Source organism: Chelonia mydas, chromosome 8 (assembly GCF_015237465.2).
Source record: "Chelonia mydas isolate rCheMyd1 chromosome 8, rCheMyd1.pri.v2, whole genome shotgun sequence".
In the NCBI taxonomy this organism is placed as follows: domain Eukaryota; kingdom Metazoa; phylum Chordata; order Testudines; family Cheloniidae; genus Chelonia; species Chelonia mydas.
In genome coordinates this window covers 86,253,333-86,314,047 of record NC_057854.1, presented here as the reverse complement: position 1 = coordinate 86,314,047, position 60,715 = coordinate 86,253,333, and the positions used below count along the sequence as shown (strand labels likewise).

The window sequence follows — 60,715 nt, the reverse complement described above, 5'->3', positions numbered from 1 at the left end:
TGCTAGGTGCTCTTAACATCTTGAATGATTAAATCACAGTCCAGAAGGACAGACACTGAAGAAAGCAGCTTGTCCTTAGCAGATAAATTGGGTGAAACTTTGAGGACTCCTTTATACAACAGAAATGTCTGAAAGCTGCAAAGGAACCAAAGGTGACCCTTGTTAAAAGAGATTTCAAATTGACACATCTATCATATGTCTTATCTGGTGTCTTCAGGAGAGAGCTTTTTCCTTCACTGTGTTTCAAGGACTGTATTGAACAATCCATGTGATTCCTACATTCTCTCACATTCCAATTCAACCGAAGAGGTCCCCTGCAGAGTTGGTGCTTGCAACCCTTGAATAAAAGTTTCTCACACTACAACACCATTATATCAGGGATACCAGGGAAAGATGATCCAAGTAATTCAACAAACCTTTACATCAAAGGTAACCCACAGGGGGTGGATCTGTTCAGAATCTCTCTCTCAAATCTTTTAAAATGCATCCTGTGATTTTTATAGCCCTTGTGCATTTTATTTTTATCCCTTATAATAAGAAATTCGTTTCTCAGTATCTCCAATTGCATGGAGCTTATTATTTGTAATTTATATTGCACCAACACTGTGTTAAACATGTTATAAACAGATAAAGCTTTAAAAGTTAACCAGCTGTATGCCAATGCCCATACCTGAAGAAGGGCTCTTTGAAAAAGTTTGTCTCTTTCACCAACAGATGTTGGTCCAATAAAAGATAACCTCACCCATTTTGTCCCTAACATCCTGGGACCACACCACCACACAGGCACACATTCAATTCAAGTGTGAAGCTGTTTCTTCCAGTCTAAACAGACAGTAAAATTTGTAACAAGAACTTTAAAAAATTAGCATCAGCTAAAAGGATCTTGGTGACCTGTCTATTAATTTTTCATCATGCTTCCATTTAGTTGTAAACATTTACCTCAGGAGGTTGTCAGTGGAAATACAAACTATTTTAATATGCAGGCACTTCCCTGTTTAAAGATTGTGGTTTTCTAGTCCTAATGGATTGTGCGGACAAAAATGTTTAGAATCACTGCAGTGACTTTTCAGAACACTGTAGGCAGGCACCATAGACTCCGCCTATCCTTCCTGTGCCCTGCTCAGTAAAAAGTTTACTTTTGCAAAATGTTGCCAATTAATTACTGGGATCTTTGGCAGAGCAGGTAACAACCACAAGAAACCCCTGTCGCTAATCCAGATCTAATGCTAGAGATCATGGTGGCAGTTAGTACTGAATGGATTGTGAACATACTAAAGGGAAGAAGATATGGTAGGTCACTCCATCATGAAGATTGAAGATAGCTTCCCTAGCCTTATGTGCCCAGTTTTCAATGCCCTGTCCCTCCCCTGCAATGTCCCCCAAATTTCAGCCTGAAACCTTACATGCCACATTTCATCACAGGGTAGATATTTCCTGAGAAGTTTGGCAAAAATCAGAAAAAGAAAAAAAAAAGTTTTAAAGTTACAATATTTTGAAAATGCACCTGTCCTTCGCTTATTGGAAAAAAATCCATCTTTGTTTTGTTGGCCTTGCTGAGGAAGAATGCCTTTTTGAGTTTTGGATGAGGAGGTAAAGAGTTACTTTTTAAGTGTATAAAGACCAACCTTGATATTTTCAAACTACAGAGGGCAACATTAAGGTTGGGTGGACAGTGTCAGTCAAGTGGGGTTATTGCAACTCCATTAGTGTCATATTTTTATTTCTTCACAATTTATTCTGGTTTGGAGCCTTGGGAGTCAGAGGCCAACACTTTCCTATTCATAGAGTACGGAAACATTAGTGTCAAATTGATCAAGGAGTGAGTGAAAAAACATAAGTACAGGAACTTCAGGGGTCTACCACGAAACACCCCTGAATGGGGTCCAAATTGCCTTCCATGCTATTTCAATGCCACATAAAGGACTTTCAGGCTGGGATCCTCTTGCCCCCTCCCCCAACCAAAGGAGTATCGTGGAATAGGACTCCCTACTTTTAGTAGGGGAGAGTCTGTGACTGATTATTTTCAACCAGTGAAGGGGTAGGGCACTGTTATACCTGTTCATAAACACTGTCTATTAACACAAGTTGGGCTCCAAGTTAAGGTCCCCTCTATCATTCCCAGAAGCTGACTGATCTCTCAGGGATCTCCAATGAAGACTGAGGATCAATAGCACAGAGGAGTGGTTGGCAGCATGAGGCTGGTAGCCAGCTGGATGGCTTTTGTCAGAGGACTAAGGAGTTCCATTGTGTTGGGGGAAGGCAAAAGGAGTGATCAGAAGCTGAGAGAGTGGAAGAGGGAAAAACTCTGAGGAACACAGTATACACCTTTTCTGGACAACGTGAAGTATAGCTACTTTGATAGTCCTCTGCCTTTCCCTTGCATTCAAAAGCAGAGCTGCATCCCACTTTGTAAAACTGCCAGGAAGTTCTAGTGGCAGCTTCCTATTTAATTATTGCTGCAAAATTAAATTTCTTTTGGTAATGAGAATGTTTTATGTATTCCATTGTTGCATGTGTGCAATATGAAAGAAAAACCACAGCAACACTACTGCAAAAAATACTGTGGTTAAATATAGACACATAATAACCATGTTGCACTCTAAGACAAAACTAAGCATGCCAGGGCTCAAATAAAAAACTTCTGCATTACCAGGCTATATACAGAGATCCAAGGTTGCAGCAAATGGCTTCCATCAGACAAGCTTCGCTACTCTCTACATTTATTTTCAATTGCAAACTGGATGATTAGTGCCAGATCCTGGGGTTCTGATGAGCTGCATGAGCATCATTAAGGGGTGCATGTGTACAGGTGTCTTAATTTTCCTGCAGCTCTGTGCAGGATTGATCCTCCTGCATCATTTTAGTCTAGAGCTGCGTGAGGGCCGTCATTTTTTACATTTTGCTGAAAAGCAGTTGAGGATTGGTGTCCTGGCCAGGCACCCTTTTTTCCAGTTACACATTTCCCCCCCTCAGATATACTGACAGCTGGGTGAAGATGAGAATAAAAACTCCTAAACGGGCTACATGCATTTGGACGTTTCTTCTTAAGTTGTGATCTTCCCTTGACCGTTAAACCATCTTTAAGGTCATATTACACACTGCATTATTCTGGAGAATATTGCCCTGTATCAATGTCAGTAAGGTAAATATTAACTGTAGTAACACGAAATCACATCTCATTTAGTTCCAATTACACACTAGCCATTATGGGCAAGATTCTGGCCCCCCCTCAGCCCCTACATGCTGGCCCGGTCCAACTCTGTTACAGCCTTAATTTACACCCACTTAAGCATACGAAAGGGAGTTTATATGGGTTTAATTTACACTCCAACGCCAAGGCTATACTAGAAATTTATATCAGTATAGCTACATCTCTCGGGGTGAGGATTTTTCAGACCCCTGAGAGACATAAGTTCCCAGTGTAGACCAGCCCTTAGTCTTCTTTGCATTGCACTAGTACATGCAAGTTTGTAAACTCTGAATGTAGACATGCTGTATAATATAAACGAGGCTACTCTGGTAATTCATTGGATTAAGTCATATTAATCTAGGGACCACCAATGCAGCTCATCTACATTAGGAGTTTACAGGAGTTTTTAAGGTCAGGCTTGACAAAGCCCTGGCTGGGATGATTTAGTTGGGGATTGGTCCTGCTTTGAGCAGAGGGTTGGACTAGATGACCTCCTCACGTCCCTTCCAACCCTGAGATTCTATGATTAATGGAACTAGACTGATACAGTTACACGAGGGAAAATTCTCTAATATAGGCAAGACCTCAGACTCACTGGACCAAATTCCAAAGTGCTGTATTAAAGGGAGTGGGTGTATATTATAAACTGGTTGGGGTAGTGATCCGAAAGAAGTCTAAATTGACGTAGCATACATATGTATGGAATGAAGGGTCCATGAGTTGAAAGAAGGATTAAATTAAATCTACTTACAGAGTTATTCTACATTTAAAATGCTGCAGCTGCACTGCTATAACACTTCACTGTAGACACTACCTATGCCACCTACCTGAGAGGCAGTAGCTAGGTCTACAGAAGAATTCTTCAGTCGACCTACCACTGGTCTTCATTGGAGGTTAGGTTGGTATGGCTACATCTCTCTTAGAATCACTTCTGAATTTGGCCCTTATCCTTCAGCAAATATTCTCCTAGGCCTGGTCTACACCAGGAATTTATACTCGGTGTATCTACGTCTCTCAGGGATGTGAAAAATCTATCCCCCTGAGACACGTAGCTATATCTACCTAACCCCCCGGTGTTGACAACACTAGGACAGCAGAAGAATTCTTTTTTGTCAACCTAGCTACCATCTTAGGGGAAGTGGTTTACCTACACCAACAGGAGAGGCCCTCTCGTTGGCATACGTATACTGAAGTGCTACAATGGCATAGCTGCAGCGGCTCAGCTGTGTCGCTATAGCGTTTTAAGTGTAGAGACGCCCTTAGTAAAAGAAATGGATTTGTCAGATCAGCCCAACAGTATTACATATAATGGCAGTTCCTAAGCATCAACTATTTATTTACTTAATGATTCATTCTCTCCTCCATATGTTTATTTAAATAGCCTAACCACATCCATTGTTGCTCATTACAAGCTGGAAATGACTTTACAATGTCATGTTCAATTGACTCTAATCATTCCCACGTGGTCTTTGACTACAGTCACCACTCATCAGTGAAAAGAAAAGGAGTACTTGCGGCTTGGTTAGTCTCTAAGGTGCCACAAGTACTCCTTTTCTGTTTGCGAATACAGACTCACACGGCTGTTACTCTGAAACCACTCATCAGTGAACATTTGCAGAAGAAAAGAATAAATCATCATTTCACTTGGGATAAAATACTCTTGGGTAAACATGTATTTAGAGCTCAATCCAGCACCCAATGACATCAGTTAAAAGACTCCTGGTGACTTCACCAGGCATTGGGCTCAGGCCCTTAGAACAAAAAATGCCACAGTTCTTCGAGCACCTTCTGTGTGATGACATTGTGAAACATTCTTTCAGATGCATTTCTCCTCTGAAAGCTGACTGTGTAAAAAGGGCATCATGGGGCTCCACGCTAATTCCCCCTCAGGCCAGGTCTAATAGTAGGAATTACTTTGGGATAGCTACATCTCTCAAGAGTATAAAAATTCCACACCCTGAGAGACATTGCTATACCGACCTAACCCAGTGTAAACCAGTACTAGGTTGATGGAACAATAGCTACTGCCTCTTGGGGAGGTGGATTACTTACACTGACCTTGTTTAATTAGCTGGTGGCAACACCTGATTTCCTTTGTTTTCTTTCTCAGCTCTTCCCCCGGAGAGGGGGGGTGAAAGGGCTTGACGGTACCCCACAGGAAGGAATTCCCAAGTGCGCCTTCCTAGGTTCTCAAAGGGGTTTATGCACTTGAGTGGTGGCAGCATCTATCCATCCCAGGTCAGAGAAAAGCTGCAACCTTTGGAGTTTAATACAAGCCTGGAGTGACCAGTATTAATTTGGGTGAAGGCCTCCTGTTGGCGTACGTAGTGACTGCATTGAAGCACTACATGGATCTGCTGCAGCATTTTAAGTGTAGGTATACACTCAGTGATTCCAGATTAAATGTGTTCAGTTTACAAGTAAAAAGATGGGAGGAGTTTAACTGCCAGCCATGTAAATTCAACCTCGGATCTGAAGTTGATGCTCTGTTCTTTCTGGGTTGTGCATCATCACTATCACGGGGTGCAGACTCACCCAGCAGTGCTTCCTGCTGGTCATCTTGGGGAAATTAGCGTTCCAGCCTCTGGAGCACCCTCTCCAGGCCGGTGTCTCGCCGCCCCTGGCCCCCCATGTCCCTCCCAGACCCCAGTGCCCCTTTCACTGGGTGCTGCCCCCTGGCAGTACCCCACAGTTCTGGGTCTCCCCCTCCCAGAGGGGCCCCCCACCCACTATCCCTACCTCACCTTAGTCATAGGCTCCTGCCAGTCACCAGCTAGTCCCCACACCCTGGGGCAGACTGCAGTATGAGCCACTCATCATAGGCAAGGTTGGGTTTGGACCTGCTGCCTCTGCCTACCCGTGGCTACCCCTGCAACCCCCGTACTTAATAGGCTTTCCTAGGCCAAAGCTCCCCAGCTCCCTTGGCCTTTCCCCAGCCCTGCTCCAAACTGGGTGTCCTGCTCAGCACCTTGCAGCCAGGCCCTTCTCCCTCTACAAGCAGAGGGAGACTCTCCTAGAGCTTCTGGCTCAAAGCCTTTATAGAGCCAGCTGGGCCCTGATTGGGGCATGGCCCGCAGCTGCTGCCACTTCCCCCAATCAGCATTTAAAATTAGGAAACTAATTAACAATTCCATTAACAATGCATGAACCAGAATAGAATCCAGCTCTCTTTCTCATAGCTCTGCAGAGCTAACAGGGGTAAAAAGTTATAAAAACATGCTTTTGTCAGTGAGCAGATGTGACACTGGCTACACAGAGGCACCTAATATTCTTAGTTCCTAGTCAGGAGCCATTTTTACATGATTACTTTTTTCCCACAGCCACATTAATTATCTATGCTTTTGTAAGCCCTTTGTGATGGGAGCAGATACCAGATCCAGCCCACAAGAAGTTGATCCCTGCTCAAGGCTCTGGTGGCTCACAGCTATACCGGGGGAATGCAGGGCTCCTGACAGAACAGACTCTAGCCACGTGCTGAGCCACACAGGACTTTTTCAGGAGCCCCTTCTGTTCAGTACTCTCTTTCAAAACACACACACACACAAAATGGCCTTTTGAGACACTGTTTCACCTCCACATCAGGAAAGATGAACTACAAGATTCCAAACCCTCTCTCAGTTGCTTAACACCAGTTCCTGATCTAGATCTAGCTGATATAAACATTCTGGCCTCTCATCCACCCACCTCCCTCAGTTTTGGCAAACTCTGTATATGTAAGGAATATTATTTTATTCTTCCCCGCATCTAGCAACTCACTTTTCCACACCACTGTGATGCTGGTAAACCAAGTGTAAGCTCTGGCCAAGGCTGTAGGCATTAGCTAAGAACTGACAAATTCATAGTTGGAAACCAAACCAGCTCACCTGTATGTTAGTTTTGTTCAAAAAAGGGTATTAGTCTTATAAGAATGTAATTAGTGTTTAGACTCTATGAAATGCTTGCTGCATGCACTGATCTCACTTGTAATGTCTGAATTCCATGCTATAAGGAAATATGTAAGTTTTTCTTTATAACCTGGAAAATGTTTGCTATGAACTTGTGAACCCAGGCATGGGAATCATCCTCCCCCTCCCCATCCAAGAGGACTATCAATAGTTAAGTGGGCCATTATAAGACAAAAGCCTTTTTAATTGCCCCATCCACCCAGGGAGAAGTACCTGCAGAAGGTCTCCTCCCATTGGTCTGAATGCTGGAAGAGGGAAATAAATATATCGGGGTGGCCAAACTGGCTCGGGAGCTGCATGAGGCTCTTTTACAGTTAAAGTGCGACTCAAGGAGCTCTCCACGGCCATCCCCCCCATCTAACAGACTGGGGGAGGGAGCTTGGGGCTTCTGCCCTGCTGGTGGGGTTTGGGGCTTCTGCCAGAGATGACTGGTGCCTGCTGAGTGGGGGGGGAGGGCACAATTTAAAGGTTCCTCGCCAACAGCTTGAGTCATGCCCCCCCTTACTCTCAGCAGCCCCTCCCTGCAGCTCCCAGGTGTTAGTTCCGCATGGAGAGGCAAAAACAGTGGCTCTTCCTGCAGCTCCCAGCTGTTTGCCGCAGTCTCTCCCCACAGCCACTCCCAGGTGGCTGGCTCTGGCAGCTGTTGTGCAGGGAAGGGCCCTATGGCACCATGTGACTGACCGGGGCCAGCAAACTCTGGCAAAAATATGGGGGGGGGGCACGTGACCCCATGTGCTTTCCCACGCATCGCCTCTGGCTTTTGCACACTGTGGAGTTTCAGCCCCATGGGGCACACCTGTTGGGGCTCGGGGCTACAGCAGAAGCGGAGCTGAAGCCCAGAGACCCCTCTTTCCCACAGGCAGAGGGCTCCCACAGGGCTGAAGCCTCGAGACACCCCTCTCCACAGGGCTGAAGCCCCAAGCCTCAGCAGGTGCGCCCTGGCTCTCAAATTTCTCAAGACTGTCATATGTGGCTCGGAGGGCTGTAAGTTTGGCCACCCCTGAAATATATAGTGGACATGAAGATTTTTCATTTCTTTGCTGTTTGAACTCACACAGAGGGCCAGAGACACTAAACCGAAGCCAGAGATCCCCTTCCCTGGGTTTGTCCTGAAATTCACTTTGAATTAACAGGTCTCTTCAACTCTGTCACTCTTAGGATTTAGATTGCAACTCATTGTGTACATATATTAGCTTGCTTTAACCTGTAAATAACTTTCTTATTTATGTTTCCTAGTTAATAAATCTTTAGCTAGTTTGTTGCAATACCGGCTACAGGCGTTGACTTAGGTGTAAGATTTACAGTACCAATTGATCTGGGGAAGTGACTGACACCGGAAGCAACCTGAATATTTTGTGATTTTTGGTGTAAATGATCTTTTATCACTAAGTCCAGCTTGGAGAGTCTAAGGGGACTGTCTGTGACTCCATGGTAAGACAGTTATAGTGATCCCTGAGTTCACATTGGTCACTGGCTTGGTGAAATCTAATTATAGAATTTACCACTAGGTTGGGGTATCTGCCCTGGTTTTGAAAGTCTGCCCTGAGGTAGGCACCCAAGGTCATGAGCCGCTCCAGACAGCGTGACAACCACATTCCAACAATGAAAGACAGTGTCTTTCTCATGATGAGACCAACTCTTCCTCGTATGTTTCTGTGACAACTGAGATCATGTGAGGCACCTGAGCTAACAGTCCCCTCCTGATATAAGCAGGAGACGAGGGTTAGTGACAGACACTCTCAGTGAGAGGCCCTTGGCTATCCAATTTGCTCCCTCTCCTGCCTAGAGCCCAGATCCACCTGTTTGCCCATGCTTTTTCTGGAGCGGGATGGCATGATTAGGTGCTGACTGAGGGGCAGTGGAGTCCGGGTTGGGAGAAGTCAGCTAGGGGTTGGAAGATATTGTAGTAGTTCTGTGGTTTTTCTCTTGTATGATTTACAGGCCGGGTTGAGTGCCCCGTGTTAATATTTTATTGGAACTGTTTTATACAAATGTTGTAATGTGCCTAGAGCCCAGGATAGATGCAGTAAAAAAATATGAATAAAAAATAAATCATCCACAGCCCATGCAAATATCACATCCTCCAATTCTTAGATGGTTTGTGGACGTGGCCTGCCAACTCACATCTTATTTCACAAAGGGCTCCACAAAATCTAGAGCCAGTCTAGGCTAAGGAACATGTGATATGGTACCAGATCCTCACATGGTATAAACCACTATAGCTCAATTGACTCCAATATCACACTACATCAAATTACACCAGCTAAGGATCTGGTTTTTAATTACTCTCATATCTTCAGGCAAATTCAGTGAACTCCCTATGTTCTCTCATATCTTTTGGCATCTACAATAAGCTTTCTAGCATCTCCTATCAATTCCATTCACTTCGATGAACTCCCCTGCACGTCTCAAACCTTTAGCTTCCTTTGCTCTTCTCTCAGCATTTATGTGGTCAAAAGCAAATATTTTTGCTAAATTTGTCTGGAATTGGTTGAGCCTGATCTAGAATTACAGAAGCCCCCAAAAATGCTGTGGTTTTGGATCAGCCTTTTAGCTCTTTTAAGTAAACAAACAAAACCCCACTTTAATTTAGATACACAATTTCCAGGCCATTGTTGTCAGAATGCAGATAAAAGGCTTTGGGGTATTAAAAAACAATATCTAAATAAGCAGCAGCAGAATTCAGCGGAATTAAGAGTGGGGCTCTGCCTGCCTTTGATATGACATTCCAATAGAGTATTCTGGTTTTTCCCAGCGTCCAGCGCACGTGAGCAGGTTTCTAAATAAAGTGGAGAAAAAATTCCACTCACCAGTCTGACTGTTCTTTAAATGGCAATGGGGGGGAGGGGGTTTAAAGTCGATGAGCAAATTTGAAATCCATGTTAAAGTGCAATTGCATAAAACTCTTCCTCAGTGCTGGTACAGTTCATTGCACATAGTTTCATATCACTAGGCCATCTGTTCTAAATTAAGAAAGTAAAGATAGAAAGTTTTCAAAATAAATGGCTTAGAGTAACAAATGCAAACTCTGTATCCTTCCAGAAAATCTGTTTATTCTTGCTTCCTTTCAGTATTCATTAAGGATGCTCCACGCTAATTCAACAATAAATACAGAAAGTCTAGACTTCAGCTGAAGGAGTAAAATAAATCCACTTGAATCTACTTGCTCTTAATTAACATATTTGCCATCCACACCTCGTTGCCTTTTGGAACAGTAAATTAATAACTGATGTTTATCAAGAGAATACAAACATTCCTTTAAACACGTCCTCTTTGCCTTTGTTGTACTTTATCTTTCACAAGATAGTTATTTATCCTTTGGTTTGAACCCCTGTATTCAGTTTTCAGCAGGGTAATACCAGCCTAACATCAATGTAAGCATGTGGAAAAGTAATCTATATTAATGGACTATATTCTCATTGTGAATATGAACCCCATCTAGTGGTCAAAATATATTTATATAAAATAAGGCAGGCCAGTGCACACGACAATACTAAAAAGAATACTCAAAAACTAAATCTCAGCAGCCTCTAAACTTAAACAGAACAATCCACCAGTGAATTCAAATGCAATGTTAGAATTTTACAGATAGCGTGTCTTTCAAAAAGGAAGCCTAAGGCTTAATTATGGAGGATGAAAAGTGATTTTGTATGTGAATTATGATACAGTACTCAGTACAGGCAAATGCAAAAATACATCAGGACAAATTAAAGTACTATAGATCTTATGTTTATAGGAAAGGGAGGTTGGCCAAGATTTCAAAAAAAGATTTCAAACCTAATGTTTGGCTCCTAAATACATATTTAGGGCTTGTCTACATTACCTGCTAGATCCACGGGCAGTGATTGATCCAGCGGGGGTCTATTTATCACGTCTAGTCTAGACGCGATAAATCGACCGCCAAGCGCTCTCCTGTTGATTCCAGTACTCCACCAGGGCGAGAGGCGCAGGTGGAGTCGATGGGAGAGCATCAGCTGTCAACTTACCACAGTGAAGACACCATGCGCAGTAAGTAGATCTAAGTACATCGACTTCAGCTACATTATTCAAGTAGCTGAAGTTGCGTAACTTAGATCAACGCCGCGCCCCTCCCCCCCCCCAGTGTAGACCAGGCCTTAAGGCACCTAAATCAGTGGCCTGATTTTCAAAAGTGCTGAGCACCCAGGAACTCCCACTGACTTCAAGGCATTTTTGTGCTTTTAGTCTTCTCAAATACATTCTGCTCACTTAGAGTGAATTTCTGTCACTGCTCCTTCCCACCCTCCATCATCTGTGCAGTTCCCCTGTGCAGTGACCCAGGTAATGGAGAGGCCATACCAGGGGCTACAGAGCATTTGTATACACTATGGAGCTGAGTGCCATAGCAGTCTACTCTATCCTAACACATGTGAAGGAGAAAGGGTTGTGGCTGGACCAGGGAGAAGCGAATAGCAGGTCTGCAAAATGCCCACAGACACTAACCACAAACCCCGGATGGAGGATGCAACCCCATGGGCTGGACTAGCGATCCTGCAGTGGCTATATGGATGTCCAATACCTTGCCATCAAATTGGGTAAGAGAATTTCATCCCACAGTTCGAACAGTGGTAATATATAAACATCACTTGCACTGGTGTGGATGGCCTAATTCTTGGGACTCTGGGACAGTCCATGCCAGCGTGGGAATTCTGCTACCCTTTTACAGAATGCAGTTTGCACTGCCCAGGTCTTCTGGCTGGTGCAGAAAGTCCCCCACCCTTCTCCTGGCCCTCCAGCTCTGAGGAGTCACTACCCCTACAGTGCTAAACTCTCCTGGTCCTTTCACTCAGGATACATCTACACCGCAAATGAAAGTGTGACTGCAGGACAGGTAGGCATACCTGGGCAAGCTTTAATCTAGCTGGCGTGGATAACAGGGGTAGTGAGGACATGGCAGCACAGGTCATCCAGTCCAATACAAGCCCACTGTGGACTCTGGTATGTACTCAGGTTGCTGGCCCTCAACAGGATCCGTGATCCTATGTTGTCACTGCTACTGTTAGCTATGCTTACTAGGTTAAACTAGTATGACTATGTTAACCTGCGCTGCAATCACACCTCCAATTTGCAGTGTAGATGTACCCATGGGAAGCACAAAAGTAACAACTACTCCTTCAGCTGTTGGTGGGAATAAAACCTCACACCTTCAGCATAGGTTTCTACATCTTGAGCTATTTGCTGGTGGTAGAAGCAGGATTTTATACTCTATGTGGGTCAGCCAGTAGAGGGAGATATAATCTCATATATTTAGATGAGGATTGTAGCAGGATCCTTCACATTGCCACTAGGATGATTTCAAAAGCTTCCACAAGCATTTCTCCTCTTAATAAATTAAAAAACAATAGCACAGACTATTGCATGCATTTCCAATGTAAAACAGAGTCTATAGAGCTATAATAATTTAAAATAATGAGTCTTCAAAATGATTGTTATTGCTAATAATTTTTTAATATTATATAAAAATTATTTTACTCTCAAACTGTTTCTTCCACCTATTCTGGGTAAGTTATATTCAGCAATGTATTAGTCATTGCTTAATTATCCTTAAGAAGTCTTATTAATATGTATGTATGAAGATCTATCTGGCAGGAATGCATTTTAATGATGTCGCTGAAAGGCAACAAGCTATAATTTCGATAAGAGTGTTATGTCATGACTAAACAATAGCAAACTCATTAAAGCAACCCAGAAATAGTGTGCTGGGTGGAAGTAAAAATTCAAATCCATTTTAATATTTTAATTACAATCTTAATTGGAAAATGTTTAGACATCTTGCCTGCATAGTTAGAGAATCAAATGATTTAGAAATATCCCTGCTGGTAAAAGTATTTAAAAATGTAGTCTACAGCTTCCAGTCGCATTATTGGCAGCCCGTGTAAAACCCAAATATGAAAGGAACAGTTGGAAACTAAACATTTTGTGGTCCATTAATTAGTCTCAATCAAACTTAGAATTTTTAAGTAATTAAAACATGAGGCCTACAATCTCAGCAGAATATAACTAGAGGCTCCAGTGCAATAGGCTGTAATGTTCCATGTAAGTAAATAACAATCTACACTTTAAAATCAAGGACATGATTGATAAATAGTAGTGGTTTTCAACCTTTTTTCATTTACGAACCCCAAAAAATGTTGAATGGAAGTTCAAACCCTATGGAAATCTTAGACATAGTCTGTGGACCCCCAGAGGTCCGCGGACCACAGGTTGAAAACCACTTATATACATCATATGTAACGGCATATATTTTTTGTACCCAATATGGGTGCTTTACCTTTTATGTAGTATTTTGTGATGGATATCTGCTTCTTCTAAGGTAAATCATCAACACTTAACATAACCCTACCCAGTGCTTTCTGAACAACCCCACTAAACCTAAGGAGGCAACATGCCTAAATACAAACATAAAAGGGAAAGAAGAAAATAGAACAGCAAGAGAGCTAATGAAAGGAGAGAGGTTTGAGAGAGAATGAGAATGAAAGCAGGGAATGGAGAAAAGAGAGGCATAGAAGACCAGGAGAGGAGAAAGCAAGAATCTGGGATTCACAGAGAGGGTACTTACCAAACTGTCAAGTTGAGACACTGTGAATAGTGGGGGGTATCACAGAAGCATGGATGAGAGTTCAAGCGTGTCACTGAAACACATAGTGAAATTCTTCATGTAAGGTTTAACTGCCTTGGACTGAATACAAAACTATGCAAAAAATAAGTGCAATTTGGCTGATCTGTACTTGAATTGGCAAGGGGTGAAATGGAAAAAGCTGACAGGGAAGGGCAGGGAGTAAAAATTAAAGAGGGAAAGGAGGGAAGAGGGAACTGATGGAGATGGCACAGTGAGAAATAATGTGACAAGGATTGGAAGTGGGATAACGGAAGAGAGGACAAAAGAAAATAAACATAGGAAGACAAAAGGAAATGAGAGGAGAACAGATAAAGAGTAAAAGCAGGTGGAGATGGAGGTAGAGACAAGAAAAAAAGAGAAGGCATTTTAATAGCCCATGCAGAGACCTCTGCAGATCAGGCCAGGCAATAAGCAAAAGTGAAGGCTGGGTGGTTTCCTCTGCTGCCCCTGCTGAACATTTGGGAGAGACTGTCACACATCTGCCACCAGCTTTGCTGGGGTGAGGGGTCGGTTTGTGGCCCAGCAGGGGGAGACCAGAGGTAAAGTTTGGGGGAGGCGGTTTTGCTCTCTGGGACTCTATGGATAGCATCGTGCTGCCTCTCCCAGCTGCGCTATCAGAGAGAGGCAGAGCTCAGATCCTGCTGCTCGCGGCACAGGCCCCTGCAGGAGAATCTCCTCAGCTGGGAGAAGTACAGGGCCTATGCCCCACAGCTGACCAGATATGGCCCCACCCTCGGAGGACCCCGCGGGCAGACACGGGGGCGGGATCCTGGCAGTGACTGGCGTGGGCAGGCCCCGGAGCGGTACTCAGCGGGCTGCTCGCCCAGCAGCTCTCCCCTGGCGCTGGCGGGGCGGGCAGCGCGGGCGGAGTCGCTCTCTGGGGCAGCGGTTTGGGGCTGCTGAGGTAGGAGGCCCAGGCGCGAGTCCCCGAAGGCGGCGGGGGGAGGGGCCGCGCCCCAGGCCGGCGGGGGCCTCACTCCAGGAGTTCCGAGCGGGGGCGGGGCCTGGCGGGGGCGGGGCGGTAGGGCCCGCCCGGACCGGACTCTGTGACTTTCGCTCGGAGCGAAGCTTTGCTGGGGGCGGGGCATAGCCGGGTCCTGCTGCCTCTCAGAGCCTGGCTCCGAGCTCGCTGCGCCGCTGGACCCAGGGGCCCGCGAGAGGGTCTGCGGGCTCCCCTCCACCCCGCCCGGTGCGTTCTCCGGCCGCCCCCTCACGGCGCCCGGCCCCGCCCCGCCTCGGCTTCCTTCCCCGCCGGGAAGGCTCTGCGCCATTGGGGGAGAGCAGAGCAGGTGCCGCGGAGACGTGCCTGCTCCCGCGCCCTGAATTCAGGCCCGGCTTCTCCTGCGGCCGATTCCCGGGGGCGCTGGGCCCCCGGCAGAGCTGCCGTGGGTGCGGGCGGGAGAAGGGGGCGGGGTGGTTGATCCAGGCTGGTTCAATTCCCTGCATTGCTCAGATTTCCTGTGTGGTGGGGCAGCTCCTAGCTGTGCAATGGGCTAAGCCAGTGCCTGGCAGGGTTGTGAAGGCCTCAGCTCTGTGGGGTGGGAGCCACATAGGAGTGGCCGTAGGGGGTCAGACCAATGGTCCATCTAGCCCCCTGCCCTGTCTCTGGTAGGGGCTAGTGTCAGGTGCTCCACAGGGAAGGATCAGAACAGGCAATAAAGTATGTAGAAGACATCCAGAAAAGCAGGCCCCTAGTGCGGAGCAGGACTAGCTAGCACCCTGTGGTTACTGGTGTGTAAACAATGTAGCTTTCACACCTACCCACTTCTGAATAACTGAAGGCTGCTTCACACCTGGGAGTGAACGTTTGCAGTCACTTGGGGGGTGCCTGCTCTGCCACAGATCATTCGTGCAAATCATTGGAGCCTGATTTTCAGAGGTGCCCAACACCTGCAGTTTCAACTGTAGTTTTTAGGAGCTAGGGATGCTCTGTAATTCTAAAAATAGTCTGCTATTCAGTGAGCATTTAGTTCACTGGTAAATGTTAAATAGATCAAAAATAACTTGAATTTAGACTTTCAAGGCTCAGCATTTGACAATTTGTGTCATGTAATGTGGTCTGCCTGTTAGTTTTTACCCTTTCAGTCGAGAGATCTGTGAATTTGAATTCTGGAAATAAAAAGCTATTTCTCCTTCTTTAATTCTTAGGGCCATGTGGAACAATATCACTGCATGCTCACTCTGGAGACCCTTTCCTAGCTTCATGTCTTCAAGAATCCAAACCTTAACTCCTTTATTCATAAGAAATTATAAGGACTTCTGCAAAGACAGACAAACAATATGGACGCTACAAAATAGTCTCTGCCAGGTTATGAAAAAGACTGTCCCCACATTGAAATGTAATATGTTTCCCCATTGTTTTGTAAGTAACAAAGCAAGATACGGACAATATACAAAAACCTTCCCTGTTTTAGATGGACGTATCCCTTCTGTATGTGAACATGTGTTTGAAGAAAACTTAAGGAATAGTGAGGCATGTATTCAAAGGTAATTGGCCATTTTTGTAATCGTTTGGCAACATTAGTATGCACAGAAACTTGACTATCCATGTAGTAGCCTATAGATAGCTAATTAAAAAAAGAATCTAGACATTAAGATTTGTAGCAGGTTTTTTACTACCTGAAAATTGTAAATGGTTCTTTTGCTGGGGCTTATGGACACAACCTCTTTGCAAGGTGTTTGCTCAGCGTTTCCAAATGTCAACCCACTTACGTAGTTGCCTAAATATCAATTGAGGTGTCCAGTGTTAGGCACCCAAATTTAAAACATTTAGCCATGCTGTATTATTTTGCATATATTACTAAAAAGTAATTTTGTAGAACTTCATAAAATTTGCCGTGTTTAGTTTTGAAAGCAAAGGTGGTGGTGGTGACTCATACGTTTTCAAACTCCAGTGAAATAGTAGATGACAGTTATCTCAATTAGTCGTGATTCACTCATAAAAGGAGGAAAGTGATTCATTTATTTTATGTATTTGTCCTTAAGGATTATGTGGCAACAATTCAAAGGTCTTTACTCGTATGCTCCGTAAGCAAAACTATGTAAAAGATATGGTGCCCCCTTGTGGTGGTATTTAAATAGTTACTTACAATTCTTTGCTTTTTCTCATGAGACATTTTAACATACACAGCGGTACTTACCCTGCAGGAAACCACAGTAGAAATACGAATTATTCTGTATATTATTCAGTATATTGTTTGGTTAAACAATGCTTTTGGTTAAAAGTGACACTTGCAGTTGAAAATGTATATTTTAAAAAAGTTTTACTTAACTTTTAAACAGATGATTTCAAAAAGCAAATTTACTGTTCACCATTTATTCTGTTTCTTATTTACACTGTTCTTCTCTGACAGAATTAGGCTAGTCAGATTTAGTTTTGTGAAAGTACAATGCTGAAATGTTCACTTGGTGTAAAACGTTCTTTCTGCAATGGAGTTGGACATTAGTTTTTTTCCTATCTGTGCCAATGGATAAGCTGTTTTCAGCACTTGTTGAGGGGAGCCAGGGAAGAAGCCAATGAATAGTTCCTTTTTCTAGAGTAGCAGAACTCTAAAAGTAAGGCTTGCCAAAAACTGAATTAAGGCTGGTAAACTGTGATAATCAATATCTGCTCTGCAGTGAAAATTCTAATCAGCAAGTGCTCGACATCTCTCAGGATCAGATGCTTCAGCTGTGACAATCAGTAACTGCTCAGTCACTTATTAATTCTCCATAGATTGAGCTGTCTATACCGCTGATAATTTGATCCCATAAGTAGTTTAAAACATTTAACATTGCATGTATATTTCAATACCAAGGAAAAGACTATAGCTATTTTTCATTAAATTAAGCTTTGTTTTTGAAATCAGATATTCAGAGTTGCTTTGCAAGGTCAGTAAAGGAGGTGGAGAGAATGCAATCTTGCGTCATACTCAAAGGAACAAGAAGTTGCTTGTTCGTGAACGCCTAAGAATGCTCCTCGATGATGAAACTTTTCTTGAGCTGTCCCCTTTTGCAGGCGTTGATTTGCCATACGGCGATGTCCCTGCAGCTGGATGCCTCACTGGTAAGATTTGTGGCCTCTATAGTTGGTGTAATGGGCTGCCTAAAACTTAAAATTTATCGTTATTGTATTAATCATATTTCTATAGCCTTTTGCATCTGGAGGGTTTAAAGTACTTTGCAAACAATAATAAATTAAGAGGTGGTATTATCTCTATTTTATAGACGAGGAAACTGAGGAAAGAGAACTTAAATCTAAAGTGGCAGAGCTAGTCCCTTTGCACCATGGATGGGCAAGAGAGTGAAATGCCCCAAAGTGTAGGGTTTCCATTGGAGTAAGAGGCTCAGATTGGCCATAATCCATCACTGTAGACGATGGAAATTATTTCCCAGTAATAAATCACGATAATGATGCTAACATTCTTGGAGAACAGCTTAGTAAAATCTCACTTTTTTGCTGATTTTAATTTGTTTATCAAGCAAAAAAATTAATCTTAATATTTTAAGAGTTAAATTGAAGAACATTATTATTTTGTATCACCCGTTAACTTTTATAATTAATGCTAAATAAAAGTTGCCGACTTTTAACTAGAGGCTGCCCAGTCAAATTAAGGGAGCTTGAGCCACTGAGTGATTAACACAGGAACTGTGGCTTTCGTTAGTGAGTTGTTCTCAAACTATCAACTTGATATTTGGGTTCTTTCCAGTAGGTATTCAGAATGTATGACCAATTACGCCTGTGTATCACTATTGAACTCGGGCATCTCTTTGCTGCTGCTGTGACCATCCAAAAAGTGTCAGAACATATTCATGTTCTATAAATAAGTATTCACTTACAGTGAAATTCACCCAATTCAGAGGCCCTCACAAGCCCTTGTGTGCACAAGCCCTTTGTTTAGTGCTGTTACAGGGAAACCTTGTCACGGGCACCCTACTTATAGCCATCTTCATGAGTACAGACACAACCCGCTCAGGTTTCCCTCCATCCACCCATGGATCTCTCAGTGGCAAATTCAAACCCTTTCATTCATGTAAAGTGCCACAGCTCAGAGACCCCTCATAGTGAAAACCGTTCCTCTGAAAACCCTGAAGTAAAACAAGGTAGCAACTCTTTAGTCCTGTTCAAAAGTCAGTGTTCCCAGCTCACCCCCTAAGAGTCATTAGGCTCTCTGTCATAGTTCCTTTTGCCCCTGTACCAGGTCTCCACTCTCCAGGTCATGCACTTGTGTGCGCCAAGAATTGCTTCACTCACTTTTCACACCAACTAAGCTGGTTCTTACCCTCGTTCCTAGGGGCCTGTGCACAAGCTTTCCTATATGTTGGCAGGATTTCCCAGCTCTAGTCAGTTCTCCTCAGTACACATCACAAGCAGAAAAAAGTTATTGCTGTCTTTCAGGTCTTCAGCCGCTTTTCCTTAGGTTGTTCCTGCCATCTGTTCTCAGGCAATTCTTACCTGCCCTTTCTGTCTCTCCCTAGGCTGCAGGTGCCTTCTCTCAAGTCTAGTGGTGTGGCAGCTGACTAGTCACAGGTGCATTGGACCCTGCTCCCCCTTAAAGGATCCAGTCATCCTATACTTAGGGTATTATGTGGGCCTCTCCACTGGGGAATTTTTTCTGTAAAAACTTAAATGACCCACATTTGGAAGGGTGGTGAGCTAGCACATACTCTTTTACATGAAAAGGGAGTGAAATGAGATGAATGCTTGGGGATCATCAGTTCAGGGCTTAGTGAATGCCTTCTGATAAAATAATTTGCCTTGTTGCATTTGAAAGTGCAGTTCTGTGGTGAAAAGCAGCTGGAAGAATGGTATAATGAGGTTCCATATTTACTGTCTCACTGATTCTTTATCAGATTTTCTCAGTTTTTACACAGATTTTTTTTCCCCCTAATTGCCTGTCCTGCAAACTCATCTGGAGAGCTGGGCTCGCTCTTCATGTAATGTCAGTAGCAAAGATGTTTCAGGTCACATTGTTTTCATCTGTACAATGCCATTAGCCTTCACATTGTAATGCTACAGAGTAGGAGGTGTATTCTCCATACAGTATCTGTGGCTTCACTGGCATAGGGGTAAATACTGTAGAAAGCCTTACTGACATGCTGCTACTACTGAAAAGAGTAACATGCACGTTGACTTCCTTGTTTAGTGCATGGAACTGTTGCAAAATGTCTACACTTGGGTTATTACAGAGCCCTTGATCAATGTCTGTGGGCTCTGTTTCAGGAATTGGAAAGATCTGTGGAATCTGGTGTGTCTTTATGGCAAATGACGCAACAATTAAAGGTGGGACCATTTATCCCATTTCAGTGAAGAAACAGCTAAGAGCTCAACAAATAGCAATTCAAAACAAACTTTTATCGGTATATCTAGTTGACAGCGGGGGAGCCTTCCTACCACTACAGGTAATAATGGAAATGGCACATTGTATGAAAATAGCCATTTTTTATCTGCATCAGATTACAGGCAGTCCTCAACTTTATGAAGTTCGACTTATGACGTTTCTGAATTGACACTCTGATTCAACTTACAACAATTGGTTTTGACTTTATGATGCTCTGTCCCGCAATGGAGTGGATTTCGGTTCCAAGTTATGATGTTTCGACTAATGACGCAGTTGTAAATCCGAGGACTTCCTGTAATTTTTAGAAGTGAATCTCGTTGTTATGCTTTTTTGGCTGGCTGACTTTAACTTTTGTCCAAATCACACTCTACGTGAACTCTGCAATTAAATCAGAGTCTAGGAGATGTTTCTAACATCCAGGACAGTCGAAGTCATTCTGACTGATCTTGCATCTAAGCGAAGCCAACATGATCAACATTTAGAAACTCAAGTGTCTACATGGAAACAAATTGTGGACTCAGCAAACACTGGGAGCTCAAGTGAAGATCCCCTGGGTCTTCAGTGTGTTTGAGTTTGTATTTTCAGTATGAAAAAGTTTTGCAAAGACAAAGTATTTTTAATATAAAGTTTGTATTAATAATGCAGAGAAAATTGATGATAAATAGGCCCCTTAGTCTCCATTTTATTTTTTTCTCCTTGCTGTAATATGAGGAAGAGGGTTTGCAGAGGTCATTTTCACTGCATAGAATTCAGGTTTCTGCAAAGAATATGAATACTCTTAGTACACATGACTTCTGCTGAAAAGCTAAAGCTGCGCCACCTGAAACATAAAGCAAAGCTTTGTAGACGGTAACCATCACTGAGCCAGTTACTGAGTCAGCAGGAGCCCTGTATGATTAAAGCCGCATCTAGTTTAATTCTGAATCCAGAAATTGCATTGAAAACAAAGGACAAAAAAGAAACTCTGTTGAATTCATTTCAGAAATATACAATGAACATGAGATCTCCTATTCCCTGGTTTTAAGTCTGTGCCCATGTATCTAATGAGAAATGGCTTCTGTGCCCCAGATGTCCTTGAATTTGAATAGATTGCCCTTTCACAGAACCAAGATCTGTGACTTCTCTCTGCCTTGTGCTGCACAGAAGGCCTAGTCATTTTTGTTGAATTAAGTTTCAGGTGGGCAGTACATACAATCATAATGTATAACTTTCAGATACTTTTTTATTCTCTATTGTAACAGTGGTCCTCTATGAATCAGATATGCTGTGCAACTTGTTTGTTTTTATGTTTGTCAAAACTAAAGGCAAAGTGTTGGCTTTTTAAAATAATGTTGAAACTCTCTGGTAAAAATGTTGTCTTTTCTCTGCATTGTTAGGCAGAACTCTTTCCTGACCAGTCTCATGGTGGCCGAATATTCTACAATGAGGCAATAATGTCTGCTATGAAAATCCCTCAGGTACAATGTCATATTGGATCTGTATATAGATGGCATAGTTGTTTCAAAGCTGAGAGTTAAACTATGAAGTTCTTGAGGGAAGTGGCGGTGATTAAGTATGGATTAGTGGGGATGATCTAAGGCTAAAGGGGACCTAGGTCAACCAAAATATGGGGACCCAAATCTGGGTGTCGACAGCAGATTAAGGCTTGGGATTCTAATCACTGGGAGTGTGTAAGTGAGTTGGAAGCGCTTGTGGGGTATGTGAATAGTATGGCAGGTGAAGGACAGGGAGTGCTGAGAGGATTTGGCAACTAGTAGGAGGTAGTTAAGGCTTTTCTGCACCAAGGAAACAGCTGGTGCCCTATTCTTAAAGATAGGGTTCTGGAACTTCTTCCTAGTTAGCTAGATGATGGGGAAACATCTGACTCGCAATTCATTTTTAGGTGCCAAGAGACTTTCAAGGATGGCTGCCTAAAACTTAAAATTTATCGTTATTGTATTAATCATATTTCTATAGCCTTTTCCATCTGGAGGGTTTAAAGTACTTTGCAAACAATAATAAATTAAGAGGTGGTATTATCTCTATTTTATAGACGGGGAAACTGAGGAAAGAGAACTTAAATCTAAAGTGGCAGAGCTAGTCCCTTTGCACCATGGATGGGCAAGAGAGTGAAATGCCCCAAAGTGTAGGGTTTCCATTGGAGTAAGAGGCTCAGATTGGCCATAATCCATCACTGTAGACGATGGAAATTATTTCCCAGTAATAAATCATGATAATGATGCTAACATTCTTGGAGAACAGCTTAGTAAAATCTCACTTTTTTGCTGATTTTAATTTGTTTATCAAGCAAAAAAATTAATCTTAATATTTTAAGAGTTAAATTGAAGAACATTATTATTTTGTATCACCCGTTAACTTTTATAACTAATGCCAAATAAAAGTTGCCGACCCCAAAAGTTGCTGACAGCAGGGCTGCAGAGTGCTTCCTGCGCAGCCACAGGCTGGTGACACCTGATCCCTGCAGGCACGAGGGCGGGGGGTGAGTGGGAGGAGGCTGTGCTCCTTATTGTTGAAGATGAGTATTTTTTTCCCCTTGATTTCATTGTAAGCTGAAATTGACATTTATTGACATTTGTCAGTTTAATCAAATCCTGCCAAACCTACACATAATCTGTAAGATTCAGCAACATTACTATTGCAGAGAGAGTCAGTGTTACACTCATTAGAACCTCCTGTTCTTTGTGTATTTCCTGGTGCACACACCTAACCTTCTACCGTTAAAAACAAATCTACCACTGGGGAATAATGAATGAACATGTTTAAAATAAAATATATAAAAATTATTGGTAATACAAGGTCTTGGGCCAGGATACAGTCATATATTCATAGATTTTAAGGTCAGAAGGAACCATTATGATCATCTGGTTTGACTTCCTGCACAATGCAGGCCACAGAATCTCAACCACCTACTCTTGCAATGAACCTCTCACCTATGTCTAAGCTATTGGAGTCCTCAAATCATGGTTTAAAGACTTCAAGCTGCAGAGAATCCTCCAGCAAGTGACCTGTGCCCCATGCTGCAGAGGAAGGCGAAAAACCCCCAGGGCGTCTTCCAATCTGCCCTGGAGGAAAATTCCTTCCTGACCGCAAATATGGCCATCAGCTGAACCCTGAGCATGTGGGCAAGATTCACCTGCCAGATACCCAGGAAAGAATTCTCTGTAACTCAGATCCCACCCCGTCTACCATCCCATCACAGACCGTTGGGCCTATTTACCATGAATAGTTAAAGATCAATTAATTGCCAAAATCATGTTATCCTATCATACCATCTCCTCCATAAATTTATAGAGTTTAATCTTGAAGCCAGATAGGTCTTTTGCCCCCACTGCTTCCCTTGGAAGGCTGTTCCAGAACTTCACTCCTCTGATGGTTAGAAACCTTCGTCTAATTTCAAGTCTAAACTTCCTGATGGCCAGTTTATATCCATTTGTTCTTGTGTCCACATTGGTACTGAGCTTCAGTAATTCCTCTCCCTCTCTGATATTTATCCCTCTGATATATTTATAGAGAGCAATCATATCTCCCCTCAACCTTCTTTTGGTTAGGCTAAACAAGCCAAGCTCCTTGAGTCTCCTTTCATAAGACAGGTTTTCCATTCCTTGGATCATCCTAGTAGCCCTTCTCTGTACCTGTTCCAGTTTGAATTCATCCTTCTTAAATGTGGGAGACCAGAACTGCACACAGTATTCCAGGTGAGGTGTCACCAGTACCTTGTATAACGGTACTAACACCTCCTTATCTCTACTGGAAATACCTCGCCTGATGCATCCCAAGATCGCATTAGCTTTTTTCACGGCCATATCACATTGGTGACTCATAGTCATCCTGTGGTCAACCAATACTCCGAGGTCCTTCTCCTCCTCCGTTATTTCTAATTAATGCGTCCCCAGTTTATAACTAAAATTCTTGTTGTTAATCCGTAAATGCATGACCTTACACTTCTCACTATTAAATTTCATCCTATTACTATTACTCCAGTTTACAAAGTCATCCAGATCCTCTTGTATGATATCCCGGTCCTTCTCTAAATTGGCAATATCTCCCAGCTTTGTATCATCTGCAAACTTTATTAGCACACTCCCACATTTTGTGCCGAGGTCAGTAATAAAAAGATTAAATAAGATTGGTCCCAAACCAGTCCCTAAAATTACTTGAGAAAAAGCTTTTGTTTTGTGATTGCTAATCACCTAACTAATAATGCTCCCTTTTAATGTTCTTTCATTACATTAGAATTTAGCAGCCAGCTAATTTAATACAATTTTAAAATAAAAGACTTGTTTAGAAAGTTTTGGGGGATGTTTAGTTTGGTGCATAAAGATCATAAATCTCAAAAGTCCCTAAAATAGCTTACTACTACTATTATTACAATAGGGTCCCTGTCCAAGCATTCTCCTTACTCAAATGTCTTGCTTTGTCCCCCAGGTGGCAGTGGTGTGTGGTTCTTGTACAGCTGGGGGTGCCTATCTTCCTACCATGGCAGAGGAAACTGTGATAGTAGACAAAATCGGTACTATGTTTCTTGCTGGACCCCCTTTGGTTAAAGCTGCCACAGGAGAAGATATCTCTTCTGAGGACCTAGGAGGAGCCAGTATGCACTCTAAGTAGGTACAGTGTTTATAAAAAATGGGGCCCAAATAATATGTTTAGTAACAAAAGATATGCCTGATGTCTGCAGTGACAGCACACTGTCTGATCCTAAAGATAGGAAGTATGTCTTGAAAACACATTAGAAATGATACGTAAGTGACTTTTTAAAGAGCCTTTTTGCACATACATGGGAGTGCAATAGTGCTAGAGATACATTCATTTAAAAAGAACCCACCAAACATATAATGTAACGTAAGTGTATAACAGCTAAGTATTGTTATAATTCTTTTAATTTCGTATTTTACTATTTCTGCTCAAACAATCTCTCCATTTCAGGGCCTGCTCCTCAGATCTTACACACCTGACTTCATTAGGAATTCAATAAGAACTCCAGGATCAGGCCCATAATTGCAACTTAGCCTCACCCAGTATCTGAGGAGGAAGAAAGCTATTGATTTATTTACATTAGCGGAGAGGAAGGATGGTCCAGTGGTTAGGCTGCTAACCCGGGACTAGGGAAACCAGGGTTCACTTCCCTGCTCTGCCACAGACTTCCTGTGTGATCTTGTGCAAATCAGTTAATCTCTGTGCCTCAGTTCTCCATCTTGCAGGGGTGTTGTGAGGATAAATGCATTTAAAATTTGTGAGGCACTGAGATACTATGGTGATGGGGGCCAGATACATACCTAATTTGGAGGCATTAAAGTATTTCACTGCAAGAAAGAAGCTGGATGCTTGTAAAAACAGCTGGAAACAAGGAGCCAGCTTTTCTGCCTCTACTAGTAATCCTTGCTCCCTGAGAGGAAATGTGAGCTGAACTCAGAAGGGACTAGAGCATCTAGCAGGACAGTTTCAAGTATCTAAACACTTCCTTATTATTTTTCCATGTAAGAAATTGCTGTTGTTGCCAAAAGAATGTTTTTGCAGCTCCAGATAGGAGGGAAGGTGGGTTCTGTCTTCACTGTGCTCTGCATTGTAGACATCTCCACTTCTCCCTGGGCTTGGCAGACTCAGAAACTGTACCCCAGAGCCTGCTGGGTTGGATGCTGTGATTGAGCAAAGATTAATCTGAAGGTTTTGGGTATCCCCTTGCCATTCAGATAAATGGGACCGTGCAGTATATGAAAAGTTGGTTTCTTTATTTCCAGTCCTGAAATGCTGCTGGTGTAAAGAAGTTGCAAAAATTATTTTTCTCTTTATCATTTCAAATGTTGTATCCAAAATATATTGAAGATGAGTACAAAAGCTTTTTCCTTTAATATAGCTAACCATCAAAGTAGTAAAGGGAGAAATTCTCTCCTCCCCTCTCCACTGTGGATCTTTTGTTGTTTAGACTGCAGTTGTTCCAGGCACAGCACTTCCATTCACTTACGTGAGAGATCTGCACCTCAAGCAAGAACAAAAATGCACAAAGTCCTCAGTGAGTCTGGAAATCCACAGTGCAAATGATAGAAGTGATTTTTTTCCTCTTTAATCTTTAGCATCAGTCCTTAATTTTTCATTAATGTAGTCTGATGTCCTGAACTTTCATTTTTATTATGTATTTCTAAAATGTCATTGTCCTTCAGAGTCAGTGGCTGTGTTGACCATTTTGCATCTTCAGAAAAGGAAGCGTATGAATGTGTTAGAAATATTATCTTGACGCTAAATTATGAACTTCCACCAGAGGAAACTTTGGAGTATGATGATCCTCTGTACAGTGCTGAAGAGCTCCTGGGGCTTGCACCACGAGGTTATAGCTATACTCTACATATAAAACTGGTAAGGAGGACAAATGCTACAGTAATTCACAATTTTTAGGTGTCTGCTTAATCCAATATCTGCATATTAAAAGACAGCATGCTACCTTTCTTTGGAGGATTCCTTTGGGATGATTCCTCCACATGAAATACTCAGGTTTCAGAGTGGTAGCCGTGTTAGTCTGTATCAGCAAAAACAACGAGGAGTTCTTGTGGCATCTTAGAGACTAACAAATTTATTTGGGCATAAGCTTTTGTGGGCTAGAACCCACTTCATCAGATACATGGAGTGGAAAATACAGGAGCAGGTGTATGTCAGATTTATGTCCATTTATTCTTGTCTCACATATCTGACATCAGGGATCAAAAACCAGTAGGAGAACTCTTCAGTCTCCCTGGTCACTCAATAACAGACCTAAAAGTGGCAATCTTCAACAAAATAACTTCAAAAACAGACTCCAGGGTGAAACTGTAGAACTGGAATTAATTTGCAAACTGGGAGTGGTTGGGTCATTATAAAACCTAATTTCCCCAATACTAATTTCTCCCTACTGTAACTCACATCTTCTTGCCAACTGTCTGAAATGGGTCACTCTCATTACCACTTCAAAAGTTATTTTTCTTCTCTTGGTATCCTACTGTCAATTGAATTGTCTTGTTAGACTAACCTTCCACTTGGTAAGGCAGTTTGCATCTTTTCATGTATTTTTACCTGCTCCTGTATTTTCCACTCCATGCATCTGATGAAGTGAGTTCTAGCCTACGAAAGCTTATGCCCAAATAAATTTGTTAGTGTCTAAGGTGCCACAAGGACTCCTCATTATCTATGAAATACTCAGTGTTGCATATTATTGTTGCCAAGGACCTGACTGCTATGTCAGCTCCTCTTTCTGTCTTGAATATATTTCAGAGTGTAATGGCAAAGGTTCCTCGTGGATGTGTAAAAAAACAAAAAGTTAAACGCTTTGTAGAGAGTAGAATAACTGCACCAAATGATTCTGGAAGTACTACTCCTCCCACATGCCTAGGCATGTAGAAGCTTGGAGTGCTTCAGAATCCATGCACTTTGCATCTTTGTGGCTGATTTAAGGAACTGCAAATCGTTGGAAAATGGTTTTGATGCTTGTTGTCCATTTCCCAGTAGACAAAGCTACACATCACAGAAACCACTCCTACAACTGACACTAACTTGCACCCTTGCTGGTAGTCTCAGTTGAGAGGCCAAGGAATGAGTGAATTAAGGAGTCTGACTCCCTCCCATCCTCTGGCGGTCCCTCCAGATCAGACACATTAGTGGGGCAGTGTGTGGAAACTTGGACTGTCACTCCTCATGTTACAGGTGGTCTGTGGATATACAGAGGATTTTGGTCTCCAGGGATATTAGTCCAGCATCTTTTGCCAGCAATAAATTCTAACAATTCAGGGGTCTTGGCTTGATTTCAAAATGGTCCTCTTAGAATACACCTGAAAAATTTATGCACACGTGTGGTTTAGTGCAGTGTTACTTGTGCACACAAACCAGGTAATTGCACTCAAAAGAGCCTTTTTTTGCTTGTGCAAATGTGGGTTTTTGGTCATGTGAATGACTGCTCACTTTTTAGAGGCCAAGTTTAAAGTTTGTTTCCAGGTAGCAGGTAATCAAGTACTAACAAAAGTTTGTTTTCATGCTCATTGCATATTTTTAGATTTAATAGATTTTTAAAGCCTGAAGGACTATTATGATCTACTCTGAGCTTCCGAATAGCACTGGCTGTAATTTCTGGTTGGACAGAGCGTAAGTTTAGAAAGACATCCAATCTTGATTTAAGTTTCTGATGAAAACAAGTAATTTCCTTGTAGATTTTGAGCCGTCTGATAGATGGAAGCAGGTTCCAGGAATTCAAAGCTGAATATGGAACAACATTAGTAACGGGATTTGCCCATATGGAAGGGTAAGACTGCAAGAGTATATTATAAAAAATTCAGACTCTGTTGGTAAAGAAGCTTTTGTATCATTATTAGGTCTTTTAGTATGTCCAATTAAAAAACAAACACTTTAAGTTAGAGTTCTGGATGGTTCAAGCGATTGATAATAAGATAGCTCTAGTTAGCCTAACATTTTACCTCTAGATTCTGAATTCAGACTTGGCCAGGTCAGTAGTGGCTGAGAGCCATTACAAGATGATGGCTGGTCTGTGGCCTATATGAAATGAGTTGGTGATTCAGCCCAGTGTCTAGGTGGACAGGTGTCCACATCCCAATTGGTACTTTGCTGACAGTCTCAGCAGATTCATTAAGCAATGAAAAGGCTTGGACACTGAACCTCTCAAAGTGGCCCCGTAGAGCAGGGCTCAGGTATATATAGGTGAGGCAGTGTGAGTGACCTTGCATTGCCAGTTCCTGTACCGTGCCACTTCAGTGGATAAGAAATTAACAGCCTTAGAGGATAAAGTACTCTGGCACATTTTACTAGCACTGAATTCACTCATAATCTTTAAAATATCAAAATAAATATTTTAGGCCCATTTTGTGAGTCAGAGTAACCTGATAGCCCCTTTCTCTTTAATAAATGTTAAGTTTATCACTAAACAGTGCTAGAAGATAAATCATTTTGCTAAAATTAATATAGCATGCTACTCTGCTTAACAGTCAGGTTAATTGATTTTCCTCTGAGACAAGCTGAATATTTGAGACACACATTCCATTATGCTGAAAAGACAAATTATACAGCTGAGTATATTGGGCAAGTATATTTTGCTTGCTGCCATTAGCAGTTTGAGAGTTTGTCAAGCTGAGACCATTCATAAGCAGCCATCTTTAGAGTTACTAGTATTTACTGGCCTTGTGTGTCCTGTTGAATTTCTTATTCAGACTCCCTGCTCTAAACAAATCACAGCTTTGACAAGCGTAATCTTCATAATAAACTAGAAATCTAGTTTAAGCTTAGACTTGCAGCTGTTGAGTGTATAACATATTACAGAATGTCCATTATCACTGCAGAAGGTACAGAATGCATTGTAAAGCATGTTTGTTTTTCTTTTAGCTGCACAGTTTATCCTTCAGAATCTGAGTAGGATTTGCTCATGAATAAACTAGAAAGAAATAATAATCACAGCCTGATCTTTTTTCTGGCAACAGGAATTGAAGCTTTGCCATTCAAACTGGTCCAGCCTGCCCTTCCTTTTTTTTTTTTTTTTAAACCATGTAGAGCCCCAAAGTCCTAACCCCATTAAGCAGCATTTTTGGACTAGCATTTAGGACATTTAATGAAGCAAGTCATTGTTAACTAAACAATATAAGTTGGATGTGGGGAAGGAGAAAGTGGTAGTAAATGAATTTCTAATCTATTTTCAAGCGTTTCCAAAGCGACCAGCGCTGCATGAAAACAGGGCTTTCAGTTAAAGCACCAAGATTGACCTCTTTTATGTTAGACTCTGTGTGATCTGGTGCTTAAATGCTCAGTATGTGCTAAAACAGACCATGTTAAGTTATCAGATACATTCAGTGCATACTTACCTTGTGATCTTGTTTATTTGGAAGCACAAACATACATGGCAGGCTTCTGTAAAGTTGAACCTTAGAACCAACACAAATGTTGATCCTGATTAAAATGTGTGGTTTTGAATGACATTTTATAGAGGAGGCAAATTTGACATGTTTTGTTTGACATAAACATTGTTTTTAAAGAAACTGTTCAGAAATAAAAAAGCTTTTCAAAAACATATTTGGTTTCAAATGTAAATAGGGGATAGTGGATGTTAACTAGACGCACATTGTATGTCACACTAAGTGATGAGGAAGAGAGTCAGGACTCCTGGGTTGCATTCATAACTCTGCCCACTATCTCACTGTGACTTTGAGGAGGTCACTTAACATTTCTGTACTTCATCTAAGTTTATTTATCTGTTAAATAAGTATGACATTACCCTGCTCCACAGGGATGTTGCAAACTCAGTGTTAATAAAGCACTTTGAGATGCTTGAATGAAGGCAGCGTGCAAGTGCAATTTGTGTATTATTTTGAGTGTCTCTTGAAGCTGCTCCTATAGGACTGATGCTAGTAAAGCCGAATATTATTTTTGTTAGTTTACTACAGGCAACACTCTTACCAATCTCAATCTACAAAAATGAAAGTGTTCCTATGTTTGTTTTGTTAGACACCTAGTTGGGATAGTGGCTAACAACGGTGAGCTGACTCATGATGCTTCTCTAAAGGGCAGCCACTTTGTACAGCTGTGTAGTCAGCGATGCGTTCCTATCCTGTTTCTTCAGAATACTGCTCCACATGCACCAGAGCCAACAAGTCTCTCACAGGTATGGCACCGTAATTCAAGAATGAGAATGTAGTTCCCAGTTCTTGTCCTGACTCATTTTTCACGTTGACAAAGTCTCTATTCATTTTGTTAAGAATCACAATCTTTGTTTCAACCTTACTCATTTTGCTGATAAAACCAACTAGGTTCTTAGGCATTTCATGCTTAGACCTAGACTCTAGGGTCACCATTTCCCCCTAGTATTACACTCATCCACATTCTCTTGCTTTAGCAATGCTATCCATTAACCTGGGGTGGCAGGGTGTCCAGCCTTCACTGCTCGTAGTAAGTTAGCACTCAGTGCTTTTCATCTCAAAACATTAACTAGTCAGTTCTCACAACAGCCTTATCAAGGAGGTAATGAAGTATTATCTCTATTGTACAGATGGAGAAACCAAGGCAGAGAGTTAAAAGTTACTTGTCCAAGGCCACAGAGAGCATCGGGATAGGTTTAGCCCTAGGTTCTATGAGCAGAGAACTCCTCTCTCTATGCACCCATTTCTTTCCTAGCCCTACTCTTCCTGTATGCCCCTAGCATTTGGGATCAAGCCTGGTACAGCCGCAGTGCATCTGAGCTTTACTAGCCTAGACAGAGACAAAGTCACTGCAGGATCCAGGGCTTATGTAGCAAAGCAGTGCTCCACTACCAACATAGGCTATAATTATTTCACTGATTTATGGTTTTATGGCCTATGCTATATTACTCACTTTTGTGCTGTGCTCTTCCTGATTTATTTGTTCTGAAAACATTGATCACTTAGAATTTTATGCAAAGAAATCTTCAGATGCTTTATAAGTTTGGTTAGGATGAGGGGAATCTAGAAAAAATATTTAAGAACTAAACTGTCTTCATCTGTATTTTAATTTCAGGCAGAGGATCACACCAATAGATTAAAGGCACAGGCCTCCATGATGGCTGCAGTTGCTTGTGCTGCTGTGCCCAAGATAACCCTTGTAATTGGTGGCTGTTACGGGAATGAAAGTTATGCCATGGTATGGTTAATATGTTGGGTAATATTTGACTTGTCACAGGTTTCCATCTGGTTTAGCCTGCCATTGGCACACACGTGTAGTTCCATTCATTATTGTAATTTTAAAATAGGAGCTGCTTCATAAAGTAACTCTAGTAAGTTTGGTCCCTATCTGTGAAAGCTGGGTGTCCGTTCTGAAAGTTAATTCATGAAACTGCTCACACTAAGGATCAAATGCTGCCCTTGTTCCTCAGCTGAAGTTTATTAGTCTCAGTGATCAAGGGTCATATGTTTCTTAGTGAATTGGAAATTAGAAGTATAAGAAAATATCATTGGCAGCGGGGACTACTTGGACACTTAAAGTTAAGCATGTGTATAAACACAGTTACACACTGATCGGTCAACTCACATCCTGTAAGGTGCTGAATGACCTGAACTCTCATTGAACCCAATGAGAGTTTAAGTTGTTCAACACCACCTTGAGCCAGGTCCTTTAGCATGACTTTAACGTTTATAACATGGATACGTGCATTTGTTTCAGTTAGGCTCAACAAACTAAGTTAATAGTCACTATTAGTTATTTAGGCCAGAAATTATATATATATAAAAATGTAAAAATATTGTTAATGCCTTTTTATATGTGGATATAAACAAAGACATTTTAAAAAGTGCAACAGAAAAATTAAGCAAACACAGATCATGCTAAAACTTGTAATTTTGGTTCATACCTTTAAAGTCGCACATTATTGAAGGGAATGTGATTAATTCCGTTTAATATGTTGAAGTGTTTTAATTGATCCCTATAAAGACTTGAAAGAATTGGTTTAAGTCTGATAGGGATCATGTGCCGAAGGAGACCTTAAAAACACACCTTAAAAACCATTAAATTTTGTTCTTCAGGGACCTGATTGAATCATCCTATGTGAATGGCTCATTTTAAGCTCCTGGAGATTGAATAGTGTGTCTCACTTTCTTTCTTTAAGTGTGGGAGGTCATTTGATCCAAACTTCCTGTTCCTGTGGCCTAATGCAAGAGTTGCCCTTGTGGATTCAAGACATATTTCCACATTCCCACAAGCTAGGGATGATGACTGCATAGGAGATGACTCAGAGTTAAAGCATCTAAAAGACAAGTAAGGATTGAAAATAACCCCCTTAATTATGTTTATGATTAAATTAATTTCATTTTTTTTTTTTTTAGTTTTATCTTCCAGACCAACACACCTACTAAATATCTCACCAACCAAAGCAGCTCTACCTTGCATATTTCCTTTGCATGTGGAATTACTTAGGGATCAAATTCTGTCTGTAGATATATACTGGACACCCACTGATTTCTATGGTAGCGTCACACATGCATCCCAGAGTAGGATTTGTGCCCTATTTACTTTTGCTTCTGTTTCTCTGCTTTGACTTGTCAAGTGAATTTCCTATTCTGGAGTTTTAAAACTTCTGAAATACTCTCTTATCTAGGCTAGACGAAGAAAGCAGTGCATTTCACTCCTCTGCTCGACTCTGGGATGATGGCATAATACTGCCACAGAATTCTAGGAAGGTAGGCTTTTTCCTTACATTAAATGCACATGTCCACATAAATCATTCAGGTTCTTCTCACCTTTTCTCTCCATGCCAGTCTATCCAAAATGCTCCTGTTGCAGTCCTCTTCCATTCTGGTTGCTTTGATCATGGAACCGCCTTGAATTCCTTAATTGGCTTTAATCTCCTTGACGTTTCCTTTAAGGCCCTATATAATCTCGTCTTCACCTACATCTCCACTTTTTAGGGATTGAGGAATTTAAAAAAAAAAAATTCTTCCTAATCCTCTTTCCTTGTGCTGCATTTTTCTTTCTTCTACTCTTGGCTTCTAATTTGCCCCTTATTCTTGGAATGGTCTTCCTGTCTTACCTGCTGTGCATCCACTTATTCAGATCTTTCCTTAAAACCCTCTACTTCCCTTTGTGCCGCCTCACTATCTAGATTTCCTGGATACATGTCCCCTGTCTTGTCGTCTTATTTATTAATAAATATTTCTTTAAGAGCCTAGTGTTCTCTATACTTTGACACAGTAAGCTCTTTAGGGCAAGGATTTTGTCCCACTGATGTATATTTATGGTACTATATAAGTGATTTTTAATATTTTCTTTAGCATTTTGTGGAAACTGTTTATGGGAGACTGATGTATCTTTCACATATTTGAGCTCACAGACACACATAAATACATCTGTCTAGAAATTAAATTTGGAAAGAAAAATGCACAGTAATCAGGGAGCTATCCATACCTGCCTTCCCAAGCAATTCCATTGGGACACCAAAGTTCATTTTCCTTGCAATTCTGAGCAGTCTTTTTACTATACCATGTTGCCTCTTACCCCAGTTCTCACTCTGAGTTGCAGATATCCACCTAAATGGAGAAATGTGTGCTCACATCTAAGCCTGACTAATAGGCCTTTCTGTGGTAATATGCTCTATTAGTGGTGGGGTGTTTACTATTAAAGCAGGAACAAAAAAACCCTTAATTTCAATAAACAAGAGAAAAATATGTAGTGAACTTTGGGAAAAGTGTCTTTCTATATCAAACTGTGCCAAACATGATCTGAGTTTCTCGAAATCAGTATATTTAGAAAAATCAATCACATTCTAATATAGAAATTGTAATTTCCTTACTTTAATATTGAACAAATGAAAGGATCATATTTTTCAAGACAAAAACTGGACAAGGTATTGATCCATGGGAGACCAAGAAAAATTATTTTCTAAAAGATTAAGTCTTGAGACAAGGAGCAGGATAGTCAGTTCTTCTGTGCAATTGGGAATACCAGTAGTGCAGAGTTGTAATGACATTTGGATTGGATGATCAGTCTATCACTCCAGGGAAATGTGTGTTGGTCAAACAAAAGGGGTAGGGCAAGATAGTATAATAATCAAAAATGTACACTTTTGTCATTAGTTACTTCAAATTAATAATCTTTCTTCACAGTTGCCTAAAGTAGAGTGACATCTGTTTGCTCCACACATTCTGTTGAGCTCCCAAGGACATTTCTCCCTCTTTCTTCCCCCAGCAAAATATTGCTCTATTTTTCTTCTACGTGTGCATATGTTAGTTTTTGACAATTAATCATTTTTAAACATCAGTTCTATGAAAGAGATAAAAACAAAAGCATTATCTGAGTTTCTAAATATAATGTAACTTCTAGTATTCACAGTTTCTGGAAGATTAATTGCTTATCCGGTTTTCTCTTTCATCAGGTGATTGTACAGTGCTTAACAATTATGAAACAGCAGAAGTACCAGACTGCATCTCTGCAACGATACCCCGTTATCAGACTGTAATCAAACTGCCATTGGCAAATAATTGGATTTTTAAGAATGCCAAAATACAATTTTTTAAATGGAAGTGATTTTCTAACCGTTTGATACCTTTAGTATAACTTGAATTAGTTCTAGAAACTGTCAGTATACAAAAAGGAAGCTCAGATTTAGGTTTGTATTTTGATCCCTGTTGCGCTAGCAAATTTGAAAATTATACTGTATGAAAAGAACAAGGAAAATGCAATTAATAAACTTTTGGATCTTGACACTTGTTCTGTGTAATGAAGCAAACTCCTTTGTGCAAAAACTATTCTTGGGTTATTAACATTCACACTTTGTATATGAAATGTAAGAGCAAGCTGTAGTTTCTCAGTCTACAATAACAAAACAATTAAAAGTAATAAAAATTGAGTGGAAGCTGATACTAAAAATAAAGGCTTTACTCTTCCCTGCATATTTGCTTTAAAGTCACTATACCAAGAGTGGGCAAACTATGGCCCAGGGGCCGCATCCAGCCCTTCATACATTTTAATCCGGCTCTTGAGCTCCTGCTAGGGAGCAGGGTCCAGGGCTTGCTCTGCTCTGGGGTTCCAGCTGGGAGCATGGTTGAGGGCTCCACGCAACTCCTGGAAGCAGCAGCATGTCCCCCCTCCAGCTTCTAAACATAGGGGCAGCCAGGGGGCTCCACACGCTGGCCCAGCCCCAAGCACCACCTCCACAGCTCCCATTGGCTGGGAACTGTGGCTGATGGGAGCAGCCTGGCTGCGTCTCCATGTAGGAACCAGAGGGGGTTGAGGTAAGTACCAACCAGAGCCTGACCCCCTCCCATACCCCAACCCTGTGCTCCAGCCCTGATTGCCCTCCAAATCCCTCGGTCTCAGCCCAGAGCACATTCTCCTGCACCCCCAACCCCTCATCCCCAGCCACACACTCCTCTATAGCCCAGCCTGGAGCCCCCTCCTGCACCCTGAACTCCTTATTTCTGGCCCTGCCGCAGAACCTGCATGCCCAGCTGGAGCCCTCACCCCCTCCCACACCCCAACCCCCAGTTTTGTGAGCATTCATGGCCCACCATACGATTTCCATACCCAGATGTGACCCTTGCGTGCACTATACTGTCAAACTTCTTAGCATTCATCAGTGTAAATAGGGGCTGAAGGGATCCTTCTTGCTTCTGAACTAGTTTGTTGTGGAATTATCTTTTATGATACACTATAAATCTGCATCACTGTGAGTCTGATCCAGTGCCCTCTAAATGTAACGGGGGTCTTTCCATTGACTTTTAATAGGCCTTGGATCAGACCACATTCAGAGATCTAGTCTCTCCATACTGTTGGTAACATTTAGCCAGTGCTAGGTGTTCAGTTAGTTAAAAGAGACACAGTGAGTCAGCAAATAGGGCACTGACCTGGGAGACAGGAGCCCTGGGTTCTGTTTCCAGCTCTCCTGCCTACGTGGCAAGTCATTTCACCTCTCTGTACCTCAGTTTCCTCATCTGGATAGTGATGATAATGATGTACTGCTTTGTAAAGTGTTTTGAGATCTCTGGCTGCAAAAGTATTCTATGATATGACCCAAGTACTGTTAGTAGACCTTCCTCCAGCCCAAGGTGCTGACTGAAAGCTGTTACAATCTGAAGGCTGTTTGGCCTAGGTGAAATGAATCAATGTTGAAAGAGACCTCATAGAAACTAGTCCTGGAATTGGCACTTTTGTCTCCCTTCAGTAAAGGTCAAGAATCCATTTGGTATCTGAAAACTTTAGATGCAGTCTTTCCTCATAGGATGTGAGGTACCTTAGCAGGGCAATGTGGGGCAACTTAACTAGCCCCCCTGACCTCCTGAGAATTGGACCTATTCTGCAAATTGATACAACTAGAACTTGAATTTTTCTATCTGAAATCATTCACCAGCAGAAATAAGTTTGGAGTAGAAGACAGTGAGGACAAAAACCTTTTCTTTGCATCTTTTGCATGTGCTAAGAAAGCAGGAGCTAAATGCATCTCACATGGGAGTTTTGATAGTGACAAATTACAGTAACAAGTTCTGGGAAAACAAAGCTTTAACAGACAATATTACTTCAGCTCAGGGTCTGAGATAAAGTAATATTAAAGCTGGAATATTAACATCAAATGTTTAAATAACAAGAATACTATTAATTATGTAACATAACTGTCTTGTCAGCTGTGGCACAGAATTCCATGAATTCAGTGTCAAATAATGCCATTTTACCCAGAGGCTGGTTGCTAGTAAGTCTGTCAGTTATGAACTGTAACAGCTTTATTCTTCAGATAGCCTTCTGGATCTTTGCATCAAATACAAACGCTGAGCTTAGCTGACTGGGCACATCATTATTTTAAATTTGGATTTGGAGGCTGGCAGGACTTTTGAGAGTCATAAGAGTACTTTCACCCTGGCAAGCAAGTGGCCAATATTTAAGTCCAAACTTCCTTTAAATTAAGTTTGGATTTTGTTCTTGGTCACTTATGCAAACATTCTGCTACATGCAGTATTTGGAAGATTCTGCTCCCAAAATTCAGAGAAAAGCTGAGAGGTGGGGGATTTTCTTTCATATTGACTGCTTCTGGCTGCTATAATGTTTGGAAAGGGGACTTGCTCCTTAACTGAAGGGTGCAGGTGGGACATGAACTGTTCCTTTGTTGGCTGCATCTTGCAGAATTTCTTTGGAGTGAGTGTGTCATCAATGGAGAAAATGCTGTGTCTCAAAGCCATGGACTTACTGTCTCATAGATGGATCCTGGTTCTCAAAAACAGCCACAGGAAGGATAGTAGTCAACTTGGATGCATTTATGGTGGCCCCACTCAAAAACATTGGGTTTTAAAAAGCTAATACAGTGAACTGGAATTTAGTCAAATCAATACATTTTTATACAGGATAAAATAGCCTCCTCATAAAGCAGTCATTAGAAGACACTCTTGAGCTTGTTCCACTGATGTTTAGACTCTACAACACACTGAATTTCACATAGTGCTGTTTCAAGTGCATCTCTGCCCCAAAGTTTAACTCTGTAAAGAACCTTTCTTTAAAGTTTTAAAATGCTCAATGCTGCTTGTTTTAAAATCCTGTTGATGATTTTGCAAGGCTGAAAAATCTGATGAGAGAATACTTAAGTGACCATCAAGAAAAGTGAGAGACTGGGAGGTAATATCTTTTATTGGACCAACTTCCGTTGGTAGAGACAAGTTTTCAAGCTGCACAGTACTACTTTAGGTCCAAGACACTCCGAGCACCTTTCCCAGACCTAAAGAGTGCCGTGCAGCTTGAAAGCTTGTCTCTTTCGCTGACAGAAGATGGTCCAATGAAAGATATTATGTAGTCCACCATGTCTCTCTAAATTCTGGGACCAACACAGCTAGAAAACAATACTGCAAACATCAAGAAAAATGAAATTCTCAGTCTTAATGAGTTTTACAAATCAAAGACACTGAATGAACATAGAATATTTGAGTTTTTGTAACTAGAAATGTATCTTTTCAAAGTCAAAAAAGCAAATTACGATAAGTACACTGAAGAGAATCATCACAATCTTATGAACATTCCATGGAAGGTAACAGGAATATTCATCTCCACTTCAGCCCTGGCAACTTCACTCATATCCTTTGCATTCAGTATCAGTAGACAGGCAGGCTTCTGTCCTGCTCCAGGGTTAACAATCACACTCAGAACGACACCTAGCAAGCAGAAGTAAATATGATTTATATCAACAAAAAGCACATGGCATTCAAGGTAACTCACTAGGCTCTCACTTGGGCACCCACTAACCTCCGAGTGGCAAAACTATCAGTTACTTCCAGAATCCTGGCAGAGCACAGCTATTACTAAAAGCATGGAGGCCATGAAACTGCTATTGAAAGGTAAAGGCTTTTCCTCTTCAGAAAGCATTCTGGATTTTTACTTGCTTTTCCAATAACCCAGTGCTTTTTGGATTTCTGAGGCAGGTTTTCTATAGCATGGCAGCTCCAGCCCAGTATATAAAATGTTTTAAAAGCAGGGCTTTATTCTAAAGATGACCATAAAAATGATATTGCAAGATCCTGTGACAACTGACCCTCAGTAGAGTTCATATCACATTAGAAGTAGAAGGGGAAAATTATTTGCCCTAGAAGTAAGGCTAAGATTTCTGTCACACATATTTTTAGTAAGTCACGGACAGGTCATGGGCAATAAAGAAAAATTCACGGAAGACAGTGACCTATCTGTGACTTTTACTAAAAATATGCATGACAAAATGGGGAGCTGCAGGGTCCCCATGCCACTGGTAACTCCAAGCTCAGGGGACTCCCGCCACCTGCTGGCTGTGGTGCTCCATGATCCCAGGCACCCCCACTGCCTGCAGGACCGGGAGCTGCACAGCACTCCTGCCACCCGCAGTGACTGGGAGTGTGGGGCATGCCTGCTGCCCTCTGCTGCTGGGAGCTTGGGCCTGAAGTTTCCAGTCACCAAGGTTGGCGGGGACCCTGCAGCTCCCAGGCGCCGGGGGCTCAAGTCACGGAGGTCTCTGGAAGTCATGGATTCCGTGACTTTCATGATCTCCGTTACAAAGTCGTAGCCCTACTTTAATTCTACTTTTCTGATCTTCACTTCTGGGCTGAAGTGTGAGATGGGCAGAACTCCCCTACCTCTTAAGATTTTTTTTTTTTTTTTTAGCAGCCACTCAAAGTAGGGTAGAGCATGAGACAGGAGAGGGCCCTATTCCCTTCTGCCTATCACTCCGTTGAGTCCAGCTAGCCCTCTTCACTGATTTTCAATCTGCCTCCATACAAGTGGCAGGAACTGCTCACAGTGTCCTTAAACTCAGGCACTGGTACATTAAGCCCACATGCTGACAGCAGAGTGCCACAGGAGTGCTGGAACATGAGAAACAAGCACCTGGTGCAAAGAAAAAAAAAATGTGAGGCATGGAAAACAGAGTCACTAAGGTACCAAAAAATGATCAGTGACTCGTGAGGGCAGAGACAGTTGCTGCAGCATCAAAGAACAATGTCAAAAGTACTGGGACAAAGACTGTAAAAATGTAAGCACTGAACCAGAGTCGATGTTCACCTAATACCAGAAAGCATGCAAGAGTGTGCTTAAGTTCCATTTAAGTAAATAGCAGTTAAAGATATGCATAAGTGCTCTCGTGAATTGAGCACATAAATGGAATCAAAATTTCACCCACTAAGTCAATGGGAGGTTTAGCTGTTGACTTCAGTGGGGTCAGGATTTCACCCAATGTCTTTTAATCATATTTTGGGAGACAGGATGATACGGGAAACCATTGGGATAGCTCCTTACCTTTACGCGTGCTGCTGCTCACGCTCAGTATTGGGGCACAAGAGTGCAGCTGCCCAGAGCCAGCTTGCACTATGCCTGGTGCAAACTGGTGCTCTGCATCCTACACTGACACAACTACGAAAATCACTCCTCCCCCAACATTAAGACTAAACCAACATTTGTTCTTACGTTTATACTTTCATAAAACTCTGCTATTGGAATTGCGTCTAATATTGTAATTCCTGACAGAAATGCTCAAGAGCAGGGACAAATTCACAATACCCTCGACCTCTTGCTTCCTCAGTCTTGGCCTCTGTTCTATATTCAGAAAGTCCTCCCAATTGTTTTAGACAGTTCTGCTTCACAGTAATGAAAACCACTCTCTCTTTCACTTGGCAATTTATTGACTGTCCATCTAAAGGACTTGGCATTCAAGATAGCTCTGGGTCCCTGGGTCAGTGGATTCAAACTTATAAAAGAATCTAATTGAGCAGAAGTAAACATAACCTAAGATCATTTACCATCGTCCTCTTCGAGGGCATCTGGATGTGAAACAAAGATAGGCTCTGATGGGTATGAATCTGGTTCCTGCCACACCCAAGTCTCTTTCGTTTTAACATTCAGCTTACAAAGCTGCAAAGGGGAGAAAAATCATCTCAGTACGGCTCCTTGTTAATTTTGCCTTAAGATAACATGCCTTAAATCAAACATGTCCTCATTAGAATATCAATAGTTACCCTGTCTGGAACAAAGTGATTCAATCCAAGGCCATACGTATATGTATAGGGTTTTCCAGCATATTTCTTATAATTGATTTGTGGAAACTCAAAGGCTAGAAAATGAGAGCACACATTTTCTGGGATTAGTGGGTTTCAGATTTAGTAAACTCCTTTTGCTGCCTATGGCTGAGGTTCAGATTTAACATCTTACCTTGGCGAGCCCCAGAGAAAAGAATCTCTGGTTCCAGCCAGATTGTTTCATCACTGTGCAGAGTTGCAGTTGCTGTTGTGTAGGGCAAGGTGACCAAATTCTTACCCGTGTCGGCCTAGAACAAAGAGAAGCAACCGCTTTTGAGGAACAAAGGAACAACTGCAATTCCAAACTCTGTTTATTTTCTGCACTTTTGCACCACACACTGTCTAGTGTTTATTTTCTTTGAACACCAGCAATGCAGTTAGTGATATACAGCAGAACCTTGCTAAGCAGCAAAATTTATAATTCACCTACACAGAATGGCTGTCTCTTCTCATTTCTCAGTTAACACTTAATGGCAAGGTGCTTTGATGAGAGCTCATCTCCGTAAGATTTTGTTAGTTTTACAAAACATATAGCTGTATGTTTCCCAGCATACTATGAAGTCTCAGGACATAACTGAAACTAAGATATAGTTCCCAAAACAAATAAGCAAAGTACAACCTGCAGTTCAGTATCCTTGACTTTTCAATTGGGATTTACTGGCTCATTTTCACAACTCGCAAATTCACATGGGTTTCCCATTGGCTAGTGTAAATTTGGGAGGCTCTGCTGCACTATATCTGATCATGAGCAAAATCCACATTTCGTTTTCCTTAAAAGAATGAAAACAAAGAGAGAAACCTGGGGCCAAATTTTGGTCTGTTACTTAAGTGTGAATCAGGAATCAATGGATTTGCATTGGCATGAGATCAGAATCAGGCCGCTGGTCCTTAGGGAAGAGGTTTCACAAAGAGAAGTTAGGTACCCAATGTTCACTGAAAGGCAATGGAACACAGGGGCCTAATTCTTCTTGAGAATCTTCCCTAAAGTTATCCTGAGGTAATTAAGTGCTGACATATGTACATGTATATTTTAATTAAATTATATGAGGTGTATGATATATAGTGCCACTGAAATTCACTGCTTTTAGGCCAATTTACTTGGTTGGAAGTGTCACCCCTGGTCTGTTCTCAACACAGTCAGAATTGAGAGCAAAGATTAGTTTTAAAAATCATCTAGAACAATAAGGGTGAAATGTAAGGGCCCCTGCTTTACAAAATCTAAGTGGGGTGAGGGCCACAGGAGGAGCAGATGCACAATGGACCTCGGCACTCTGTTTGCCAGGGAAATTAGCTCTGCAGCCGTAGATGCTGGAACTTAGGGTGCAGCTGCAACCCCTGGCTTAAAGTGGTTTCCATTAGATTCAAGATTTACAGTTTGGTTAAAAGGTTCTCAGCACCCCTCACTATAAAAATTGTTCCAGCACCTCTCTGCAGCTTCTCTGAATATAGTAGCTTAGAAGGGAGCAGTAGGACAAACTTGTTCAACACAGGCTGCTTGGTCTGTAAATTCAGAGGCCACAAACCTTGTGTTGAGGCTGGTCATGTGTCAGAATCCCAACACCAGACCAGGGGCTGGGAATGGATTTCATCCAGAAGTTCACTCCAGCCATGTCTGCTCTCTGCAAATACGCTAGCAAACAAGATGGCTGACAAATTATTCACCCACCTCCAATCAACACACTACAGCTCCTGGAAACCACCCTATCACGGAAGAACTGCACTTACACCTTGCATTTCTCTATCTTGGAAAGCAACACATGGGAACTTTCTGTGGGACAGACACTGTTAGAAAGTTATGGGTGGTTTTCTATTTCTATGAAGACAGATTTTTAAGGGGTTTTTCCTTCAAAAGAAATTTAAACTAAGTTACACTGAAAACAGTCTGCAACAGATTTGCAGGAGCCATGCAGGCTGTAGCATTTCGGAGAACTGAATGTAGTTAAACTTCCAGATGTGCTTAGCCTCGTCAAACTGTTACCTTGTCAATGTTTAAGGGAAGGACATATCTGCGAGCTTCAGGCTGAGGAGCTTTTTCTGCATGTTTCTTCACTTCTTCCCAATTGGACCGCAAATTGGCTAAGTACAGATAATTGTAAACAAACTCAAACCTGCACAAAGACAGAATCAGAAATAAGAACCAGAACAATTGTGTGTCATTTTAGAGAGAAGAGTTCAAAATGCATGTGTTCGTTCCCACACCCGCAACAAGTGAACAGGAAGATCTGATAGGGCTCCTGATGCAGTGTTCTTTGGGGGAAGAGTTGTGTGTGCACAACACTGCCCTCTACTGGACGGAATTAAGAACTGTTCAGCTGCATGTCACAGGCTCCAAACAGTTAGCTGATTTTGGAGCAGGAGAATCCCACTTTTGCACTTGGTGTCACCATGAAGTTTTGAGTGTCCATGGTGCAGAATCACTGCTGGAAAGTTAAAGTCTACGCTGACAGATTTATTTCTGTGACTATTGCCTATCACCCTAAGAAAATTAATCCAGACTTGTGCCCATCGGACTAGCAGTAGCAGAGGTATTTCAACAATTAATACCATTTACTAAAGCTAACAATGAACTGAAAGCGTTGGTAAATTAGTTATTAAAACTTCACAAAATCCTCCACACACACTAGTAACTGAATATCTGTGTAAACCAAAAGTGATCAGTATGAACATTCTGAAAGAAGACAGTTGAAAATCAGGTCCTGCTTTAAACCCTGACCCTAGAAGCTGATTCCCCACAAACAGATCCCATTTCCACTTGAGGGTCAGCTTGGGGGATCAGAGCCTTACTTCATTGCTAATAGCTGAGTGCCGGGGCTGTGTTTCCCCTGCAGGAACAGATGTCAAAAAAGAAAGATTTTTTATGTATTGTAATGAAACAGTCACATAGCCACAACATTCTAATTACTTTCAGGAAAATAATATTTTGCTTTTAAAAATTAACATTTTCCCTGAAACCCAGTTATTTTTTAGTTTGAACAAAAATAAATAAATAAATAAATAAATTTTAAAAAAAATTAGAGTCTGCTAACTTATTTAACCAGATCACAGCATGGCAGTACTTTATGAGCAGATGTCACTTTAGCTTTGTGCTTTAAAACTGATTACAGTTAGATACTTCCAGGTCAAAATTATTAAGGGCTGGTCTACACTACACAGTTAGGATGACATAAGGCAGCTGGGGCTTCAGACCTCCCTGCCTGCTGGGAGTCAGGCAGCCTTGTCAATTTCATGGCTGGATGAGCCATGAAATTGACAAGCCTGCCCTGCTCCTGGTGGGAAGCCGGTGGGGGGCATGGGAGGCCCAAAAAGCCAGGGGAGCTAGACCCCACTCCTTGGGGGCAAGAAGCCTGGGGCAGCTTCCATCAGGGAACAGGGAGGGGAAAAGCGCTGGGCAGCTCTCCCCGCTCCCAACTGGGACCAGACGGGGGGGGGGGAGAGGAGGGGGAGGCAGCCTTTCAGGAGCCGGAGAGCCTGTGGGCAGCTGGGCTCCTGGCAGGGCTCTCAGCTCCTCACACTGCCCTTCTTAGGTCGGTGGAAACGCTCGTTGTGAGGACATGCACCACCAACCCAAGGAGGGTAGTGTGGATATGCACTACCACAATAATTAACTCTACTTAATATAGGTCGACTTGCATTTCCAGTGTAGACATACCCTTAGTGTATTGGTTATCCCTGGTTCCTTAGAAAATAAACTTGCTGCTGGATTATCCAGACCAGCCAGGTATTTTTTCAGTCAGAATGGATTTATAGCCTTGGATGACAAAATCATCCATCCATTCCTGTGGTACAATCGTACTCTGATTGAAGACAATGACAAAAATCTCACTAATGTCAATCACAGAGAGTCAGGCCCAGAATCATAGCAATTAGATATAGGAAAGTTGGTTGCCTATAGGTTGCCCATCCCAACCTATGTTGGGATGCCCATCCCACTAGGTTGCCCATCCCATTGCCTTCTCAATACAAGATTTCTCTCAGCACATTTCTAGACTGTATTTACAAATAGCCCTGTGGGCAATCACTTGAGTGCTCTCACATACCCCTTCCAGGTGCAGAGATCCACAATAAGAAATCCATTGTCTTCATAGGTGTTAATGTGATGGAAGAGGTTAAAGGCCGAGGTCCTATATTTGATATTGAGGTACTTTCCTTTTTTTTTATCTGCTACATGAAGCCAGACCTGGAAAACAAAGAAGCATTTTGCTTTTGGCACATGAGAAATAGTGAATGTATATTTACCATGACACAACCTCTCATTTAGAAGGCCAGTATGTAACAGTGCAATGCAATTTCACTTACCCCCATGGTTTCATTAGACTCAAAGCAATCCATGTAGTTGGCTCCCCACAGACTCCAAGAAGAAAGGAATTTGAGCAGGTTAATTTTCACTGGTGTTTCCACAAACACTATATAGTTTGGAGTCAGCCCAAAGCTGTTCAGAAATACAGTAGGAGCTTGTAAGTTTGCTTGTGGTGATTTCTGACAAAAGTATGTTTATACACAGAATGGTGGCTTGTCAAATAGTGGCTGCTGCATTTAAAAGTCAGTTTAATGTTATTGGAACATAATCCTCCTGATTTCTGCAGATTCTTAATGTTAGCTGGTGTTTACTGCATGCTTAGCAGTTTTGCTTCCCATGTATAAAACAGAAAGAATGTTTGAATAAACCAGTTTAAAAAAACCAATCAAACATTGTGCAAACTATATCTGTCCACATTACAGGACAGTTGTACCTTTTGTGTTATTTGCATAAATGACAGTGGGTTCTCTGCTAGAAATGGCTGTTTTCAAATGTGGCTCAAAGGTATGAAATATAGGTTTCACAGCAAGAAAAAGTCTCACTTTTCTGCATACAGAACTGGTTTATATATTTCACTGTGCTGTTGAAAGAAATGGCCTACAATTTACCTGTGCACATACGAGGGTTTAAATCTATCGCTGCAAGGAAACTGCACAACCACTTCAGACTTGTTCATTGGATCTTTCTTGTCTGAAATAAAAATAGTATTTAAATGATTATGGAAGCAGCCCCAAGAATGGCTCAGTAACCCAATGCAACAAAATGTTAGCTAGGAAGGTTTTTGGCCTTTAACACAAGAAGTATTCTTTTCTGAAAATAACATGTACTGTCTTTTTAAAGAACAACATCTGTAAAGAGTTTCTTATAAAAATTTTTAGTTAGATAAGGAAGGGACAGAAAAGAAAAAAAATCAAATAAAAAAATCATCTGAATACTGAAAAATGATGCAACGTACAAAGGTGACAGATTAATTCGGCACCTGAAGGGATTTCTACAGCATGAATGTCTGAAGGGCACAGACATTGCTTTTAAGGAATACATAAACTAACCTGCTTGCAGTGGAGGGATCCGTACAATATTGTAGGCAATTGCAAAATTTTTTCCAAAGCAGTTGCCGATGTTATAAACCGTCCCATCATTTTCAATATGGGGGTGAGCAGTCAAGCCATTGATTGAAACATATTTGCAAAGGTCCACCTGAAGAATGAGAGAGAGAGGTGACTTGGGGTGAATCATAAGCTTTTCTGGAGGAGGTATTTACTTATCATTATGAATGTAATGAAATACTTGGCTTGGGAGTGTCCTGTTATTTTAGGTAAGGAATGTTCTCGTTTCACACCTCTAGGTAAATTACCTACAAATATTTAGAGAAATAGCAGCAATGGCATGCACGCAACTCCCGTTTAAGTCAAGAGGAGCTCTGTATGTAGAACTGTTGGGTCCAAAGGGAAAGAGTTTAAAAATAAAAAACAGCTTTGATGTCTCACTGGCAAGCTGTTGAAGATGGCATTCAGATTAGAGACAGTTCTGCATTCCTCCACTTGGGGGATCAGAATCCTTCCCAAAACCTCTAGCTCTGATCAAAGAAACAACACACTAGATTCAATTTTTCGGCCTTGACATAGAAATGTGAATTGTACCCTGCTGTAATCCCTTTATGAGCTAAATTGGGGATTGGGTAGAATGGAGTGCCAGAAGAGAGTGAAAATGGAGGTGTGCTCATACTTCCATACTGCAGTGGTATAAATGGGTGTGAGGGTACCTGACTGTAATGTCAAAGATTAAAGCAGCTCTCTTCACCTTAACTCTGGTGCTACTTTCCAGAGTCTGCAAAGTCTGTATCAGCTCATGCACTCAGATTTTCAGGAGGCTGCACAGGAATAATGTTCTTTTGACAGCCATTACAAAAACCAAGTATCCTGGCAAAATAGACAGCAAGCCAATAAACGCAATGATGGCTCCACTTGGGGGGGCCAGAGACTGGCAGTGCAATTGTGTGTCCAGTGAACATTTTGCCCTGTTACCAGACCACTGGGACACCATTAGCACATGGCTGCATGGCAGTCACTGGCTCATACTAAGGTATGCTCACTAGCTATGTCTTCATTGCCATGCTACTCAAATAGGTCCTATGGGGCGGCTCAGGGCCGGCTCTACGTTTTCTGGCGTCCCAAGCAGCCAAAAAAAAAAAAAAAAAAAAAAAAAACCCTGATGAATACACCGCCGCTGGAGAGAACAGGAACATCGGAGGGAGCTGTCGGCAAATTGCCGCTGACGGCGAGACGCGAGTCAGAAGAGTCGCCGTCGAATTGCCGATGCGGGAAACAACAGAGAGGTGCTGCCGCTGAATTGCCGCCAGGGCTGCTGCCGGAGTGCCACCCCAAGAACAGTTGGAGTGCCGCCCCTTCAGCAGCACCGCCCCAGGCACCAGCTTGCTTAGCTGGTGCCTAGAGCCGGCCCTGGGGAGGTTGGCCTTGGGATAAAGGCACTGAACTGGGACATCTACCACAGACTTCCTGTGTGGACAAATCACCGAAGGGAGGACAGCACCCACCACCCACTGAATGTCATTGGATTTTGAGCACTCAACTCTGAGAATCCTTTGAAAATTGCCAGCCTCAGTCTGTGTGTGTCTCAGTTTCCCATCTCCAAAAAGAGGATAATAGAACAGGTCCAGTTTTTTTTACCCCATGAACATTTTTGACACAAACAAAAAATATTAATTTTTGGCAAAATGTCCATGGAAGAGCTTTAAGTTTTTGGTGAAAACTGGAAACCAAAAGATGCTGGCTGCAAATGTGGGCTGTAGTATGTCATGGGAGCTATGCTCCTCATATCCTTATTCTCCTGTGTGGGCTGGAACCCCAAACTGGACTACATCTCCCATAATGCCTCAGAGTCTCACTTTTTTGTGAGGAGAACTGTGGAACATGGAGTGCCTGGCTATGGTGCATTATGAGAGATATAGTTCAACTGGGGATCCCAGCCCCTAGAAGAAATGAGACCACGAAGAGCAAACTATAGCTTCTATGAGGCACCATAATGCTCATTTGTAGCCAAAGTCTTTCAGTTTTCAGCTGAAAACTTTAGGTTTTGGGCCAGAATATTTTGACATAAAATGACATTTTCCATGGAAAGCAGACACATTTTTATGAAACAAGTAATTTTGTGGTGAAAACCCAAATTTCCATTGAAAAACAATTTCAATTGAAAATTTTAAGCCAGCCATAATAATAAATAATTAATAATAATAATAATAATAATAATAATAAAGAGGTGCGGTAAATTCATTGCTATTTGAGGTGCTTAGCGAATACAGTGTATAAGTACTTAGACAGATCGATAGCAGATGCACCTAACTTAGGGCCCAGTCTTGCAAACATGATTGGCATATTGCTTTCTGCTGCGAATAGATCCATGGACATCACTGTTATCTGTAGAGTTGGGCTTTCAATTCTCATCAGCCATGGTCATGGATCCCAGCCACACTCCTCACCTGCACAAGTGTCTACTTTGTACATGAAGATGCACTTTGGTCATAGTTTGTAAGGCAGGATTTTAATAGAATCCTTTGATTTCAAGGGAGGAATTAATAAGAGGAGCAGACAGAACTCTTTAAAACAAAGATGCTATTTTCATCTGCAAGCATGATGTAGGCAGCATGCTGTGAAGAGAACATTGTCCCATTTTTTATGAAGCCTCAGAACCACTTTAATAAATTATCAAGCTAGCTGATATCATTATTAAAACTGCCCATTCCAGGTAATACCTTGGATCTTACCCTCTGTAATGTGCTACCGATAGAGTTTAAAAATGTGGAGGAATTACAAATAAAATGAAGACTAAGTATAAATATCTACCTGCTTGATTGTCTCCAAAGTCTCTGGGTTAATCTTGGTGATAAAGTTGGTCTCTGTGCAGGCATAGTAATCTTCACCCACTGGGTACACATTGACCAGGGCATTATCAGTCACCTCCACACCTCTGAAGTATGAAAAAAACCTGGGCAAACAAAGTCAACAAATGATCAATGATATCCTAGCAGTGGGGCTTTCAGACCATGACACCGAAAACATGTCACTCTTCTACAACATGCAGCTCTCAGTCACCTGGAAAATATGTTCTTGCATGGATCAGGGTAAGCACAGGTGCCAAATTCAGTTATCACGATTCTTTTCTCAGTCATTGCTCTTACATAAGCATCAGTCCGAATGAACCTAGAGAAAGCCAAGAAATATAAGGGATGTAATGGACATGATGACAAAAGTGGCTGCAGTGTTATATAATGAAACAACAACTAATCCCTAAAATATTTAAATGAAACTCGATGTGAAGTTTAAAAGAGCTGAGTTTCATAAACATATTTCTGCAATCAAGACGGTCATGTCACATCTCAAGAATATATAACTCTGAAACCTGCTTCTCTCTCTCCCCAAATGCTCAGACATGGGAAACACCTGGGAAGTTGATGACCAGGTAAAGCTGGAACCCCTCTTAGATTTTGACTTCAATGGGAATTTTGCCTAAGGACTGCAGACTTGAGACTTTTCTTAGTGGTTTTCTGGAATGGCATCAGTTATGTCTTCCTTGGAAGCTCACATGTCCTATTCAGAATTGGACAGATGTTTTTTCCTTGGAAAATCTCAACATTTCATCAAAAACCAAACTCCCAAACTGAATTCTTTTTTAAAATAAAAAAGATTTGAACTTTTTTGTTTTTTTGGCAGATTTTGCCTGACCAAAACCCATAGAATGTTCAGTTTTTGGTTTTCTCACACACGCACACACTTCAAGGAAAACAGACTCTCTCCACTAAAAATGCCTACTGTTGAAAAATCTTTCAATGGAAAATTTTCAGCCAGCCCTAATCATCTTGTATCCTGGATTGATCAGCTTGGATGCCAGTCAAGTATCTGGACCTTCAGTATGAAACAAATGCTGATCCTGCCAAATTGAAACAGATACTAATATACTTTGTTGAATATAAAGTGGCAGTACATTTTGGGTGCAAGCACGGAACCCCTGATTAAGAACTACAAGAGTGTTCTACAGTAATGGTCCAAAACTCTGCACTAACAAGAGGCTAAGCTACAGGGTTTTGACCATTGCTGTAGGATCCTGCAACAACTTTCATAAAGGACTTTAGTTAACTAAAGGAAAGCAGAGTTGTCTAGTGATTAAAACCTGGGACTGGGAATCATGAGTCCTAGCTCTGTCACTTGAGGAAGCTTGAGGAAGTTACTTAACCTCCTTCTGTACCCGTTCTCTTATATGTAAAATGACCCAGTTGCAAAATGCATGCTTTCTGTAATCTTTAAATGGAAAGTGTTATGTTAGTGCTAAGCATAAATATGATGTTACCATTATTAACAATTTATAATAATCCCAGCATTAGAGATTTTACAATCAGCTAATTGACTTGAAGTCAAGGTGAATCCTGCAGGCATCGGAGGGCAGAATATGGCCCTAACATTTTGTATTTTATCTCTTTAAATTTGCTTTGATGTTTTGCACTTACCTGCGATGGTATGTGACATGCCCCTCCTTAAAGTCAAATTTATGAAGAAGTGCTTGGCCATCAAACAGATGATAAAATGGTTCCGAACCAACTTCAAATAAACCAGGCCCACATCTAAGCAGACTGCCTGTAAGCCATATGGGAATCCTGCCTATAAGAAAGGTAATCAAGAGGTAATTTTGTGAGTGCTAATTCCAAGATAAAACAGATTTTTCTTAAGGGTCATGTGAGAAGAATAAACATTCCAAGTGCACCATTCCTCTTTCAATATGAGTTCTCCCTATGTTTATTAATCTCTTATTTTCACAAGGAAAATTGGGCTCTCACAATCTCTGAGATCAGTTTTTTCTTATTCTGCAGACTTAATATCTAGAATAAAGCCAAGTAAGGAACAAAATAAATCAGCAAATTGTTATTATGCAAAGGAGCAGATTTTATTTTTTAATGTAGAAGATTTTTTTTTTTTTTAACATCTATTGAATTCCAATCTCTTTCCACCTCCTCTTCAAGATTTAAAAATGAAAGGAACTTAGAATTTAGTAGAGAGTGAGCTATGGATCTGAATTCTCAATTAAAATTATAATGATCTTCCATTATACAGGATTCCAAGTCACGTTCCAAACCTAACCAGTCTGATGTACAACTTTATATAGGAATTACTTTGTCCACCACTGAAACACAGCCTCCTCCAAGGTGAAACACAGCAACTACTTAAGATTGCATAGTAATACCACCAGAGGTGAAAGTAAGCCGGTACACCCCGGTACGGCATACTGGTAAGAGCCGGTGCGCTGTACCAGGACCGGCTTTCAGAGAGGTCAATTTAAAGCCCTGGGGTAGCGGCGGCGGGACTGCAGCCGGGATTTAAAGGGCCCCGGGAGCTCCAGCTGCTGCTATCCCCCTGCCCCGGGGTCCTTTAAATCCCGGCCTGAGCCCCGCTGCCTGAGCCCTGGGGTAGGGGTGGGGTGGGGCTCTGGCAGAGATTTAAAGGGCCCCGGAGCTCCAGCCGCCGCTACTGCCCTGGGGCCCTTTAAATCCCCGCCTGAGCCCTGCTGCCTGAGCCCTGGGGTAGCGGCGGTGGGGCTCTGGTGGGGATTTAAAGGGCTGGGGCGGTAGCGGCGGCTGGAGCCCTGGGGCCCTTTAAATCCCCAATGGAGCCCGGCCACCACTACCCCAGGGCTCGGGCAGCAGGGCTCCGGCGGGGATTTAAAGGGCTCGGGGCTCCGGCAGCTGCTACCACAGCAGAGCCCCAGGCCCTTTAAAGCTCTGCCAGAGCCCAGAGCCCTGGGGTAACGGTGGCAGCCGGGAGCCCCCAGGGCTCCTCAGTGATTTAAAGGGCCCGGGGCTCCACAGCGGTAGTGGCAGCTGGAGCCCTGGGCCCTTTAAATTGCCCCCGAGCCCCGGGGCTCCCAGCCGCCTCTGCAGCTGGTAGCTCAGGGGTGATTTAAAGGGCCCCAGGCTCCCAGCTACCACTACCGCAGCCGGAGCCCTGGCACTTTAAATCAAGATTTAAAGGGCCCGGGGATTTAAGGCCCTGCCTCTTCCGGTTGAGGCCACGCTCCCTGCGCAGGACTCCGGCGTACCGGTAAGTCCTCTAACTTACTTTCACCCCTGAATACCACACAATAATTCTGGACAAAAGATGAAGAAGAATACTGCACACATGTTAAGATGCAAGAGGAATTTACAGGCAAAATGCCAATTTTAGGAAGATCATTGCTCTCAAAGCTGGAGTTTGACAGCAGAGTTACCATCCCTGTTCTTACAAAAATGCCATGGGATCTTTAATAACCACAAGATGTCAGGTTTTATGTCTCCAAAAGATGTTACCTCCAGTGCTTCCTAAGAACATACTGGGCCATGTATTATTTCAGTATTGACTCTCAGAAAAGAGTGTGACCTATGGAACTGTCAGTTCTATTTCTTCAGCTGTTAGGTGTTCCTACAGGTCTGTCCTGGTAAAGACTCAGCTTGATTAAAAGATCTGATGGGATCACAGCACAGGGTATAAAAGGAATTTGGGCTTGTCCAGAAGCACCTCCTTTCACTACCCTGAGATGTACAGGCCACTGTGCTTCCTGCCCCTGTGACACGTTTAACCCATTTATCTCCCAGTGCAGCACCCTGGGATCAGGTGAGCAGCATTCATTGACCCTGGGGAGAAGTGCTGGGTTCCGAGGAATTGTGAAAAGAAAGCATTAGAAATGTACAAACCTGTGACATGAGCAGTTACTGGTGCAGCCAATTCCTCCGCAGTCTCAAAAAGCTTCTTGTATCCACCAGCTGGGTGCTCAATTCTGAAAGGTTTTAAGAGAGCTTACATAACAGCTTTGGAAATGTGTCAGAGTTACAGGCCTTTGTTTCTAGATGGGATCATTTCTGACTCACACTAACTCTTAACAAAGCTGCACGATCAGCTTGAGGAGAAGCAGTGGCCCTCAGAAGAATGAAGGTTTGAATGGACCTGAGGGGAAGCCTGATGAGCTGCATTAACTGATTAAAAATAACACAGAGACTTTGAAGAAAGAGAGTGAGCATCATCATGTGCCTTCACTGCTGGGCATCAGAACTGAACTAATGTTTCTGAATGCCTCAGCCCCCAGTGGCTGCTCTACAACAGGGCAAAGCCGTAATAATATTGGCAACGGGTAGAGGAACCCCGAGGTCAGGGAACTGGGCTGTGATTTTAGTGCCATTTCCCAGGCCTCAGGTAAACAGTTTGCTGCCAACTGTAATGTGTGTGTATGGCTAAAAAATCATACACTTGATTCTCCTCCTGCCAAGTACAGACTACAATGGCCAACGCACTCTAAATATAGACTATACTCCACACTGCACTACCCTGCCCTCTCATCCAGAGGTACAGACCATCCTCCTGCCCCCCCCAACTGTAACCCCCCAGAACAATATGCACACCCGAACTAGCATACAGAACATACTGCACCCCTAAACACAGACTGAAATTCCTCCCTGACTCTGGGGCAGCCTGCTGTCTAGGACCTGGTCACCCTCTCTCATTGCTACTGTAACGTTCTCCCTCTGTGCCTGATCCACAAAGGATGCACGTCTGTTACAGCCAACTGCTAGAGTGTGGCTCTTTAGCACGTGTTGCGGAGACTTATGCTTTCAGCTCTGGAGGTCCCCTGTCAGTCCCTGCTTATGACAACCATCATATTGCTCCTTGGAGAGCAGAGTGCTGCATTATTCCCATATACTGCAACTTCTGAAGTGGGTTTCCATTTCTGAGAATATAACAAGCTGCAATAAGATGCTATGTGCAATAATCTCGGTAGGTAAGTTCAGGTATCTAGTAAATCCAGCAGATCCAGCTGTAGCATGGAGGAGGGAGGAAAGAGCCAGGCAGTGTAACTCCTTCCCCCAATACTCCCCATAGGAGGGGAGAGCTGATATCAGGCTTCATATGCCCCCCGCCCCCACTTCAGCCATGTGAATTTGGGGAAGAAAATCTTCTGGGAGGAGCCAGCCAGTAGGAGCAGAGATAAGTAGCTGTAGCCAGCACCTTCGGAAGTTGGTGGCATCATCAGCACTCAATGGATTTCACTGTGAAAACTCTCTCCCCTGTGCTGACTGGCTACTTGCTTCCCCCTTTCCCCACAGTCTCTTCCCTTCAGCCTCTCTCCATGCTCCCCTTCCCTTAGTACCGTCTCCCTTCCTTTGTCTGTCTGGTTAGCTAATTCCCTCCCAGCAAAGCTCCACCAAATAAGTTTAAAACAAGCAATCAAAGAATCGTGGCACTAACTTGATATTTGCATCCTATTACATTGCTCCCTCCGCTCATGTGCTTTATCTCCCTTGCCTTCCTTCCCCCCCAGCATGTCTGTGTCCTCTCCTCTACTTAGAAAGTAAGCTATTCAGGGCATGAACAGTCTGCTACTCTGGTTGTACAGTGCCTCGCACAAAAAGGGACCCTGCCTGAGAACGGGGGCTCCAGGGGGCTATTGTAATACAATTACTACATTAATAATAAGCACCAAGTCTCTAGTCCAGAGAAAAGCCTGTAGGGGTACTCACTGGCTGGACATTTTCTCCCTGATCAAGGATTTGAGCTTTCCAGAGCCAACTGCGGAGTGTGGAAGTCAGAGCTGTGTGCTGGATATTTATATGAGTGGTAAATCCCACTGAAGGGAGTTATAGCCTCAAGGAAATCATCCCAACCAATTAGCTTGTACCAGGGAACAGAAGTTGCTTTCACCACTGAAATCATCCTGACCCTTTATTTATTTGTATTGCTGTTCACACAACAAAGTCTTTGAATGTTTTCCAGAGACTTAATTCCTTCCCAAGCAGAAATGGATTACAAAGAAATAAGAAGGGAAAGAGAGTGCATTTGAATCACACAGTCTGTAATGTGCTCTGCCCTTCACTACCACCACCACTAAGACTGGCTCTGTGCATGGCGCTGCTGGATCTGAGCAGCAAGGAAACAGTCTCCCAGTGCACACCTGAGGGACAAAGAATTCTCTCTCTCTCCCCCCTCCAGGGAGTCTGTGTATCAGGCACTAGACCAGGCATCAGGAGATCATGAATTCTCTTCCCAGCTTTGCCACTGACCTGCTGTGTGACCTTGGGGAAGTCCCTTCATTTCTCTGTATCTGTGACCCTGTCTGTAAAACAAGGATAACTTCACTTTATCCTTAAATGTGAAGCCATTTAATATCTATAGATAAAAAGTGCAATATCCGTGTATAACCTTTCTGCTCGTCAGAGTTGGCAGCAACAAGGGCCGGGTTCAGTATCTAGGGGTTCCATTCTAATAACACAATGCAAAATCAGCTCAAGCCCCCACCCAGTGACCTGGAACAAATATATACCACCCCCGCTGGGCGCCTCCAAGAGGCAATACTTCCCCTCTCGCAAGCACAGAATCTGAGTGTAGCAAAAGCCTTTTAATAACAGAGAGAAACAATATGGCATTATGTTGGGGAAACACCACCAACAGGATTCATAACACAACCCATGAGCAAATTGGGGCATGTCCTTTCCCTTTGGTTCTTGAGTCCAGCAACCCAAAGTCCCAAAAGTCCAACAACCCAAAAGTCTCTGTCCCTGATCAGTGTAGCTCCAGAGTTCAAAAGTTTATCTGCAGAGTTTTACCTCCCATCCTGATTGGAGATGGGGGAGGAGGGGTGTTAAGGGGGCACCTTACATGGTCCAAAGCCGAGTGCTCCACCTCTCCATGGGGCTCCGCTCCGCTCCACCAGCCGTCCCACGAACTGCTCCACAATATATCTTCAGGCCCCCCCACTACTTAACACAACACTCAATGATTTCAGCTCTTAGTAAATTTAGCTCTTTTGTGATTTCAGCTTGTAGTAGGGGAGCCTCAGTGCTGGTGCACCATTGGCCCAAAGTGAATTCAGCTCAACAGCCTGTAACTAGACTCCTAATGGAATCAAAATTAGCTCTGTTTCAGAGTAGCAGCCACGTTAGTCTGTATTCGCAAAAAGAAAAGGAGTACTTGTGGCACCTTAGAGACTAACAAATTTATTTGAGAATAAGCTTTCTTGAGCTACAGCTCACTTCATCGTATGCATTAGCTCTGATATTCCACAGTGGAGAGAGGAGGAAGTACAATTAGCATGTAAGGCCCTCACCAGGGGGCCCATACCACCAGGTATTAATACCTGTCCCCAGCCTCTCTCCATTCACTGAGTTTTGGAACCCATATCCCTGGCCTAGCGAGTGCTACTTAGTTTATGTCGAGTCCCTCCATCATAACGAAAGGCCAAGTAGAGTTCCACTGTCCTTGATTCACATAATCAGGATAATAACAATTTACTCTTCCTGCAACAATAACAGAGAAACTGGGATCCCACAGCAGCCAAAGTGACCATTTGGGCAGCTATGGGTTCATGCTAGGCGGGGTGAGTGTGCCTATGCAAATGAGATCAGCCTCTGAAGTTCTTTTCCACAACTTGCCACAGCTCAACACCAGATGTCAGGGTGGAGCTCATCCTGACTCTGCTTACAAGTGTTTAGATAATAATCTTATGTAGCTATTCCGATGGTCCAGGGACATCTACATTGAACACATCACCGGCCACTGACAGTACCAGGAGGTGTGAGCCAGTACAACATCATGCATCAACTATGGGAAAGGGACTGAGAGACTTTTTCCATTGGACCATATAAACTGGAACCATAAACTCTCTGAACATTAAATCCCACCAAATGAGGGTAAATCCATCCTCATCATCGTATCCACTCATTATACTCCACACCTGAACATAGCCATTATATGAACAACATACCCCCATATCTCAATGTCTGTACTTTGACCTGTTAAACTTTTACCCCCAATTGGGGAGATTGCAGATTATGTATTCCTTACGCTACCTGTTCCTAAACCGAATTTCACACCCCTTGATAATCTGTACCTTATTCCCTGATAACCAGAAACTTCTATGCTTAAACTCTGTACCGTTTTCTTTTTACTTCAACATCATCTTAATAAAATTATTAATTCCTAGTGAGTCTGCAACTTTGCTACTGATCCACTTCCCATCCCATTCTGATTTAGCATTGACCACTTCCCATATCTATCTGCTACTAATTTCATCCCCCAGCCTTGTGCCATGGATGATGTCTCTTCTGAGCCTCAGTGTACAACACTACGCATCTGTTACCATCTGCTTCCCTCTCCGCCACTCCATGTTGGGCCTGCCACTGATTGCTGTACTGTGACTGGCCTTAAAAACTTGCTACACTGCAGTAGATAATACCTTAAACAAACCATGTTATCTAAGCCCATGCAGTACTCCCTATAATAAGAATAAGGTAGTTCAGGTACTGTGGGACAGGGATTGTCTATACCTTTTGTCTTGTACAGCACCAAGCACACTGCCAGTGTGTAACAAAAATCCATGCATAATAATACTGAGGTAACTGTATCTATTTATCGGACACAAAGTTTGATAGCTTTTAAGGGGACAGCAACTTGTAAGCAGCAAATTTTTAAGCCTGATCAATGTTGGCTCTCAATAGCTATCAGTCTCTGCCATGCAGACATCCACATCTCTGCAGGAACCCTGGGGCTCTCCTTGCATAAGGCCCATCTAATGTGGGAGGAGCTACTGCAAATGCATCTCACCTATCAGTTGAGCAGGAGTTGAGATTCAAGAGGTTTCTGGTTCATTGAAAGTGCCAACTTAGTATTTCAGTTAAAAAAATTACAAGGCCAGATCCTCAGCTAGTGTAAAAGCAGCACACCTCCATTGACTTCAATGCAGCTACATCAGTTTACATCAAGTGAGGATCTGGCCCTCAGCGTTTCATTTTTAGTGGGCATCATATTAACAATGACAAGATATTTGCTAGGATTCTCGTGGTTTGTCACTGCTTGACATGAAGTGCTTAGCCTGATTTAATGGTGTAATATCTAGCTAAACAACTTAGACCTAGAATAAAAATGGCATATCCTCTTAACCACAGGAATGCAAACTCAGAACACACTGCTGCTTCATTACTCCAGACTGGGAATTGTGTCTTAGCAAACATATTCCATGCACATGGCCTGTTGCCTGCCTGTACACGTATCTGTTAGAACGGACTGATGACGATCATACATTGACCAAACTCCTACATGGGTCAACACTACAGCAGACATCTTTCTATTGGAAAACCATCTTTAGTGACTATGTTGTCACACTGGCACCAAGTCTTCTTAAACAGGATGGAACATACTGATACATCTTTGCCACAGAATGATTACGGGCTAGTTTATACAACCATTCATGCTGAATAGCACCTTATCCCATTGAGGTCAATGGGCTATTACCTCATGAATAGTCCCTTGTGAGTTAAGACATCTCAGTCTGGCCCTATGCAAACAATTCAGGAAAGAGCGGCCTGGAGTTCATTTACAGGTACTTCTGACAGATTGTTAAATTTTTAATTGACAGAAAGATGCCTGATACCTAGTGCAGTGGACAATCTCTTTTCAAAGCAATATACAGTTACTAGTTAATTAATAATCCTCAAAACCCCTGACAAGTATTAATGTTCTTACTTTACAGATCAGGGAACTGAGAGACAGCTGCTGTGAAGAAATGGATTAAGCTAAACTGAGCTAAATCACTCAGACCAAAATAAGAGTTCTACACAAACTTACACCACATCAATTTAAAAACACATCTTTAGTTAAACCAGTGCAAGTCTATGTGTAGACCAGTGTATGTGACAGGGCTGAGATTAGACCTCAGGAACAAGCTCCTAGTTCTTTGTCCAATCCACTACATCATGTCACTGCAGCATGTAGAGATGGTTTAATATTCAGGGAGAGAGAACTGGATTCTATCTGGCTCATCCATCATAATAATAATCGAGGGCTGGGGAATGCCATTTAAAGTGGGAGGCCCATAGATCTGCTTCCCTCCTTCTCCTCTCAGGCCCCTCCACTACCTCACTATCCTTACCCCCGTAGGCCATGAGCCCCTCCGCCCTCCACAGCGGGGCCAAATTTGAGTTGAGTGAATGGCATTGCAACTTGACACATGGGGTTGTAGTGCCACTCAGGTTTGGCCTGACCAAAAAATAGTCAGGCCATGGCCCTCGTGCCCCACACTCACCCCACCCAAGGCTCCCTGTGCTACAATTATAATTGTTAACTAAATCCCCAGTACAGAATCTTTACTGTCAGTGATGCATGAATCAGGGGAAAAAAAACAAACAAGTTTAACTTTTAAATCCCAGACTAAGTTTGTAGAGCTGGGTATTAAACCCCATCTTTTCACGTGTAGAATGAAGAAATTAGTTCTCGGGTCATGGAGACACAAACATGGAACCCCACGATGCAAATTTTACAGAGTCACTTTTCAGAACAGAAATATACTTTAAGAACAGAGAACACTATTACTATATTGTACACAACTCTGATAGGCTACAGGAAACTGAATGAACTCAACTGATAAATTAATTAGTCCTTCTGGCTAATTTTAATTTTGCACCATGGTACTTAAAATGAATACTGCCCAGTTTGAAGTAGACTTTTTAGAATGAGTCAGAAAGAAAACTGACAACTCCATAGCGGTTTATTTTAAAATGAAACAAAGAATGAACATTTTTATAACGTGTCAGCCATTTAAAGGTGTTAACTGTCATGTTGTTAGTCAGATTTGTAACTTAGTTAGCTATTACTTTAGTTTATGTCAAGACCTTGGACTACAGATTAAATAACATGGATCAGGAACTCTGAATAATTGGGGCAGCCCTCTGAAACTTAAATCCTAAGAAATGTCAGCCTCTCTCCTAATAAGTTGCTTACATGGAACATGTAAGTAAGTAAAGTATTAACACAGAACAGAATAATATGGAAGTCATTACAGCGTGTAAGGTTAGGCAGGTACTGGGGTTTGCAATGCTTTATAAGCACTGTTTGCTCCAGACTGCATATAGGTGACATACATCTTACTAGCAACAGCATCAATGCAAAACAATTTCTACAGACAAAAGAGCCATTGATTACATTACCAATATCAGCCAGTTTACACTGGATCCCTCCCCTCCCATAATAAAACAATAGCTCACCACCCTAAACACTAGATTATAGCAGGAAAGCACATATTAATGTTCCAAGACATATCCTGGCTATTAGAAGATAACCTGCTGCACCAAAGAAAGGAGACAAAAGCTCATACTACAGCTAGTGAGCATTTTTCTCTGTCCCGAAGAACTGTTTGTGCTGCATCACAGATGGTGCCTTTTCAAATTTCCACAAGCAGAGGCAAAAACAATTGCTTTGCCTGGAAAACTGAGTAAATTATGCTAGAACAGAGCTCCAAGACCAGATGTTTCTCTCCTAGATCCCTACGTGGAGGC

The 60,715-nt window shown here is 42.3% G+C and overlaps 2 protein-coding genes and 1 long non-coding RNA gene across 7 annotated transcripts; 1 reads left to right on the top strand and 2 right to left on the bottom strand.

The window, feature by feature from the left end:
• Positions 1-3,097: 3,097 nt before the first annotated feature.
• LOC122466788 lies at positions 3,098-14,338 on the bottom strand. The gene is made up of 3 exons (XR_006292605.1): positions 13,712-14,338; positions 9,945-10,097; positions 3,098-3,123 (listed from the first exon to the last, which is right to left on the bottom strand). It is a non-coding gene; the product is annotated as an uncharacterized LOC122466788 (long non-coding RNA).
• Positions 14,339-14,538: 200 nt separating this feature from the next.
• LOC102929332 (methylcrotonoyl-CoA carboxylase beta chain, mitochondrial) lies at positions 14,539-35,256 on the top strand. Of its 5 annotated transcripts, none has more exons than XM_037906800.2 (13): positions 14,539-14,675; positions 15,920-16,258; positions 17,620-17,816; positions 19,974-20,152; positions 21,468-21,548; positions 24,517-24,695; positions 26,250-26,442; positions 28,260-28,351; positions 30,556-30,712; positions 31,582-31,704; positions 32,666-32,814; positions 33,155-33,236; positions 34,928-35,256. In XM_037906800.2, exons 2-13 carry the CDS (start codon positions 15,924-15,926, stop codon positions 35,009-35,011), a joined length of 1,851 nt encoding a protein of 616 aa, XP_037762728.1. In that variant the 5' UTR covers positions 14,539-14,675; positions 15,920-15,923; the 3' UTR covers positions 35,012-35,256. The 5 variants fall into 5 exon arrangements, with proteins under 5 accessions (XP_037762728.1, XP_043408550.1, XP_037762727.1 ...); XM_043552615.1 differs by lacking the exon at positions 14,539-14,675 and adding an exon at positions 14,744-15,160; XM_037906799.2 differs by lacking the exon at positions 14,539-14,675 and adding an exon at positions 14,776-14,960.
• A 2,583-nt stretch (positions 35,257-37,839) lies between these two features.
• On the bottom strand, positions 37,840-55,027 carry RPE65 (retinoid isomerohydrolase RPE65). Its single transcript, XM_007063459.4, has 14 exons — positions 54,911-55,027; positions 53,093-53,175; positions 50,879-51,029; positions 49,470-49,577; positions 49,221-49,362; positions 46,410-46,557; positions 45,969-46,050; positions 45,360-45,492; positions 45,101-45,240; positions 43,042-43,171; positions 41,197-41,311; positions 41,004-41,098; positions 40,788-40,899; positions 37,840-38,681 (listed from the first exon to the last, which is right to left on the bottom strand). Exons 1-14 carry the CDS (start codon positions 54,919-54,921, stop codon positions 38,530-38,532), a joined length of 1,602 nt encoding a protein of 533 aa, XP_007063521.1. The 5' UTR covers positions 54,922-55,027; the 3' UTR covers positions 37,840-38,529.
• Between the last annotated feature and the right edge of the window lie 5,688 nt (positions 55,028-60,715).

What these genes read in the sequence shown, in the direction of transcription:
- LOC102929332 (XM_037906800.2), top strand. Translation starts at nt 15,924, where the DNA reads ATGTGGAACAATATCACTGCATGCTCACTCTGGAGACCCTTTCCTAGC. An exon ending in GAGCCTTCCTACCACTACAG is followed by an intron (nt 20,153 to 21,467) that starts GTAATAATGGAA and finishes CTGCATTGTTAG; the next exon opens with GCAGAACTCTTTCCTGACCA. An exon ending in CTGCTATGAAAATCCCTCAG is followed by an intron (nt 21,549 to 24,516) that starts GTACAATGTCAT and finishes TTTGTCCCCCAG; the next exon opens with GTGGCAGTGGTGTGTGGTTC.
- RPE65 (XM_007063459.4), bottom strand. An exon ending in AGTAACTGCTCATGTCACAG is followed by an intron (nt 51,030 to 53,092) that starts GTTTGTACATTT and finishes CCTTTCTTATAG; the next exon opens with GCAGGATTCCCATATGGCTT. An exon ending in GATCTCTGCACCTGGAAGGG is followed by an intron (nt 43,172 to 45,100) that starts GTATGTGAGAGC and finishes GTCTTTGTGCAG; the next exon opens with GTTTGAGTTTGTTTACAATT.